The 64,674-nt window shown below is 36.0% G+C and overlaps 1 protein-coding gene and 1 non-coding gene across 2 annotated transcripts; both read left to right on the forward strand.

The window, feature by feature from the left end:
• The first annotated feature begins 24,591 nt into the window (after positions 1-24,591).
• On the forward strand, positions 24,592-24,698 carry LOC145561077 (small nucleolar RNA R71). Its single transcript, XR_014093662.1, has one exon. It is a non-coding gene; the product is annotated as a small nucleolar RNA R71 (small nucleolar RNA).
• A 31,937-nt stretch (positions 24,699-56,635) lies between these two features.
• Positions 56,636-57,951, forward strand: LOC145557485 (uncharacterized). Its single transcript, XM_081618664.1, has 2 exons — positions 56,636-57,319; positions 57,466-57,951. Exons 1-2 carry the CDS (start codon positions 56,636-56,638, stop codon positions 57,949-57,951), a joined length of 1,170 nt encoding a protein of 389 aa, XP_081474790.1.
• The last annotated feature ends 6,723 nt before the right edge of the window (positions 57,952-64,674 follow it).

Below are 64,674 nucleotides of genomic sequence, written 5' to 3' on the forward strand. Positions count from 1 at the left end.
TTTAGAATTGCATAAGTTACACACCATCCCATCCCAAGGTTAGGTAGATGTAGGTTGAAAAAATGAAGGGTCTATCGTTAGACGAGGCTCAAAGTGGCTTATGAAGAAAGGATTGTATATTTGAAAGGTGAAAGGAGATATGATGTGGCCACAAGGGGTGCCTCAAATCATTGGTATACCTTGTGTTTAGCTCGACATGGATTTTTTTTCTTTTTTATTTTTTTTTATTTTTATTTTTATTTTTATTTTTTTTTAATTTTTTTTTATGCAATGCAATGTGATGATCATGTGCAAGGAAATAGATGCTCATTTTATTAGAAGAAAATAAAGAATCTACAAAGTTAATCTAAGGAAAGGAAAAGGTGCCTATGTTAGACTTATTGGGGAAAGAAAAGATGAAAAAGAAATAGAAAAAGAGTCCATGAAATCTTGTCGTTGCAGCTCGCCTCTTGTCTTGTGTCATTCGCTTCATCATCACCCAGTCTTCTCGCTAGCTAGAGGCAATGGGACCTTGTTTGCTTCTATGAGGTCTTGAATGAGATTTTGAAACCTGTAGCATTCATCAGTGGTATGACCGTTTCCTCGATGGTACTTGCAATAGGAATTTGGATTCCATCTCGAAGATCGATTTTCTGGTGTTGGATCCTCGGTAGGGCCAATAGGTTTGATTAATCCTCGATCATAGAGACGATCGAAAGCAGCATCGTAGGTCATTCCAATGGGTGTGAACTCTCGCCTGGGTTTCCTTTTAGATCCTTGATTATCTATGGCTAAGACACCATTATGGTCAAAGGTACTAACATTATTACTAGAGTGGGCGTTTTCTGAAGAAGAAGGATTGTCGTTTCTTTTTCCTTTCCAGCCACCGTGGTTACTATTGTTAGTAGCTTTTTGCTTTGTGAGGTTGTCTTCGATTTCAATTCCGATGTCATAAACGGCCTTGAAAGTATTCAAGTTGTGTTGATATTTTAAGTGCTTTGAATACTTTTCTTGGAGATTCTTGACAAACATCCTTACAGACTCCTTTTCGGTGGGGACCTCAATCATCTTGGCGGAAGTTTCCCTCCATTTATTAAAGAAAGAAGTAAAGCCTTCATTCTCTTTTTGTCTTAGCATCTCAAGTTGTCTATGGTCAGTTTCAACTTGAATATTGCACTTGTACCTATCAACGAAAGCGTTTACTATCGATTCCCAGGTAGAGGTTTTCTCCTTGTCAAGGGAGAAGAACCATTGTTGGCAAACAGTTTCAAGAGATAGTGGGAACAGAGAGGGGAAAACCTTCTTATCGATACCCTTAATACTCATTATGGTTTCAAAAGCTCTTAGATGAAAGTAAGGGTTATCTGTTGCCTTGAATTTAGGGATGTCAGTGGCGTTGAACTTATGCGGAATAAGTTCCTTGTCCAGCGAGACCCCTTGCGAACTCATGCCCTGAAATTTATAGTCACTAGATAGCTTGCTTAGACTCTCTTACATGAGATCCATCTGTTGTTGCTTCACGGGATCATCGACCTTAAGTGCGAGAAGTTTCAGTGTCTCAGTCACAGTAGCCAATTGGTTCTTAAGATCGTTGACTTCTTCTTGAGTTGCCATTATCTTCTTAGCCTTCCTCTTTTGACGAATCAGTTTATCAAAAAGCGAGACTTGAATAAAGAGGTTGTCCTTGATTAATCGCCCTTCTCTCCTCGACCAAGTACTGTGGAAAAGGAAATTGGGGATATTTATTGATAATTATTTGACTCAAACTTTATTCAACATGCAATTGATGGAGGAAGTGAAGAAAAATTGGAATAGAATGTGAAAGAAGATTTAGATGGAAGGATATGAAGAATTAGGAATAGAATGTACCCCCCAACTCAAATGACGGAAAAGACCGACTCATGCATGAACCTAAGACATGGCCATGGTGATGTATACTCAAAGTGTGTGCTAAGACTAGTGAGTGTAGGTGACATGTTAAGACTCGTGTCATGACCATGTGGCTAGACTATGTAACTAGACTCAAGCAAAGACTAAGTTAAGACTTCACGTATATGCATTAAACTGGACAGACTGTGGTATTTTAGTCATAACTTTTGATCTGCGACTCTGATTGGGATGAAACCAACGCCAAATTAAATAAAAAACTCGGGGCTACAGATCCATAGGCTATAAGACTCGTAGTTCTTTCTAGAACTCCAGATATGACCAAAACAAGTTGACGTTTGTGCAGTATACGGGAATAAAAATCCGGGTTGACTTAAAGGAACTATGACTCGATTTTATGTTTATTTATTAGCTCAAATTAATTAATTAATTAATTAAACAAAGTCCTTTAGTCATTAATAAGTTTATTTAGTCTTAACACAAGTCAAACAAACGGTTAGGAAAAATCACATAGAGTATGCACAACAAATAATGCACAATTAGTCAAGTAGGCACAATATGATGCAATGAGTTTGCAACCTAACCATGACTCTAGTTCTCTAAAGTTCGGGATATGGTTTAGTCAATAGAGGGTCCATGGTTAATTGTCCGTATTCACCGCGCGGAAGCCTAACCGTGAAGGGTTGGCGCGAGTGGATGGGACACCGCGAGTTTTAGAAAAAAACTCGCTTCCATAGTTTGGTGAATTCAACATTCTCGGATGTACCCATTGTTGCACGGAGCGTTCAATCGGGTAGATGGAGCATGAATTCCCAGAGGGTTATGTCCATATGTAGAACACATATGGTTTTCAGAAAAGTGAGAAAAAATTCAATCAGGAAGTAGGATCGAGCAAACAATACGAAAAACTGGTCGAAATTAGAACGCATATTTCTGGCTCGGTATTGGGGGAAATTGGCGTCAGCAATCAGAGACTGGCACCAGCTTTTAACTGTAGCGCCTGGCGCCAATACTGGCGTCTGGCGCTACGACTAAAATGCTGGCGCCAAGCTCTAGCCCCTGACGCTACTTCCCACATGCCTCAGCAGCTTTCTGTGCTCGATAAAATTTTCCAGTTTCGCGCGGTGTTATTACAGTCCTAGTTGTGAAAGATATTCCTCAAATTTCCTACGTGTAAAATCCTATGTTTTTAACTCATTACGGATGGTCTTTCCAATGAGATCTTTTTTATTCATATGACAATAATGTTAATCAAAATTACGCACATGAAATACTTAGAAATTTTCGAGTCTCATCCACTCATTCTAAATCATTGCCGAAAAAAATTCAGGAATTAAAATAGAAATCCTCCCCAGTGGAGTCGCCAAAAAACTGTAGGGAATAATTTCAAGCCTTAAAATCCCACTAGCTTGAACCCCACTGTGATCATACACTAAAGTACGGTGGCGTCCAAAAGGGAAGAAAATAGAGCAAAAGAGTCGCCAACAAGTTTTTAAGGAACTTGTAAACCGTTCACGAGGTGAAGGTTACACCCCTTAACGATCCAAGAGATCGTCAACTCCATAAGGTCTAGAACCAAATAAGGGTTCGGGGATGAAGGTACAAATCCAACCTAAAAGAGATTGAACCTGCCCTAATAATAGGCCTCTACTTTATTCTGATCGTATTCATGTGCGCTTTCTGACTAACATGCAATCAATAGGATTAACCCTAAACCTGTTTATCTATGTTGGTTGAATTTAATGCACAAATAAACTATTATTGACGATCACTTGAATTATAATCACATTAACCCTAAACAAGATTATTAATTATCTTATTAAGCGTGATTACAAGTACCAAATTCCCTTTAAGCATGCATAAAAGGCGTGATCAAGCAATAAATATAAATAATCAAGCAACACAATAAATAATCAATATCATGAATAATAATTATAATAATAAAAATAATATCATCATAAATAAAATAATTATCATCAAAATAATAATAATAATAATAATAATAATAATAATAATCATAAATTATAACGATTATAATCATAATCATGTTCATGTTAATATTAAAGCATAATAATTGCAAGATCCTAGGCATGATACTAACAAGATTAATAACAAACCCTAGCATGTCACTAAGCAATAAAAATCAAACCTTTAGCCCTAACATGATTCTAACAATCATAAATATTAGGAAGAACATAGGAAGCATCGTAGGAATCATATTTAATATTAAAAATACCCTAGACATGTTACTAGGAATATTATAATAACAATGTAAACATGAATTCTACATCATAATATCAATAAATCAATTAAAGTACTTACTTTGATGCTTCGTACATCTTTCTAATAACAAAATACACACGTTAGTAACTTCAAGGAAAATAATAATCAAACAATTAAATTAAATAATTGAAAGAGAGATTTGGGACCAAACCCTCAGAAATTAAAACCTTTCACGTCTAGGGCGAAGGCAACTTCGAATATGGCTAGGTGTTTCTAGATCTTGCGAATGCGGAATTATTTATTTGAGAAAAGGCTAGTTTAGAAAAGAGAGAAAGACTAATCAAGAAAATCTTGATGAGAGTTGGTGAATTGAAATAAGAATTGATGAAATCTCGTTATCGAAAACGGAGTTTTAATACGTTATTTATAGAGAAAATCAGCCAAAAAGATAAAATTAACAAAACAGAGTCTGGCGCACGCAAAACGAGGTTGGCGCCAGGCATTGGCCATTGGCGCCAGGCGCCAATGGCTGGCGCTAGGCGCCAGGCCTGGTTCCAGGCGCCAATGCCCGGAGTCAGGCGTCAAGCCCGTTTTTAACGCGTTTTTGTTTTTATCATATCTTTTGATCCGAAAGTCCAAATCAGGCATATAATATGTCGTTGGAAAGCTCTTAAAGTCTTCTTTCCAACCCAATTAGAATCAGATTAAAATATTTTGTAGATAAAAAGATATGGCCAAAATCGTGGAAGGGTGTCAGATTTGGATAAAGTTTCATGTCTCATTCATATTTTTTTCGTTATAACTCGGATTTAATATTATAATATATCATTGGAAAGATAATTTAAATATATATCCAACCATATAAAATTTGGGTAAATATTATGAGGCACGAAAATAAAATCTGAATATATTCCACTTCGTACAAAACAAGGATTCTTAAAAGGAGTAGTTTTATTCAATTTCAAACTCTTTAAAACATAATTATTAATCCTAACTCCATTAGAATTTTAAAGAACCTTCTAGATATTCTAGAAGACTATAATCAATCCTAATAGCTTTAGGAATGATAATTAATAATAGGCCCTCCTCTAGATCATTGGGCCGCATATTAGGCTCAAACCGGGCCCAGTTTGGTAAATTGGCCATAACTTCCTCAATATTCATCGGAATTTGGCTTATAATATATCGTTGGAAAGGTATTTGCAAGCCCCATCCAACTACACTACTATTGGACCCATATCATGGACCAACCAAACTGGATTGACTATTTTCTTAAAATAAGTTTTCAAAAACAGAGAGAAAAGAAAATAAATTAAAACTATTCGCAATGCTAGACTTTCCACACTTTCACTTCATTCGATTATGATTCGACGCGAAAGGTACTCATCACTGGGTTTGGTTTTGGGGAGACACAAATGGGTGTCTACAAAGACATGTAAACCACATTTAAAAAAAAAAAATTAATATAAGGTAGGTTTGAGCACCAAAGTTGCACTACGTACCGATCATAGTGAGATTTTGAATTCACTCACATATCAAAACCTTCGTATTTCGGACATTTACCATGTTTAAAATAACCAATTCCATTGGGGTTTTAATTTGGGTTGTTGACATAAATGTCATTTTGTAAGTGGGATTTTAGTGATCTTTGACGGATTCACTCATAAAAGTAAAATGAACCACCTTGGTTGAGGAAAATCACCCCGATTAGTGATTATCAAAAATGTCTTTTGAACAAGACAATTCAACAAATGTGTCCCGATTGACGACTTTTAAGTGGGTCAAGGTATTTTTTTTTTGGAGTGAAACTGTAAGGGTTCACTATATAATCTCACTTTGGGTTTAAAATCACTCAAGGGTAATTTTTGTAAGGTTTTAAGGGTTATGTGTTTAGGCTTAATGGAATTGGCCAAGTAAAACACGACACCTGTCAAGGCCTTACTTCCAAATAAAAGGGAACAATAAACTATTTAATCATATCTGATTGTCAATTAATCCATCGGGTAATTATGATGGGTTACAAGCTTATTTTTATGGATGATGGATAATTGTTACAACCTTATACAACTAAATAATTAATCTTAACCTCATGTTTGGAAATGAGGCCATAACCTTATATTAACTATCATTAATTATTAGAAATAAACAAGCAAATTTATGATTCATTCTTGTGTCACAAAAGAGTTTGAAATAAAAAGGTTCACGAAATTATAAAAGAAAATAATGTTTGTTAAAACTTTATTTCTGAAGTCATCTTAAAATGAAATAAAAGATTCTTAAAATAACATGCACTTAGAATTAAGGATGGTTAAAACTCTTATTTCTAAAGTCATTTTTAAAATAAGATTAAAGACATTTTAATTAAAACTCCATAAGTTAAGAAGTATATATATATATATATATATATATATATATATATATATATATATATATATATATATATATATATATATTATAGTGTAATATAGGTTTCATACCACCATTATTTCTTTAAAAATAAATTAATACAATTTTTAAAAAAAGCAATTAAGAGAAAAACGTGCATATTTCATCTCTTTGATAGCTTGAACTAAAAAATCATTAAAAATCATAGAAAAATCGAAAAAATTATTGTGAGATATGGTTGGAAAGCTCTTGAAAAGTTCTAGCACTTGAGCTAAAGAAATGGAATTGATTCTGGATGTAAGGGTTGTTTCACAGGCCATCTTTGGGTCGTGGTAAGTAATTCTTTACTCTTGAACAACTTTTGCTTAAACTCTTAACTCCTTAGGTTGATCTTTAAGCTCACTTTAAGAAATAAATCATTATTTGAAATATATATTAGGCAGTCACATGAATGTATTAACCTTTCATATTTAAAATGCATTATAAAGAGATGTAATGCAAAATGCAATTAACCCCCCTCTTTGTAACCTATCACCTCACCAATAGGCTTGGCTTTCTAATGTGGAGTAATGAAAGATTTAGGGCTAATTTAGCACCTAATATAGTCATTACCCCTATTGGTAACATCACATGAAAACAAACACATTAGTTAGCATATAATAATAATAATAATAATAATAATAATAATAATAATAATAATAATAATAATAATAATAATAATAATAATAATAATAATAATAATAATAATAATAATAATAATAATAATAATAATAATAATAATAATAATAATAATAATAATAATAATAATAAAGGAAATTAAGAAAGGAATAAAGATAATACCTCGAACTAGATGTAGCAATTTTATTTTTGGATAACCCTTCTTACTTATCAAGGATGAAAGATGATCACTCCTTAATTAAAGTGCAATAAAAGAGACTAAGTGATTTTTATTTTTTTTTGGAGTTTTGAGATATTAAAGGAAATTAATGCAAAAATAAAGCTAAAGAACCTTTTTTTTTTTTATTTTGATTAGAGAAAATAAACTTGAAAAATAAAGCTAAATCTTGAGAAACAAACCCCTTTTTTTTGGTTTTTAATATAGACTAGGAATACTTAAGCAATTAAACTAATATTTTTTAACAAGGATAATAAAGAAAAATAATGCTTGAACTTGAAATATTTTTGTGTTTTTTTTATAGGAATTAAAGATAATAACAATACTTAAATAAAAATAACAACTTAATTATAAGATGCTTTTTAATAAGCTAATAACTTAAAAAAAAAAATAAAGCTAAATTAGAGAGATTTTAACTAAAGCAAAGATTAGAGGAGAAAAATTTTTAGAGAGAATTTTTAGAGAGAGAATTTGTAGGAATTTTGGTGTGTTTAAAACTTGAGAATTAGGGGGGTGTTTATATGAAAATAAAGGGATTAATTTGTAAATAAAAAAAAGTAAATAAATTAAAATCTTGGATTATTTTGGTAAATTTCAAGATTTTGGTAGTAATGAGAATCTTGATATTAAATTCTTTCGTTTTATATGTGACAAACTTACTTAATCTGTTTTGCAACAGTTAAACTGATTAAAATCAAGAAAACCGTAATAAAATCAGCTCTAAAACTCATATAATAAAAAGGTTCCAAAATGCCATAGTATTACAAAAAATACACACACACACACACACACACACACACACACACACACACACACACACACACACACACACACACACACACATATATATGAGCAAGTCATGTCACAAAAAAAAAAAAAAATACCCACATGGTATATAGTGCCTAAATTTATTTAGTGACTATTATACTTACCAAGGTACTAAAACAAAACTTATAAAACAAATATCAGCTCCGAAAGTTACACAAAGACATTAGATTATAATACTAATAGGGTTGGACAAATATTTCAGAATTTATATAAAAAGTAAAAAAAAAAAAAATACCTGCCTTTATTAGACAGTACATATAAATTTACCCAAGAACATCTAAACATACGACAAAACCTTATAAATACGAGCATTACAAATAATAACCCTTACTAAAAGTATAAAGTAAGGTAAATCATATAAAATCATAAGATTGACATGATCAAAGTGAAAATATACCATGTAAAATCATACAATATTAAGTCATACGACATTAATTTAAGGTGGTCAAAAGTAAAATATATTCCCTTGATCGAATGACCTTAAGAAAAAGGTGAACTCTTATCTTGCCTCACTCAACCAAAACACAAATTTATATTAAACATAGTCGTAAAAAATAAATAAATAATTAAATAAATACAAAACTAGATCAAAACAACAGGAAAACAAATAAATCAGAAGACCAAATTCACGTCGGCGAAGCAAATCAACGTAACGGAAATTACTATTTGGAATAGTGTCAAATAGTGTTTGAATAATGTCAAATAGTATTTTGAATAGTAAAATGCAATATATGACACGTATGAAATCTAGCTGTCCCAATTAGCGTCAGATAAATATTGATGCAATTGCTCCAAATTGAAATTTATTGGATACAATATTAACTGCAGGGGAAAAAAAGGTGATGTTATTTCACTATTGACAATTTCTTATCAAAACTGGCGAAAGAATACACACACTAGACTAAGTAAAAAAAAAAAAAAGATAACGAACAAAACAAAAACAAAAAGAAAAAAAAAAAACCGAAAAGAAAACAAAACAAAAAGTGAATGTCAGAAGCTCAGAACTCATTGATCAAAATGTGAATGTCAAAAGCTCAGAACTCATTTAGTTTTGGTGAAAGGAATGTCAAAACCCATTAAATTGTGGAGAACGAACAGAAGTAAGATAACAAAAGTGAAGAAAATCATGCAACATCATTCACAGAAACTCAATACACGATCCGAATTTTTAGCTGTCTTTACTATTCATACATACTTCATTTCTACGTGTTGTATTCACAAGTATTTCCCGTTTACTCTCGTCCATACAATACTCAATTATCCTTAGATAAATATCGATGGGTTTGGTCCGAACTTATATTGATCGGATCAACTATTAACTGCGGGACAAAAAGACAAAGACATTATAACAAACGTACATAAAAGGAGGTCCCTTTAGCACTATACCATATAGTACCCATTTAGGTGTGGGGATTTTTGTCATTTCCCTATACTGGTTGGGCATGAGCCTTTAGAGTAGTGGACTTTATATCTTAGGTAAACTGGTCATAGAGTAGTGCACAAATTGCAAAAATCAGTAGATAAAATAAAAAGAATAAAACTTACTCTAGCAGTCTAAGTGAACATACGAATATACTTATTATATTCTAAAGGAGTAAACAACGCTTGTTTATAAAGAAAATGACATATTCCCCTGGCGAGACAAAAAATATTGTACTTTATACTATACGATTATTATACATATACGTATAAAAATACGATCTAAGATACTCACTTTTTACTATAAAAAGAAATTAACCTTATCCAAAATCTCCACTCACCACTTAATTCTTATCTTCTTCCATCTTCCTCCTTACCCAAAAAAAAAATAAAAATAAAAATAAAAAAAGAAACCCACCATTAAACTCGGCCACCATGTTTCAAGAAAACCAGGAAGATCAGCCTGTCTTCACTTTTGAGAAAGACATGAAGATGATAAGGGTGTACTTCATGTACATTGTGGGGCTAGTGGTCCTCCTAATGGCCGTATTAATTTACTTGTTAATCCACAAGTAAAGCCCGAAAATTACTTCGGTAGAGCAGGGTAAAAATACATGTAGTGTTAGCTGTACTTCAATATTTTGTAATTTAGTAGTTTAGAAGTACAAATTGTAACATGTATTATGGAAATTATAAATAAAAATCATTATTATTACTTGTTTTCTTCGTTTTAAATAATAAAAAAACGTCATTAAGTTTATAAAAATATTTAGCAAAATAATATAATTATTCGCAAAAGATGATAACTATAAAAGATAATTAATAGTGACAATTACAAAAGTAGGATCAAAATTTGGTGTCTACAAGTACTAATTCCTACAAGTAAAACAAGGCATACAACTTTAATTATGGTAATCAAAATTGGATTTTTTTTTTTTTTTTTTTTTTTTTTTTTTTTTTTTTTTTTCCTGTGGATCACAAATACTTATAGACTAGTTAGACATATGATAATTAAACCTACTATGATTGAATAACTTTTTATGACATATTATTAATGTCAGAGTAAGTTTTGTATTGGTGGCAGATTAAAAGATTTGTACTTTGTTATAATAAGTTAGGCAACTAATCTAGATATTGATAAAGCTATTTATACACTTGTTGGTTAAAGTTTCATATTTTGTTATGAAATTTTGATTAGTAAACATAATTGTGGTCTCATTATCAGTAACCTTCCTCAAGGTTCAATACGCAATTTCTATTATAGTAAATTACTTGAACTTAGTCTTAATTGAAACTTATATATATATATATATATATATATATATATATATATATATATATATATATATATATATATATATATATATATATATATATATATATATATATATATATATATATATATATATATATATATATATATATATATATATGTATGTATGTATAATTTATAATATTTCTTTATATATCAGTGAATCATGTCAAGCCTTGTAAAACTCAAATTTATTGCTCTTGATATTACTGGAAACAAATATATGTCTTGGGTGTTAGATGCAGAAATACATTTAGATGCAAAAGGACTTGGTAACACTATCAAAGAAAACAACACTACAACAAGCCAAGATAAGGCTAAATCTATGATATTCCTTTGCCATCACCTTCATGAAGGCCTTAAGACAGAGTACTTGACTGTTAAAGACCCACAAGTCATTTGGAGTAATCTAAAGGAAAGGTATGACTACCAGAAAACTGTGATATTACCAAAAGCTTGTTATGATTGGTTAAATTTAAGATTACAAGACTTTAAGTCTGTGAGTGAATAGAGCTCAGCCATGTTTAGAATTACGTCACAATTGAAATTATGTGGAGAGAAAACACGGATGCAGAATTGTTAGAAAAAACATACTCTACTTTTCATGCAAACAATGTTGTCCTGCAGAAACAATACCGTGAAAAGGGTTTTACAAAATATTCTGAATTGATATCTTGTCTCCTTATGGCTGAGCAAAATAATGAATTATTAATGAAAAATCATGAATCACGCCCCACTGGCTCTACTCCATTCCCTGAAGTGAATGCAACATCCCACAATGGGAAAGAGCAAAAGGCTAGAGATCATGCCAGCAGTCATGGTCGAGGCCGTAGTCAGGGTCGTGGTCGCGGCCGCGGACGTGGATATGGTCGTGGTCGAGGTGGTCATTTTAGGAATTCATTCTCTCACTAGAAGTGGGACAATAAAGATGGAAATAAGAATGAGAAGGCCAGGATAAAAGTGAAAATATATCCTACCGTTGTGGAGGAAAAGGCCATTGGTCATGTGTGTGTCGCATACCAAAACATCTAGTAGACCTTTATCAACAATCAATCAAACAGAAAAGAAAGAAAGTGGAAACAAATTTGGTGTATGAGGATGACGAAGGTGATTTTTATTACAGTGATACGACTCACTTAGAAGCGGCTGATTTCTTTCCTAATCCTGAAGAAAACAATTGAATAAATTATGATCCCCCGGTGAATAAACTTTATTAATTAGCTTACATTTATTTTATTATAGAATTTTATCATAGTACTATGACTTTATGCTTTATGGGACATTTGTTTTAGGACAATTTTATGTTTTTGGACATTTTTTTTATGTTTTCGGATATTTTATTATTATCATTTATTAATTAAAGTTATTTGATATTGTGAATCTTATTTTAGTTCCTTTAATTCTATTAGAATATGAATTCCTTTTGAGCTCAATCATCAACCAATGGTGAAGATTTATGTCTAGTTTATAGTGCTACCAGTCACCCCATACTTAAGAATAAGAAATATTTTTCGCAATTCATGATGAAAGAAATTAATGTGAGTACTATATCAAGAAGTGCAAAAATTATAGAAGGCTCCGGAAGAGAAAATGTTTTATTGCCAAAGGGAACAACATTGGAAATTATTGATGCATTATACTCCCCTATGTCTCAAAGAAATTACTAAGTTTTAAAGATATTCGACAAAATGGATACCATATTAAGACAATTAGTGAAGAAAATAATAAATTCCTTCAAATCACGAGTGTAACTCAAGGCAATAAACTTACTATGGAGAAATTACCTACATTCTCCACTGGTTTGTACTGTACGAAAATCAATACAGTTGAATCACATGCTATAGTAAACCAGAAGTTACTGATGACTTCAAAGTTTGGCATTACCGGTTAGGCCATCCCGGTTCAATAATGATGCGAAAAATAATCGAAAATTCATGTGGACACTCATTGAAGAGCCAGCAGATTCTTTATAATAATTTTTCATATGCTGCTTGCTCAATAAACAAGTTAATACTCCGGCCATCACTAGCTAAAATAAATTCCGAATCAATTACTTTTCTAGAACGTATATAAGGGGATATATGTGGACCAATTCATCCCCCGTGTGGGCCATTTAGATATTTCATGGTTTTAATAGATGCATCAACTAGATGGTCACACGTATCATTGTTATCGACTCGCAACCTGGCGTTTGTGAGACTGCTTGCTCAGTTGATCAGGTTACAAGCACATTTTCCAGATTTTCCTATTAAGGCTATTCGTCTAGATAACACTGGTGAATTCACATCCCAGGCTTTTGATGAATATTGCATGTCACTTGGGATTAGTGTTGAATATCCTGTAGCACATGTTCACACACAAATGGTCTTGTGGAATCGTTAATTAAACGTTTACAATTGATTGCTAGACCATTACTTATGAAATCTAAGCTCCCAATTTCTGCATGGGGGCATGCTATACTACATGCAACAACACTAATTCGCATTAGGCCGACAAGTCATCATAAGTTCTCCCCATCACGATTGGTTTTTGGTCAAGAACCAAATGTATCCCATTTGAGAATATTTGGATGTGTGATGTGTCTATTTTATATAGTATTTTACCCCCGTCCCTTGGTCATATTTAGTAGTGTTTTTGGCTCTTTAGAGCCACTTTTATTACTAATTGGTGTTTCCTAGTGTTTTCGTAGATTTGGTTGACTTTTGTAGGAATTTGCACTTTTGGAGCATTTTCCCGAGGTATTATGGAGCAACTACAAGCATTGGAGAAGCATGACCATAGCCCAGGGCCGGTTAGAGCCATCGAACCGGTGATTAAGGGCTCGGTATATGTGATACCGGGGCATTTGGACCGAGTATTCAAGACCCGAAGAGGAAACTCAGATTGGCCCGTAGAATTGGAGCCCAATCGTAGTCCAAATAGTGGCCCAAGAGTGTCGCCCGGCCAAAGAGGCTGGCGCCCGGAGGCGTGCCCGGCCGGGCGAGGGAAGCAAAGGCTGGCGCCCGAACTCGCGCCCTACCGGGCGCGAGATTCAACCTTGAGAGGAAAAACACGCGCCCGATCGGGCGGTGCCTCGCCCGATCGGGCGCGTGTTATTATTAGAAGTTAATTATTCGACGTTTAAATTTGTTTTAGTTTAGGATTCTTACGGAGTATAAATACTTTTCCGTAAAACAAGTTTAGTACCTTCTTTTACTCTCTCTTAATTCTTTCTTAGATTTTCTCTCTCTACTTAGCTTTTAGATTGGTTTCTCTCTCTCATATACTTTGTTCTTAACTTTATTCTTAATTCCAGATTTCTTTGGTAACGATTTCACTTCTCTTAATCTTAGTTATTTATTTTATTCCTTTGATCATGTCTTGTTTTATTGCTTTGATTAGTTTAGTTTTAATTATGTGTGAGTAGTTTTATTTCTAGGGTTTGTGGGGATCCATAAATAATATGAAGGGGTAATTTATTGTTGTTGATTGTCAATGCTAGATTAATTTCCTATTGATTGATTTAATGCTCTGTGACTAGATTTGCGCAGATCTTTTATGCATGAGTTTAACAATATTGATTCGAGATTCGACAGATGAGAATTGATGTTTAGGTCTAGTTTCAATAGGCAGGTTAATTTATAAATGGTTAAGTCGAGATTCGAGAGATGAGATTTAATACCGGTAAATTAATTGTGTGATTGTAATACGTAGCGAAAGCCCTTTATGATCTGATTAATGTATGCATTGATGATTGATTATTATGTTTTACCCTGGAATATTATTTATTGGTGAACCTATGCCCTAGGCCTTTTATTCATTGTTTTCTCCTTATTCTTAATCTTCGTAGTTTAGTTTCCTTCGATCATTATATTTTGGTTACTTCATAATCTAGATTATATTAATTAAATTAGGAATATAAAGACTCGTTTCTCTTTGGATTCGACCCTACTTCCCTATCTACATTAGTTAGAGGATGTAGGAATTACTTTTTTATTAGGTGATACGACTTTAGCCTGTCAACGTGCAGTATATGTTCCAATTGCTCCACCACAATGCACTAAAATGGGCCCTCAAAGAAGACTAGGGATATATGTTAGATATGAATCTCCATCGATAATTAAGTACTTAGAGCCAGCTACAGGAGATTTATTTACGGCTCGTTATGCAGATTGCCATTTTGATGAATCAGTTTATTCAGCATTAGGGAGAGAAAAAAAAAACAGCTAGAAAAGTAAATTAGTTGGAATGAATTATCATTATCTCACCTAGATCCTCGTACTAAACAATGTGAATTGGAATTCCAAAAGATAATTCATTTACAAAACTTAGCAAATCAATTGCCAGACTTATTTACTGACCCAAAGCAAGTGACAAAGTCACATATACCAGCTGAAAATGCTCCGATTAAAATTGATGTCCTAGAAGGACAAGCCCAAGTTGCAAATGATTCTAAAGCACGCCTGAAGCTTGGTAGACCATCAGTTCCAAAGATAAAAATCATCGGAAGAGAAAAGGAGCAACAATTGACAATGGCCAGACCGAGGAAGCTATCAATTTTGAAGGATCTTCAGAAGAGACCTTAGACATGATGGAAAAGGATATTCAGGTACCTGACAATGAAGAAATTTCAACAAATTTTATCATGTCTGGAATTACATGGAACCGAAACCAAATCGACGTCGATGATGTTTTTGCATGCAATGTAGAATTAGATGTTATGAATGATGATGAGGATCATGAGCCAAAATCCATTGATGAATGTGGACAAAGAAGCGATTGGCCAAAATGGAAAGAAACAATTGAAATTGAATTGAAATCTCTCAAAAAAAGAGGAGTATTCAGACCTGTAGTCCGTACACCTGAAGGTGTAATACCAGTGGGATATAAATGGGTCTTTGTACGAAAAAGAAATGAAAATGGTGATATTATAAGTATAAGGCCTGATTAGTTGCACAAGGATTCTCACAAAGACCTGGTATTGATTATGAAGAGACATACTCTCCTGTGATGGATGCAACTACTTTTAGATTTCTAATTAGTCTGACAATAAGAGAAGGACTTGATTTACGCTTGATGGATATAGTCATTGCTTACTTATATGACCCACTGGATAAATGATATTTACATGAAACTCCCGAAAGGATTTAAACTACCAGACCAGCAAATTTAGGTTCTCGAGAACAATACTAAAAAAAAATTGAATAGATCTCTATATGGATTGAAACAATCATGGAGCACGTGGTATAATCGAATAAGTGAGTACTTGTTGAAAGAAAGGTATAAGAATGACCCCTATATGCCCATGTATTTTCATGAAGAGATTTGTATCAGGATATGTCATAATTTCAGTATATGTTGATGATTTGAACATTATTGGAACTCCTGAAGAGATTTCAATAACAGTAGAGTGCTTAAAGAAAGAATTTGAAATGAAAGATCTTGGAAAAACTAAGTTTTTTTTAGGGTTACAAATTGAACTTTTTAAGAGTGTAATCCTTGTGCACCAGTCAACATACATAGAAAAGATTCTTAAAAGATTTTCTATGGATACATCATATCTATTGAGTAGCCCTATGGTTGTTAGAGCACTTGATGTAGAAAAAGATCCCTTTCTCGGGAGAATGACGAAGAAATTCTTGGTCCTGAAGTACCATATTTAAGTGCAATAGGGGCATTAATGTATCTTTCTAGTCATGTAGGAGTTTATAGGTACGAATGCGGAAAAACATGAATCATATTCATATAGCACCTAATCCCAAGATCATGCATAAAACATAAAGAATTAGAATTAATACCTTTGAAGCGTGATTCCACGTGCGATCGAACAAGAACAAGGGAAATAGGTGCACAATTAACTGTTAATTGTGTTGTGTCATACAACTCTAGGCATGGACTTTATTTATAGATCTCATCTCTAAATAATAGTCCATGACAAAGCCCAAATCCTAACTCTAATCTAACTATAGTAGCCCAATCCAAATCATGATTGGTTACTTGTTCATAAATGGGCCTCTAACTTGCTTAACCCAATACCTTTGTTGTGTGACCTCATAAGATCCATTCTAGTGGGTTTTGGACTATTCGACTAGTCCAAAGATCAATGATCATAGTCTAGCAACAGATAATGACGACCCAATAGAACGAACTTATTATCTCCATAATAGTGATCCTTGATATATATAGTAATTGCACTTATCAAAGACATAACTCCTTCAATCTCCCACTTGTCTGAGACAAGTACACAATATTCAAATTCCTTAAGTCAATGTGTGTCGATTTGATAATATGATTGCATCTCATGTCGTGATCATATTAATCTACAAATCTTTTCTTGAGAAACTGAGTTAGACTTACAAAACAAATGATTACTTTGTAATCCATTTGAGTACGACCATACATTTTCTGAATTCTCCCTCCTCAAGGGGCCAAGACACATTCCTAATTAAATAGGTAGACTCAATCTAATCTTGTGGCAACCAAGGCTCCCACTCAAATCATGAGGTAACCAGGAAACACCCTTTATAATCTCCAGCTACGGGAAGACGTTTGAATGTACACAGTTACATCAATCATTAAATGAAATCAATGTTCCACTCATTTCTGATAGGGTAAAGTCGTATCCCCAAATCAAAAGTAATTCCTAAATCCTCTAACTAATGTAGATAGGGAAGTAGGGTCGAATCCGCAGAGAAACGAATCTTTCTATTCCTAATTAACTAATATAATCTAGATTATGAGGTAACCAATATGTGAATTTGAATAATAAACTAAAATACGGAGATCAAGAATAAGGAGAAAATAATATATAAAAGGATCTAGGGCATAGGTTCACCAATAAATAATATTCCAGGGTAGAATATAATAATCATTCATCAACGCATACATTAATAAGATTATAAAGGGCTTTCGTTACGTATTATAATTACACAATTAATTTACCGGTATTAAATCTCATCTTTCGAATCTCGACCTAACCATTTATAAATTAACCTGCCTATTGAAACTAGACCTAAACATCAATTCTCATCTGTCGAATCTCGAATCAATATTGTCAAACTCATGCATAAAAGATCAGGCCTAATCTAGTCACAAAGCATTAAATCAATCAATAGGAAATCAATTTAGCATTGATAATCAACAACAATAAACTACCCCTTCATATTATTTATGGATCCCCATCAACCCTAGAAATAGAACTACTCACACATAATAAAAACTAAACTAATCAAATCAATAAAGCAAGACATGATCAAAGGAATGGAATAAACAACTAAGATTAAGAGAAGAGAAATAGTTACCAAATAAATCTGGAATTAAGAGTAGATTAAGAACAAAGGTATAAGAGAGAGAATCTAAGAAAACAATTAATAGAGTAAAGAAAGAGTAAAGAGAGAGAGAGAGATAGATCCTAAAATCGTATTACGGAAGAGTATTTATACTACGTACAAATCCTCAACTAAAACAAACTTAAACGACGAAATTAACCCCTAATATTTACACGCGCCCGATCGGGCGAGGCACCGCCTGATCGGGCGCGCCTTTTGCTCTTCAGTATGAATCTTGCGCCCGGCCGGGCGCGTCACCGGACGCCGACCTTCGCTTCTCCCGCCCGGCCGGGCGAGCCTCCGGGCGCCAGCCTCTTTGGTCGGGCGGCTCTCTTAGGCCACTAATTGGACTACGATTGGGCTCCAATTCTTCGGGCCAATCTGGGTTTCCTCTTCCGGCCTTGAATACTCGGTCCAAATGCCCCGGTATCACCTATACCGAGCCCTTAATCACCGGTTCGATGGCTCTAACCGGCCCTGGGCTATAAAAACTGGTCGTGCTTCTCCAATGCTCGTGATTGCTCCAAAATATCTCGGGAAAATACTCCAAAAGTGTAAATCCCTGCAAAAGTCAACCAAATCTACGAAAACACTAGAAAACACCAATTAGTAATAAAAGTGGCTCCAAAGAGCCAAAAACACTACTAATTATGACCAAGGGACAGGGGTAAAATACTATATAAAATAGACACATCAAACTCCCCCAAGCCAAACCTTTGCTTGTGCCTAAGCAAAGATCTCATCAATGAATCAATAAATATGCTTCACCCTAAAAAGTAAAAATCAAGCAAAAATGATCCAGGGTAAATCAAATAAACATGCTTCAAAATCAACCAATTAAATCCATCTAACTACCAATCTCCCCTAACAATTGTCAAATAGAGAAAACCACAAGAGCATATAGAATTCAAGACTAGTGCTCACACACTCAACTCTCATTTATGTGGCGAGTAAAAGATGTACTCGATCGCTCTCCAACCAACCCTTTATGTGAACAATGCCCTCCCAACTCACAGTCTCGTGTGTATAAAACAATGAACGCTTAACCTACTAGTCGACTCGAAATATGTCAAATCATAACTTGCATTGATAAGCAACACTTTCACATTCATACAACTCTATGCACAAAGGTCGGAAGGTCTTTAAAGCTTGTAATGTAAGGCTAGGGTAAAGGGTAGGATAAATTTGGGAATAAGTGAGAGAAAAGCTATGCTTAAGGGAGCAAATCCTAATAAATCCCATGATCACAATAAATAATGATCAACATCTCCTACATAACCAACTCTAACATCAACCAAATATACTCCAATCATAATAAACAATCCCAACTCTTACAATTTCACTCAGAAGATATAATAATGAAGAAGTGGAGTGAATAAACAAACTTTATTTCCAAGCTTGAATTTTTCATTGAAGCTCAATTTTTTTTCTTTTGATTAACCTCCAACAAGAACGTTTGAACATTGAACACTTTTTCTTTTTTTTTTTTTTCTATTGAAGTTCACTTTTTTTTTTCTTGAACTTCTCTTTTTTTTCATATCATCATGCTTTATTTTTTACAAGAAAATATAACTTTCAAGCTCATCAAAAATAAACATGATAAAAAAAAACAAAACAACTTCTCAAAAACCCACCCAAATTGTGAAAATAATAAGCACACTACAAACTCCCTCACCTCACTCACTAATAGCTCCCCCAAGCCAAGCTTGGGACTAGTAACCAATGAGGCAAAATAGGCTTGTAATGTGGCTAATAAACAACAAAAAGTCAAGGCAACAACATGGGTAGCAAGAAGGGAACAAATGTATCTACAATCATCTGGAGGCTACCTAAAAGAAACGAACGCCTTCGTCCTCCTCAATGTGCATAATAATGAATCATATAAACATTACTTATAGTTGCAAACCAATATTCAAATTTATTGACATACCAGGAACTAACACACATTCCTAATCAAATCAACTAGTCAAGCACTATATTCACAAGTAGTTGGACAAAATTGACGCATGCTAAGATTTCAAGGCAATCAAACATCAAATCATGATCAACTAATCCACAATGCTTATCATCATATACCAAGGATCAAAACAATTTTCTCAAGTAAGGGGCACAGGGAAGCATGATTTACAATTCATTGGGACGTATTTTTGGATTTTTTTTTCAATTTTTTTGTATTTTTCATATATAAGAAAGCAATAAAACTAACCTAGAAAGCAATAAATCTAACCTAAGAAAACACACCAAAAATAAAAGAAAAGAGAAAGAGAAAGATACCAAATCCAAAATCTCCCCCAAGCCAGAATCAGACAATGTCCTCATTGGCTCGGGAACTAGCCCAGCATAGCTAGTCCTGATCATCCTCATCCGTCGAGCCGAAACCTGCACCTCCATTACCACCTGCACCAGAAGAGCTACCACCAAAATAATCAGCATGAAAACTCCTCCCCCCCCGTCGGTCCCCCGAAAGGAATGTCCTGGCCGTACCTATGGAAGGCAGAATAGTCAGTGTAAATACCATGGGCAGTGGGATCCCTATCGTATCCCTGGGGTGGAGGCTGAAACCAGTCAGGGTAAATAGCATCGTTGGGAATGTTGCCCCGACGAGCATAATCATCGTACATAGGGTAGAGAGCTCTACCCTGGTTCCTCTCTAGGTACCCTAACCTCTGGTCTATGGAGCCTACCATCCTCCTAAGGTCAGTATGGGAATGCTCGATACGTCCTAAGGCCTGACCTATACTCTGAAGATCCCAAACTGGGTCAGAGTCAACATGAGGGACGGAGTGAGACATGCGAGGTGGAGAGAATGCCATCTCGGGCTGAGGCTGAGGCTGGGGTGGTGGAACTGGTGGTGGTGGTGCTTGCCCCCTAGCGTTGGCAACTAAAAGATCATATATATATAGGATGGTTTCCCTGGGGGAAAGGCGGTCAAGTCAGGACCGGGTAGGGGAAAGATGGGCAAAGGTTGCTCGCTCCCAGTCCTAATACACCAAAAGGGTGTCTGCTCGCTATCCGGTCGTACCCAACCCAACTCCTCAAAATACCTAGCAGTCATATAGGTATCTGGTCCATAGTTGGTCAGTTGGTGGGGCCCATCCACTACAAAACCGGCCTTTTTCACTGCTATTCGAGTGATAAGGCCTCCTATACGGATGGGGGTGCGAGATGTGGTACTGGCCGTGGCATGCCTGCTCAGATGGTGAATAATATACCTACCTATGTTCAATTTCCCGAACTCATACACATAGTGTCCTATGACAGCTAGTTCTTTATTTTGGGCATTATGGGGCTCGTTCCTACCTAAAAAACACAAACCCGCAAATCTTTGCCAGATTTTTGGGACAGGGTGATGAATAGGTTTGGTACTAGCATGTTGGGGGTCGGGAGTAGGCAAACTAGTCAAAGCATGATATATATCACCCATTTTATAGTCCGCATGCCATTGGAATGGTAATTCAGAATTTAATTCAAATAATTTACAAAATTTTACATAAGTTAAACTAATATTCCTATTGTTCAACCTAAAAATTAAATTTGGCCCATTTCTACTACTTACAACTTGTAAAGAAGACAAGAATTCACATGTTAGTTCTCGGTATGTAGGATAGTGTATATCAACAAATTTTCTCATGCCAATGTCATTTAAAAACCGTTTTACAAAATCATACAAACCAAATGATTCTAAAGTAGGGCGGTGTAACCACAGAGAAGGAATTACCTCGCGCCCGATTAAGTGTTCTAGCCGATCCTGTTGCTCTCGGCTAGCAATGCGGATCGTCGGCCAGTACGGGAGTTGCAAATCCGGGTCGTATTCCTCCCTTGAACTAGAGCTCCTACCGAAAATAGACCGAGCCCTCTTTGAAGCCATGGTAGAAATGGGTATGAAAATTTATTTGAATAAAACCTGAAAATTTTTATATGGAAACGTAGAGGATGAAGAGGGGATTAATAATATGTAAAAAGTTTTGAATTTGGTTGAGAATTGGAGAAGAAATCTTAGAGAGAAGGTAGAGAGAATTTGAGTTTTAGAGAGAGAAAGTTGTGGAGGACGTAGAGTGAAATGAGAAAAAGGGACGAAGAAAGAAGAAAAAGAGGCGTCGGATCCATCACGCCCGGTCGGGCGGGGGCTCGCCCAGTCGGGCGATCTAATTTGTAAAATCTATTCAGCTCTCGCGCCCGGTCGGGCGCCATTCGCGTCAATTCTCACGCCCGGTCGGGCGATCTAACGCTCGAATTTTCACCTCTTCTCGCGCCCGGTCGGGCAAGATTCGCCCGATCAGGCGGACAAATATGTCTGTATACGACGAGTTTCGCGCCCGGTCGGGCGAAAACACTCAATTTTGAGCCTAGCTCTCGCGCCCGGTCGGGCGGCATTCGCCCGGTCGGGCCCGAGGCTAATTGACGAATTTCGTATTTTCTTCTTTTCTTCAAATTTTGGCTAAATCTTTTCCTTCAAACCTGTATAGAAACTCATAGAAACTCATTAAACCCCCTCATCTCTCCCCTCATAAGAAAAAGAAAGAAAAACAAGTCTAAAAAAAGATTAAAAATACGGGTTGCCTCCTGTAAAGCGCTGGTTTATCTAGGTCCCGCACGACCTTCTTACCAAGTACAACAACTAGGACCCTTGGCCTAACGCTCGATCGGGTGGTTTCTCACCCGGTCTAGCGGTGTTTCGGCTGCGACGCGGCTTCCTGACATGTCCTGTGGGACGCCAATTCACTTTGTCCGGTGGATCCTCCTTGACTTGGGTTGGGGGTTCTTCAATGCTACGCACCAAAGATCCTTCCTTGATCGAGGGTTGCTTTAAATTGTCATTGCATTCAACACTTGCAACTCGATCTGGCGGAACACTTACCGTAGGCTCAAATTGCACAACTTGCTTGATTGATTCCACCTTTCCGTCCTCAAAACCAAGACCAACAGTGTAAAGTGCTCTTTCAATTGCATCAACTTCCTTCTGTCATTTGTCTATCTCATCTGAAAGCGATGCAACACAAGATAATGGCATGACACTAACGCTAGCACCCAAATCACACAATGCATTATCAATCATTAGATTACCAATATGACAAGGGATAGAAAAACTACCCGGATCTTTTAATTTAGGCGGAGACTTATTTTGAAGTACGACACTACACTCTGCAGTGAAAGCTACTGTCTCTACCTCACTAATAGACCTTTTCCTTGTCAATATTTCTTTCATAAATTTTGCATACGAAGGAATTTGTGTGATTAATTCAGTGAAGGGAACTGTTACCTTCAAATCTTTCACCATCTCCAAGAACTTACCAAACTGCTTATCCAAGTTTATCTTCAAGTGACGATTGGGGAATGGAAGTTTGATAATTGGCTTTGGAGCATTGTTTCTCTTATCTGGAGTAGCCACCTTCTCTGGAGTCGTGCCCTGCAATGTAGAATTAGATATGTTAGTACTATCCTTTAGCCCTGCAGGGCTATTAGCTACATTGTCAGGTTAAATGGAATCAAGATTAGCATTATTTAATAAAACAGGTTCATCAACTCTGGGCATAGAGGGCCCATCATAGTTTTAACCACTCCTTAGAGTAATGGCATATGCTTGATCTGTAGGCCTGGTCGGCTATGCCGACAGAGCTCCCTGTTGGCGGGCTTGAAGAGTAGCGGAAAGTTGCGCAATTTGATTATCTACAATTTTATTGTGCGCTAGGATTGAATCAATTTGCGCATCTCTACTCTCCATATGCTTCTGCATATTAACCAACATTGCTCTAATTTCCACCAAAGAAGGGTCAGAAGATGAGGAGGATTGTTGTGGTTGGTTTTTCTGGCCAGCATTGGGATGGTAATATTTCTGCTGCTGTTGTTGTGGCGCCTGTGGTTCTTGTGGTGGTGGATTTTGAACATTAGTACTCCGGTAGGAAAGGTACGGATGGTTCCAATACCCAGGATTGTAGGTGTTGGAGTATGGGTTATTCTGCCTATAAGCTTGAAAGGCATTAACTTGCTCCACGGAACTCCTGCAATCTTGTTCCCAATGACCTAAAATACCACAATTTTCACAGAAAGCCTCATTAGAGTTATTATTAATCGCAGAAACATTAGCTACATTAGCAGTGCTAAGATTATCTAATTTTTGGCATATAGAGGTCAGTTGAGCTTGCAAAAAGGATACAGAGTCAACACTATGCTTCCCCTTGTTAGCAAATCCTCTAGGATTCCCATATTGGGAATTATGTATCGCCATATCTTCAATAACCTGACCTGCATCATCAACATTAAGATTCATAAATCTCCCACCAGCCGCAGAATCTAAAATTATTCTAGAAGAATTTCCAATGCCATTGTAAAAGGCTTGGATTAACTTCCATTGTGCTAAATTATGGTGGGGGCATTCTCTTTGTAGGTCCTTGAACCTCTCCCAAGCCTCATATAAAGATTCATCGGCTTCTTGGGCAAAGTTCTGAATCGCACTCCGTAGTACGACTGTTCTCTCTGCAAGATAATACTTGTTATAAAAATTCAAAACCAAAGTTTCCCAGTCAGTTATACCAAGTGCAGTTCTATTTAAGCCATTAAACCACAATTTAGCTTTTTCAGTTAAAGAGAAGGGAAAGAGAATCTCCCTGATTTGGTCTTGTGTGACCCCGGCTTGCCTGATGGTATTACAATATTGACAATAGTCGGCAATGTGGAGATTTGGGTCTTCACCCTTGGCTCCACTAAATTGCTTCCTCTCTATCATCGTTATAAATTGGGGTTTAATTTCAAATTGTACCCCATCAAGAGCCGGAGTGGGAGTGAGATGTGGAAAACCTGTAAGTTTGGGTTGTGAGTAATCACTGAGCTTCTTTGGAGCCGTCATCTCTGATTCTGGATCTGATGATACCTCTGAATCGCTAGAACCAGTTGGAGGGTCTCGGTGATTATTAATATCACCAGAATCCGCCAGGATTTGCTTGTAGAGATTTTTCTGTCTATGGAAGGAACGTACGATCTCAGGATCGAATGGGATGTACCCTGATCTGGAACACCTGGGCATAAACAAAAAAAACTAAAAGCAAATATGAGATTTGCCTCAAAGAACTGACGTTCTCTAAGACAAAAAGAAATAACCTAAACTACAAAAATAATCAGAAATAAAAATAAAACCGTTTCCCCGGCAACGGCGCCAAATTTTGACAGGGTAAAGTCGTATCCCCAAATCAAAAGTAATTTCTAAACCCTCTAACTAATGTAGATAGGGAAGTAGGGTCGAATCCACAGAGAAACGGATCTTTCTATTCCTAATTAACTAATATAATCTAGATTATGAGGTAACCAATATGTGAATTTGAATAATAAACTAAACTACGGAGATCAAGAATAAGGAGAAAATAATATATAAAAGGATCTAGGGCATAGGTTCACCAATAAATAATATTCCAGGGTAGAATATAATAATCATTCATCAACGCATACATTAATCAGATTATAAAGGGCTTTCGTTACGTATTATAATCACACAATTAATTTACCGGCATTAAATCTCATCTTTCGAATCTCGACCTAACCATTTATAAATTAACCTGCCTATTAAAACTAGACCTAAACATCAATTCTCATCTGTCGAATCTCGAATCAATATTGTCAAACTCATGCATAAAAGATCAGGCCTAATCTAGTCACAGAGCATTAAATCAATCAATAGGAAATCAATCTAGCATTGGTAATCAACAACAATAAACTACCCCTTCATATTATTTATGGATCCCCATCAACCCTAGAAATAGAACTACTCACACATAATAAAAACTAAACTAATCAAAGCAATAAAGCAAGACATGATTAAAGGAATGGAATAAACAACTAAGATTAAGAGAAGAGAAATAATTACCAAATAAACCTGGAATTAAGAGTAGATTAAGAACAAAGGTATAAGAGAGAGAATCTAAGAAAACAATTAAGAGAGTAAAGAGAGAGAGAGAGAGAGATAGATCCTAAAATCGTATTACAGAAGAGTATTTATACTACGTACAAATCCTCAACTAAAACAAACTTAAACGACGAAATTAACCCCTAATATTTACACGCGCCCGATCGGGCGCGCCTTTTGCTCTTCAGTATGAAACTCGCGCCCGGCCGGGCGCGTCACCGGGCGCCGACCTTCGCTTCTCCCGCCCGGCCGGGCGCGCCTCCGGGCGCCAGCCTCTTTAGCCGGGCGGCTCTCTTGGGCCACTAATTGGACTACGATTGGGCTCCAATTTTTTGGGCCAATCTGGGTTTCCTCTTCCGGTCTTGAATACTCGGTCCAAATGCCCCGGTATCACCTATACCGAGCCCTTAATCACCGGTTCGATGGCTCTAACCGGCCCTGGGCTATAAAAACTGGTCGTGCTTCTCCAATGCTCGTGATTGCTCCAAAATATCTCGGGAAAATACTCCAAAAGTGTAAATCCCTGCAAAAGTCAACCAAATCTAGGAAAACACTAGAAAACACCAATTAGTAATAAAAGTGGCTCCAAAGAGCCAAAAACACTACTAATTATGACCAAGGGACAGGGGTAAAATACTATATAAAATAGACACATCAATGTCAAAGGAATCCACTAATATATCCGGAAGCTCTATACTTGAGCTTCAAAGTAGGTCTATAGTTCGATCATGCATCATTCATGCATACCCATGTGATTGACCGAGCTTCACTACGCTCCTATAGCCCAAGAAACAGCGTTATCCAATCAATCTTACATGCTAGTCCATTTAAAGAGATCATTTATGTCCACTTTAATGACTCTAGACTAGGAACTGGAATAATATATGGATTTTGTTCACCTATGGGGTTTCATTCACCAGGTTATTTAAATAAACTAACCTGATGAGCCCATCAATCCATAATTATTTTGGACATTTTATTTAATATTGAAACCATAATTAAATAAGATTGAAACTTTTGTTTCAATTGATAAACATAATTCTGCAAGTTAATGTATTACTTATGTGACATGTTTTCTCAAAACATACACAACTTAAATTACATAACTTGCTTCAATCCAAGAATCTTAGTATGACTCTCATACCTTGGTCATGGAAGGGGTTTAGTAAGTAGTGTTCATGAGACATTCTCATAAACATGAATTTTGCAATTTCTAAATTTTATAATAATAATATTCACCTCCATACACTAAGAATTTTCCTTTGCCCTTTCGCAAGGAATTTAGGAATTTTCTAATTTGAATTCCAACGTTACATTGGATTTCAATTGAAATTCATCATCACTGGTTCTTTAAAACATGTGAATTAAATAAACGAGTATAGTCCATGATATGCATGATGCATCCTTCGCAAATTGCATAAGGAGCATCACTCAAAACATTAATTTCATTAACCTTTCTCAAAGAATTGAATCTTTAATCAATGTGTCATGTTACATGGGATTGAAACTCTTTCAATATAATGTTGAACCTTATAAGAATCTTATCAATATAAGTTTCTTAACCAAGCTCAAAACATACTTTAAAACCTATCTCTATAGATCTTGAATCCCAACTGTACTCATCTTCCTCTTCCAAGTTTTCATACAAAATGCATTAACCATCACTTGACTGTTCAAGAAATGAATTATCACTCTTTATACTAGACCAAGAAGACTGTATAGCTCCCACTAAACATCTTGTACACGCACGACCTTTTCTTCATTTTACGAGAACATCAAACGATTTGATTAACTCACAAAATTAAGAACATTAATCAACTCCATGATGCTAACTTCAATCCATTTATGCATCCTTAGGATTATTGGATTTTCAAAATCAATTCTGATTGTATCATGAACCATTTCAAGAAAGCGCTTTGAAATCCATCTACCAAATCTCATAAGGTAGAAATCACTAAAATATCTTTAATAGATCTTTGTAATATGACTAATGTAAAGGTTTCATCGCAGTCATATTCATACTATGAATTAGTTAAATCCTTTAACAAGTCTTTATTTTGTTTAGAAAACACTTTTCTCTCATGTCCGTTTTGCTTATTATGGGTCTCACCCAATTAGGCAAATTATTCAAGTGTCATACACTTGCTTACAGACTTAGAATCTATTTCAGATTTTGTGGTTTTTAAACCACTTGGAGTTATAACTTGTCAAATCATCTTTGTTACTTGCATAATCATCATGTTCCAAAATGAATGTTTTAGAACTCTTAATCAATATGAAATCATATTTCTTTGACTAAGTTTTACATATGCTAGTCATCATTGTGGGTTTTTATGCAACAATTGAAACTCATACAACAACTTTGTTTAGCTTTCAATGAGAAACGACAATTTGAGGATGTGCACTTGGAATGTACTACCTTCGACACATGGTTATTATTCCCATTACACTTAATGAGACCACGCATTGTCATTTGTAACATGAGGTGAATCATGCTCATATTGTTGCTTTTATTCAAATACTTCTCAAATTTCTTCAAGATTTTTGAATTAGCTTTTCTTGAACTCTTTCAAGGCTCTCGAACTTTTCAAGATTCTTATACTCCCACTTGCCTTTTGAGGAGGCACATTTAGCATAGGGTGAACCAACCATGGTTTGAGCCATGTTTGTTTGTTGCTTTTCTCGAACTCTTTCGAGATTTATACTACTCCCACTTGACCTTTTAGAACAATTTCCATAAGGGCACCTACTTGAGCAACAAACATTTTGTGCTAAGTATGGTTTTTGTAGTAGTACCCTGTGCTCCATATAGGAAATGATCGTGCATTAAACGATTTAATACAACTTTTATTCCTTGTTTTGTAGAAAGACTTTATAAGAATGTTTCTTATCCATATCATATATGAAACCTTTACTACATTTTGATTTGACGTATGTAGTTTTGTTTAGTTTTGTAGCTTATCTTAAAAGTATATCCCTTGAACAATGGTTGGAAGATAGGTAATTTTCATCCATTATCAAAATATATCTCATATAGATTAATAGCTCCTTCTATAGACACTTCATAAGGTTATCTTTCGGAGTTTGTTGTAAAACGATTTCACAACTCTTGGATGTTTATCAAGGTATTGGCTTAAATTCTCATTATTACGATCATATCACAATACTTTGAATATATTGCCAAATAAATGTCTTGACTCAAATTTTCACAATTACAATCATATTGTAATGTAATCATTATTTTGTCAAGTTGATTTTGAACTTCATACTGAACCTTTTGAACTTTTCAAAATTTTCATAGTTATGCTTCAACTAAGCACAAGTGATCATATCACAAATGAATTTTCATTATCCGTCTCTAGCCTTTCAAACTTTGGTTTTCTTACATCGATATGTATTCGACCTTGAGTTCACATCATCATTTCTCTAAATGGTGACTTTGTCAAAAAATTTCAAATTAGAATGATATTTACATATATCAATGGATTCATAACCCAACGATATTGAAAGTCCATCCCTTTGGATCTTCCGCATGCAATGTTCATTTTTCATTCGAATTATTGACATATTAGAGACAATTTATATATAGAAATGGTTTAATAATTTCTATCATATAGAACTTTAAACCTATTTAGCAATTCAAAACATATTATGACTCAATGAAGCATGGAATAACATTTATTTTACGTTTTTGAATCTTCGATGCTTAGTCATTACTAACATTGAATGGTGTTTTGATAATGGCAAGAATGAATAACATTTATTTATTTCTAGCCAATAACAAGGTGAGGTGAAATATAGGTTCTACTTGTAAAATTGCAACTTTTGCTTCTAAACTTGTAGATTCTACTTGTAAAGCATCAACATTTGCTTCTAAACTTGTAGATTTAATTCTCCCTCATCCATAACTTCTTCCTTTAGTTCAACCACATTGTTTAATGAGTGAGCTGAACAAGACATCGTATGTCCAAGAAGTAGCAATATGCTAAATCAATTTCTATAATATACTTCTTAAATTTGGAACATTTCCATTCTTTTACCTTCCAACTATATGAGGTAGTTTCTAATCAATTGGAATTGGTCCATTTAATTTGAAACATTTGTTGTTCATAACAACTTTTAGCATGTAAGCAGTCTAGGTTTGAGAAGTAGCAAATTGTTTGCATTTCTTGGCCTATAACTTCTTAATGCAATCCTCATATGTTCCTAAACCTTTCCCATTTGATCCACTTAGAACACTTCTCTTAGGTTTAAAATGATGATTTGCTTAACTACTTTAAGCAGTTTTCATGATTTTGCTGATTCTTATTCAATCATTATTCATATTGGAGTTTAATTAACCATTCAACTCTATATGAAATGGATGAAGAATAATGTCATTTGATCAACTTTTGATCATAGAGATTTCAAATCACTTTCTTATATTCAATCATATTGAAGATAAGAGATTTTATTGGACTTCTATACTTGTCTTTTAGAGGGTTTGTACCTCCCATCTCATTATATCCATTGAAACACTTTTCAAAATGAAGATGTGTTGGCACTTTACTCAAACATTTTGAATAAAACCAACCTTAGACATTTGACATGGGTTTCTAAAACTTGCCTTTTAGAACCATCTTAGCAAAAATTGGAATATAGGTTTACGGTTTATCTTTTAACCTTTTGAGAATGTTTCTCAACTTTATTTTCAATCGAGGAGATTATATATAATAATAAAATTAGAACGACATGTTACTTGTAAGTAAACGCAAAATTCAATTATGTTAAATAAAATTTAAAGTACCATAAGCGAATTAAATTGGTAACTTTAAAACATTTCATTCAATAATATAAAATGATCCCTATTGAATTAAATGATTCCAAGACCCTTTATTTGTGTAATAGTTGACCGGACTGAGGCCCTACCATCAAGCATTACATTTTCAAGGTGAGTAAACTCTTTACCGATTACAACTCTTTGTAATTCTTGGTTGAATCACTAGTAGAATAAATGTGATGGGAAGCTATTATTAGCAAGCGGTTTTAATAATCCGCTTCCCATTACTTAATTTAAAAAAAAAAAAAAAAACCAATGAAATGGCAAGCGGTTTTGGCGCGAACCGCTTGCAATTTAACTAATGGCAAGCGGTTTAGGGTTGAACCGCTTACCATTAGTTAAATTGGCAAGCGGTTCAACCCCAAACCGCTTGCCATTTTAAAAAAAGCCCTAAAACCGTGCCCACCCCTCCCTTTATTTCTCTCTCTCCTCTTTCTTTACTCAGCTCTCTCTCTCCTCTTCCATTTTCGGTGCTCTGATCTATCTCTCTCCTCTTTCTTTCTCTCGTTTTCCCCCTCTCTCCTCTTCTCTTTCCTTCAATCCTTTCTTCTTTCACTTTCTTTTTTTCTTTGTTCTTTCTCATCTCCAAAAAATCGAACCAAAACCAAAAAAACTCGACCAAATTCAACCAAAACATCAAGTTTTCGAGCAGATTGAGGTCAATTTCGAGCAAATTTCGAGTACAATTTCAAGCAAATTCGTGCATGCGTTTGGGTGTTCAAGTTTTTTAGGTCAAATTCGACCATGAAAACTCTAGATCTAGAGTTTTTATGGTCAAATTTGACCTTTAAAACCTTAATTTCAAGCCCAAATTGGCGTTTTCATGGGGGTGGGTGGAGGTCGTGGTGGGCTAGATGGTTTTTTTTTTTAAAGGTGGGTCGAATTTTTTTTTTTTTAAATTTCGATTTTAGTTTTATTTTTGGTGGGGGTACGGTCGTGGTGGGTGGTGCGTCGTGGTTTGGGTGGGGTCTGGTTGTGTGGGTGGCGGTTGTGGTTTGGGTTAGGGTTTTGGTGGGTTTCGGTGAGGGTTTGGGTGGGTGGGGGTTAGTTGGTGGTTCTGGTGGGTGAGGGGTGGTGGGGGGTCGTGGTGGGTTTTGGTGGGTTTCGGTGAGGGTCAGTTGGGGTTCTGATGGTGGTGGCTGCTCGTGGGGGTCGTGGTGGGTGGTGGTGCTGGACGGTGGTGTTGGTGGTCGTGGCTGGAAGTCTGATCTGGAACATGAGTGTTTTTTTTTTTTATTATTATTTGTATTAATTTTTTTTTAGGAATATTATTTGTATTAATTTTATTAGTTGAATCAATTTTTTTTTTAATGTAAATGTAATATTACAACAAATAATTAATAAAAGTATTAATGTTTTTACATATGTTTGGTTTATATTTCAATTTTTGTGGAAAAAACCCAAATTTTTTTTTAATTTTTTTTATTTTTTATACCCATAATGGGCAGCGGTTTGGCGCCAAAACCGCTGCCCTTTCTCTAGTAATGGCAAGCGGTTCTGAACCGCTTGCCATTTAAATGGCTAATGGCAAGCCCCCTAATCCCATGCGGTTCAAAACCGCTTGCCATTAGGGGGTTTGGACCGCTTGCCATTACGTTTATTCTACTAGTGAATAATTACCCATCACATGTTTAATTATTACCCTAGCTTCAAGGTTCTAAACTCTTTAGGTAACCTTGTTGAGTATAACCAATTAAATATGTAGAATGTGATCTACCCCACAATACCTAAAATAACAAGTGACGCTCTGCTGAGGCCGACCCATCATCCACGATGAAAGGATTGTTGGGTATTTAATTGGAAAAGCTACCTCAATATTTCTGGGATATAGAATTATTATGTTGTGATTATTTAGTGAACTCTGGCGCATCATCACAAAACATCAATAAAATCTAACATGCATAAAACACTGAATGCATAAACAAGACATAGCATGACCCCTAATCCTAAGAAAACTAATAAAGTAAATGCTCCCACTTGAACCATCATGGATCTCATCCACCTTGCTCCTTTGGGCCTTCACTTCATGGGCTTCTTGGATTAACTGCAACCTGTAATTTTACTCTATTCTATCTAATACTTAAATAAAATGAAATAAAATTACAAAAATACTTTATCGGTACGTAGACCGTACTAAGATTACAAAAATACATCACGATGCGCAGATCGTATTTAGTAATCTACTGGGTCATACTAGTCGTTATATAGCAGTAAATAATATCATATATTATAAAGTGCCACATAATAATCACTCATCATGCTTTCCTAAATTACAACATCGAATGATCATAATTAAGGAAACATGGCACAAAATATCTCATATTTTTTAATTAAAACTGCAATTAGATAATATCATATATTATTTCTAACTAACCATAAAATATCATATATTTTATTTAAAGTAAGAGATAGAATCAAATCATATTTTAATAATGGAAGATAAATCATATTTATTTTCCATGATTATCCTAACTAATTTAGGAGATTCTATCCTAATTGCTAGCCAATCACATAATTTTAAATTAATTATTATCCAAAATAATTATGGGATAATCACATTATTTAAATCAATTATTATCCTTTTTTAAATCTTGCTCAACAATCCTTAAAATGTTCAAAGATTAAAACAAATTTTAAGATTTGAAATTATCTTTAGCAAATTCTATCCAAAATTAACAACTTTAATTTAGGATAATTATCAAAAACCAACTTTTGAAATTTGATTTTATCCCCAAAATAAAATCATATTTTATTTTGAAAATATTTTAAAATAAATATATTTAATAAAAATAAATTTTTATTTTTTTAATATTTTGCTGCCACATTAGCAAGGCAGAACCCAGCCAACATAGAAACATGAATACTGCAACCTCAAGCCACGGCACCACCGAATTCCGCAACCGCAGCCAGGTACAAAAACCCAGCCACGGCGTCACCTGCACCCTAGCTAGAACTGTTCCAGCCGGAGTCCGCCGCTATTGCCTAGAGGCTGTTATCTCGCGTCGCAGCTAGGCCGGATCCCAGCCACCAGCGTCTATTGGCTACAGCACGGGGCAGTGGAACAGTTCCACTATGATGCTGCCGCTTGTCCGCCGCTGTGACCTCCCTGCCCTTCTCTACGACCACCTGGGCAGCCGCCGTGTTCTACCTGGCGGTGGTTCGTCCACCCAGCCACGGCTGCCCCTCCCAAAAATTAATCTTTTTCCTTTTTTTTTTTTTTTTTTTTTGTATTTTAGAGTTTTAATTTAATCATACAACATTTGTACAATTAAATTAGATTGGGTCTATTGAATTAAAACACAACATTTATGCCTAATTCAACTTTGAAATTAAATTCACAACCCAATTTCAATATTAGGGTTCTTCACAAAATTAATTCAAATTTAATTTAACTCTTAAATCAAATTATTGATTATACAAAAATCATATTTTATGTATCAAATAAATCTAATTAAATTTATGAAGCATAAATATTCGAAAATCATCAAAATTTAGGGCTTTATTTCAATCACAATTTTTGAAAATTCTAGGACTTAAAACGGATTTTGCTAGAAAAATTGAGCAATTTAAATCATATATAAACAATTCCAAAAATTAAATCTCATTTAATATAAATATTGAACCATAATTAAATTATTCTCCCTCCTAATTGAATTACAATTGTAGATTATCAAAGAATTAAAATTATATTCAATATGCCTAAATGTGATGAGTGACATTTATGTCACTCCTAAGGAGTAGTTTTAGAGTCCCTTCCGTGTTTATTTTATCTTATTTTCCCTTTCTTTCTCTTGTTTTCTCTTTAATAAAGTTTCTTGTTTATTTGGTAATTTTGGAGCGTTTTAGTTTATTTTCTTTATTTTATTAGCTTTAGTTTATTTTCGTATTTTATTTTACTTTATTTGCTTGTATAGTTTTTGTCTTTATTAGTTTTAGTTTTATTTCTCTTATTTCTGTTTTACTTTTATTTATTTTAATTAGTTTGGAGTCACATTTTATTTGTTTGTGTTTTATTTAATTTTGTTAGTTTTAGTTTTAATTCTCTCATTTCCTATTTTAGTTTATTTAGTTTTATTTTATTTATTTCATTCCTTTTTGTCTTGATTTTCCCCTCGTGTTTTTGGTTGTAGGTGCCCCGGGTTTCAAGGCCATGTCCGTGTTCGAAGTTCAAGGTTCGAGGTGCAAACTTGAGCCAACCCCTCTTGCTGCCCCTTATCCATCACCACCTCCCTTATCCTCCACCACAACCATCCACCAATTTACAGCCACCAATTAGCTCCTCACAGCCATTCGCAACACCAGAGCAGCCCGCAATTCACACCACCGCACAACTGCCGCAACCAATACACCACCAGCAGTGCAACAATCAATCCCGCAACACCACCAACAGCAACACAACCAACACCAACCAGAACAACCTGGCCACCGCAACCCAGCCTGCTTCACCCCGCATCACCACCACAACACAAACCATCCCCTGCTCAACCAACTGCGCAGCCACATCAACCAAACCCGACTCAACCAAATGCGCAGCCACATCAACCAAACCCACACCAATACACCACCAATTTCACACCTGACCCGCAACTACTCAAACCACCAATCGACCCAAAAATCAGAAAAATTAGCAATTTAATCAAGTTCGAGCATACCGTTGGTGGTTCGGCCGAACTTCGAGTCAGAGACTTTGTGGGTTTCGTTAATCGAAGAGGAGTGGTCGAACATACCCATGGTTCGACCGAACCAACCCCGTAGTTCGGCCGCACCAACCCATGGTTCGACCGAACCGCTCCACGAGCTTCACACATGGGTTTTAATGAAGATGAACGGCCTCGATTTGATGATGATAGTTGATGAACGGTGGTGATGGTGGTGCGTTTCAATGGAGATAGAGCAGCCATGAATTGGGAAGAGGGGGAAATCGTGGGTCTGATTTGTTTTTGGGTGGGAATTGTATTTGTTTTTATTATTTTTCTTTTCTTTTTATTTTTATTTCTTTCTTTTCTTTTAACTTTTTCTTATTTTCTTTCCTTTATTTTTATTTTAGTTTTCTTATTTTATTTTCCTTTTTATTTTTATTTTCTTTTCCTAGTTTTATTAGCTTAGTATAAATACCCAATTTTGGGGTAATTAGGGGGAAATGGGAATAACTATCTATTCCTCTCTCTATTAGTTTTGAGTTTTAGGTTAGGTTAGGGTTAGGGTTAGTCTTCATTGGTAGAGAGAGAAAGTGAGGTTTTCTTCATTAATGAACTTGGATTTTGAAGAAGGAGCTTGTTCAATCCTTTGTAGACCTTCATCTTCAATTAATGAGCAATTTCTTACTCTTTCTCTTTACCTTTGTTCTTGATTTTGTTTATTTGCTTTTATTTTTCTTCTTTGCTTATTAATCATGTTGATGCTTATTGATTTGATGATTGATATTGTTTTCAACATGATTTGTGAGTAGTTATCTAGCCAAGGGTGTGGGGATGGTGTAGTTGCTAATTGTTCATGCTTTTAATGTTGGGGTTATGTTAATGGTGATTAAAGTCTTTGCATGCTTGATATTCTTTGGTCTTTCTTGCAAGTGCACATTGTTAGTTGATCAAAGGTGGGTCTTTACTAACAAGTAACGGAAGTTGACTTAGTTGAGATTCATTACTATCGATTGTTATTTAATAGTACCTCCTAGTATATGGTTCTAATGTGGAAACATAGATGCTATGTTAGGAGAAGCCAATTGACCCCGGAAGGCGGCTAGATTGGACCCTTTACTTCGGTATTCATGCATGTTTAGTTTACCATTGATATGCTACTTTGTTATTGTATGGTCAAGCGTCAACTTCGCCTACCCATTTCCCTTGGTGCCTTAATGTTTTATTTCTTGTTTTAGCATTTTTAGACTTTAGTTTATTTATCCCCTATTCCGGACTAGCTTAATTGTCGATGACATTTGGTGGTGTTTACCGTTCTCTGTGGTTCGACCCCTATGCTTGCCTTGTACTCGTATTAGGTTTGTTTAGGTTGTATAAATTGTATTTGATCTAGGGATAGACAATTGACGACGCGTTTATTCCCTTGTCAAAATGCAATAGGCTAACTGATACCACTGTAGGAGTTTATAGGTACGAATGCGGAAAAACATGAATCATATTCATATAGCACCTAATCCCAAGATCATGCATAACACATAGAGAATTAGAATTAATACCTTTGAAACGTGATTCCACGTGCGATCGAACAAGAACAGGGGAGATAAAGAACCTCAAGCGTGATTCCTCTACTTGGTCCACGGGCACAAATTAAGACCTCCAATAATGCTAGTTAGTCGCAATCGAACACTTCAATTGACCTTCTATGGAGTAGAATGAGCAATGAACAAATCATGAACCACCACGAAGGGAGGGGATGGGCGTGTGGTACAGAGAGAGAGAGAGAGAGAGAGAGAGAGAGAGAGAGAGAGAGAGAGGTTTTGGATTATTGGTTGCTTGGTGCACAATTAACAGTTAATTGTGTTGTGTCATACAACCCTAGGTATGGACTTTATTTATAGATCTCATCTCTAAATAAGAGTCCATGACAAAGCCCAAATCCTAACTCTAATCTAACTATAGTAGCCCAATCCAATTCATGATTGGTTACTTGTTCATGACGCCCATAAATGGGCCTCTAACTTGCTTAACCCAATACCTTTGTTGTGTGACCTCATAGGATCCATTCTAGTGGGCTTTGGACTATTTGATTAGCCCAAAGATCAATGATCATAGTCTAGCAACAGATAATGACGACCTAAAAGAACGAACTTATTATCTCCATAATAGTGATCCTTGATATATCTAGTAATTGCACTTATCGAAGACAGAACTCCTTCAAGTCATACACGACCTGACATATCATTTTCAGTAAATTTATTAGCAAGATTTAGCTCATGCCCCACCCGAAGGCATTAGAATGGGGTTAAGTATGTACTTCGTTACCTTCAAGGTACAAAAGATATGGTTTGTTTTTCTCTAATCTATCCAAAGAAGGTTTGATTGGTTTTGCAGATGCAGGGTACATGTCTGATCCTCATAATGCTAGATCACAAACTGGATATGTGTTTATGTGTGGAGGTACTTCTATTTCTTGGCGTTTAATGAAACAAACAATTGTAGCTACTTCTTCTAACTATGCATAAATTTTGGCAATCCATGAGGCTAGTCGTGAATGTGTATGGTTAAGGTCTGTAATTCAACATATACAGACAGATTGTGGCATAAACTCCGAGAAAGACTCTCCAACAACCTTATATGAGGATAATGCGCATGCATCGCCCAGCTTAAGGAAGGGTATATCAAAGGTAATAGAACGAAACACATTTTACCAAAATTCTTTTACACTTATGATCTCTAGAAAAAATGGCGATATAAAAGTCCTTAAGAACCACTCAAGTGAAATCTTGGCAGATTTGTTTACTAAGGCGCTCCCAACATCCACATTCAAAAAGTTAGCTTACGGCATTGGATTACGTCGTCTTAAATATCTCAAGTGATGTAGTCATGAGGGGGAGTTTATGCGCTGCACTCTTTTTTCCTTAACCATGGTTTCTTCCCACTGGGTTTTCCTGGTAAGGTTTTAACGAGGTAGCATCTTATGCACATTATAGTGTATTATTTTTTACAGGTTTTCTAGTAAATGTTAGTTATTGTTTTATTTAATGTATAGTCATCCAAGGGGGAGTGTTATGAAATATATATATGTGAATGACTATTATCCCATGTACCATCTAGAATACTCTAGTTGGGTATTTGATCTTATTCGTTGATGGAACTCTAGATAATATACACGTATATATATATATATATATATATATATATATATATATATATATATATATATATATATATATATATATATATATATATATATATATATATATATATATATATATATATATATATATATATATATATATATATATATATATATATATATCCTGTACTAGATGGAATAAGAAACAAAACGTAACAATTTTCCCTCATCTCTCTATATTTTCTCTTCCATATTTAACAGGTAAATTATTTTCCTTCTTTTTTTTTATCTACTTGCTCTATTTTTTTTAAAAATGCATCACTTGCATTTACACGGAGCTTTAGGAAAGTTATTTGCTTTAATATTATATTGTGCAAGTGGGGCAAGTGGGTGATTAATTTATTTTGACAAGCTAAAAGGGACACGCAATGCGTGCACAACTACCACTATTATATGATGCCTAAAATAATATTTCGTAAGAAAAAATTGAAGTTGTATATCATACCAATAAACGGAGAATTAAAAAATATACAATTTTTTTTTTACTGGAGGAAAAAAAAAGTATGTTTTATGGAGGAAGCATATATTATTGAAAATATGTACTCATAATCAAATCAAGCAAAGACACTACCCACAACACAAACACCAAATGTAGCAAAAACACGGATTGATTGAAAACACCAAATGTAGCAAAAACACCATTTGATTAAGTAAACCCCATATTAAAAAATGATTGAAAACACTACCCAAATCAAATGTAGCAATTTCTTCAATAATATCATAAGTAAGAATGAGTATTACGGTTTTAAAATATGTAATTTCTTAGCTTTTAAGCCAATCAAATAATCAATACATAACTATTTAGTAACTTTAGCTTTATCACTATATATTACCAAAGTAGAAAAATGCAATGACAGTAGGGAATTTTGAGTTGAATTTAACATTTACTTTTCGATAAATGGTTTACATTATAGGGAGGCTAGTTAGTCCAAGTTCTATAAGCATAGACGAAACATAGAAAGAAAAGGGCACACATTGGTTCTTGTACAAAAAAAGATTGACATACCTTATATATTCATGTTCTTGTACAAAAGATTGACATACCTTATATATTCATGGTGACTATAACACGGGGACCTGAGAAAGTAATTAGCAACAAAAAAAAAATCTATAATATACACCCATAAAACAAAAATAAAAACAGTTATATCATCCAGTGGCACTAGATATGGATAGGATCAAGCACTTTGCAATTTGTTATAGAATATAATTGTACTCTGTAGTTTAAATTTCTCATCACCAATTTTAGTAACTGTTATAGGGAGTATATATACAGAATAAATTTAAAAAAAAAAAAAAGCATTTTGTACAAAATTAAAATGAAGATCATAGGTTGAGGGTAAAGAATCTTTATCCTTCCATAACTTTCCTAAACACAATATCAAAACTTCTAAAGGAGTGAAAAAAAAATGATAATAGAAGTTGAGGGTAAAGAATGGTTTAATGACTTTCCCAGAAACGATCAGAAATCAAAAGGAAAAACAATGTAAAACTATAATCACGGTATTCTTCAAAAAAAAAATTAAAAAAAAAAATAATGATAGTGTAAGTTAATCAAACAAAACAATAAGCATAGTAAATAAGCCTAGTAGTTTAATAAAATATTTCATACCTAAGTGGAGATACAATTAAATTTTAGCAAAAAAAAAAAAATCACTTAAGTAGATGGAGATTAAGATATACAATAATACATAAATATATAAATAAAAGTAAAAAAAAAATAAATAAAAACAAAATTAAATAAAAACAAAAAAATTTGAGAAAATTTACACCCTTATTGATAGCTAGAACAATGGACAATTTTTTAAAATTTTGGTAGCTATGGAGTATTGATTTTTTTTTTGGTTTTTTATTATTATTTTTTTTTGGGTAGTTTTTTTTTTTTTTTTTTTTTTTTGAGAAATATTATTCTTGAAAATAAGTATTTCAAAGGGTATTTTTGGAAGGGGAAAATTCCCAACCAAAAAAGGGAGTTCCCTTTAACCCTTTAAAGATTAACATTCATAAAAGTACAATGTGGGCATGAAATAGATAGTATGTGAGAGAGATTGATTAATATAATTAGTAGGGTGGCCTACGCACGCGATGATTTATAATTATAGTTTTAAAACTTTTAGACAAAGAAATATGAAATTGCGTAATTAACCAAACATTAAAACCGATGATATGATAAAATTGAGTAATCAATATAGAATTGTTAGGAGGAAAGCTATAAGCATTGAGTTGGAGGTTGGACAGGAATTAACACAGATTATAAGTGGTTTTTATTTTTAAGAGACAGGTAACAGTTGTAAGAGGAGGGATTTTTTTTTTTTTTTTTTTTTTTTTTTTTTTTTTTTTTTTTGACATCAGCATAAAACAAGCAATTTACAAATGAAAAGTAAAGCTAATTAAACTAGTTCGACTATGATTAGCTAGAAAATGTGCATGTTGTACCTAGTCCCTGTCTACTTTTAGGATATTGCAACACTTAAAACTTTGGCCCAGTTTCTTAATATCCTGTATGGTCCAAAATTGAAAAATTGAGTGGGATGAACAATGATACATATATATATATATATATATATATATATATATTAATTTGAAGGCTTTTTTCGTATGGGGAAGGATGATAGCTAGAACAATGGACAATTTTTTAAAATTTTGGTAGTTATGGAGTATTGATTTTAATTTTTTTATTTTTTATTCTAGGTAGTTTTTTTTTTTTTTTTTTTTTTTTTTTTTTTTTTTTTTTGAGAAATATTATTCTTGAAAATAAGTATTTCAAAGGGCATTTTAGGAAAGGGAAAATTCCCAACCAAAAAAAGGAGTTCCCTTTAACCCTTTAAAGATTAACATAGATAAAAGTACAATGTGGGCATGAAATAGATAGTATATTGATGAGCGTCATTTATGGCGCTCAAAAGAATAAGATTTAGGTTCTTTTTCTATATTTTCCTTCATTATTTTCCTTTATTTTTCTTAGTTTTATTTGGTTTTCCATTTTAATAACTCATTTTGAGTTTTGTTTAGTTTTATGTGTTTTTCATTATTTTAGTCCTTAATTCATAGTTTTAGTTTTATTTCTTTTATTTCTTTTTATTTTATTTATTTTATTTGTCTTCTATTTCTCCCTCATGTTTGGTTGTTCGTGTAGGTGATTGCTCGGGACAAGACACGAGTCAAATTGTCATATTTAAAGTTCCGATGTTCAAGCTTGATGTTTCGAGGTTTTAGCTTCAAAATCAATTAAGCGTTGCAACGAAAACAAGCCAACAAGTCTTAGCCCTTTCGCTGCCAGCTTATCCTACACCCCACCATTATCCTTTCCTACACCACACCAAGCCCCCCTGCTCCCAGCCAACACAACAGCCACGCACTTCTTCTCCCCTGTTCCCAGCCATCTTCACTCAAATCACCAATTACCACCTACACCACAATCTGCAGCCCATAATAGCAGCTCCTCTGCTTCCCCAAAACAACCACCACATTCCAGCCGCAACTTCCACCAACTCCTGCCAATAGCCACCACAACCACCAACATCCCGCAGCACTAACCAGCCACCTCAACCACATTCCAACAGCATCTCCCCTGTTCCCTGCCTCCCAACACCAAATCCGCCACTCCCAACCTACCACCTTTGCACCACCAATAATCGCAGCCAACAGCCGCACCTTCCACCTCCAATCACCACCGAAACAACCAGCCAAACCGCCACCACTTGCTGCCTCCTTCGCCAATTAAATCAAACCAAACCACCCTTCTCCACCGCACTAATTCAGCCCCGATTCAATTAAGCATCAACCTTCATCAACTCCCAAACTGAGCAACCCCAATCGAACTCAATCAAGTCCCAATTCAATTGGATTTCCCCGAGGACGCGGGTGTGAGAGGAGCGAACGCGGGTTCGATGCCTCAAATCAGGCAGTAAGTAGTCGCGGTTGTCCCGAGGTCTTCCCGCGGACGCGGTGGCTCTGGAGAGGGCGCGGCTTAGACCACCGCGGGCGCGGCTTTCTGGGTTCAATTTAAACCTGTATCACGAGCTTCTCACGTGAGCATTAATAAGATCGAGCAGTCAAGATTATTTGCTAAAAATTGCTAATGGTGCTGATTTGATGATGAAGATTTGCGAGAGATGATGATGGTGTGATGAATTTCAGAGCAGCCACGAAAGGAGAAGGAGGGGAGTTGAGGGTCTGACTTGTTTTTGGGGATTTCTTTCTTTTATTTATTTTAATTCCTTTTCCTTTTATTTTATTTCTCTTTTTCTTATTTCTTTTCTTAACTTATTTTTCCTTTCTTAATTTCTATTTTCCTTTTCTTAGTTTATCTATTTTATTTTTCCTTCTTTTATTATTTTTCTTAGCTTAGTTTAAATACCCATTTTTGGGGATAATTAGGAACCAACTTTTATTCTATTTTCTGAATTAGTTTAGAGCTTAGTTTTCTCTTTCTTAGGTTGAGAGCTTCTCTCTCTAGATTAGGCTAGATTAGGAGTAGTTTTAGAGAGAGAAAGTGAGGAATTTCAATGGTGATTGAGAGATTGAAGATGCAAGTGTGACAATTGTGTTGGAGATCTTCTTAATTATCAATGAGCATTTCTAAACTCTATCTCATTCAATTGCTTTGTTTAATTTGATGTTTGTTTGGTTTGATTTTGATATTTGATGTTTGATTAGAGTAATTGTTCTTGATATTTTGTTGATTCTTGTTCTCTATAGTTGATAGTTGATTTGATGATGTTGTTTGAGTAGTTGTTGGCTAGGAATTGGGTGAAACTTGTATGATTGATTAATTGTGATTAATTTTGGAATTGTGTTGATTAATTGTTGAGATTAAAGTGATTAATGAAGGTTTGCATGTGTGTAATTCAATTAGGCCTTGAGAATTATGCTAGATTGCATTGTAATTGTTAATGACATGAACAATTGATTTAGGAATTGCAATTATCAATTGGTTTTGATTGTGGTTCTCTTGATTTGTTATTCATAGTGAACCCTAGCTTAACAATTAGGAGATAGCTCTTTGATTCCAATTGATTGCTCTTTTCATTAGTCCTAACAACCTTTGATTGGCATACTCTTCCAAGTTGTTGCAATTGACATGATTACTTGTTGATCCCCATTCCTAGTGTTTTATTTCCTTGGTTACTTGTTTTGTTAGTTGTTAGTATTCTCTTTTACCTTCGTTTTCGACCTAGCTTAGGCGCAATAATTAGAATTACTTGAACATAACCGTTCCTAGTGGTTCGACCCTTGACTTACCTCTATACTTGTATTTAGGTAGTTGAGTGATTATAAATTTGTTTGACCGTAGGGAGGATTAGTTTAACGACCTAGTTTTTCCCCTCGTCATATATGAGAGAGATTGATTTATATAATTACCAGGGTGGCCTATGCGCGCGATGCGCGAGAAGGAGTTAGCTCTTGTGGAGAAGTTGTATTGGCGTGTATTTACACCTTTGGTTTGGGTGGTAGACCTGCTAGTTTTAATACGTACTATTTGGTTTGTCTGCCTATGCGGTGACTTTGTAGAAGTATAAAAAATCCACCAAAATCTTTTATCACAATTATTATTTGAAACCCTCAAAAGTTTGACACTATTATTTTAAAATTATTATTAAATAATATTTAATTGATTTGCATCCCTTCACATTTTAAACTATTGTTAGTTTAGAACTCTTAATTGATTTGAATGATTCAATAATACCTAGCGTGTTTTTCTTCAAATGAATTTGTTTTGAGCTTTGGTCATATGGAGTAATATGTGAAATGTTCGTTTTAGCTAAAAACTTAATAATCTAAGTTTTTTTTTTATTGTTTTACGACCATCAAATATCTATATCTGTATCTATATTTATATCTAATACTAAATCAATAACCACTTAGCTTTTTTTTTTTGTCCTCGTAAGTTCTCTCTATAATTAATACTCCGTACGAGTCTAGGTTTTTTTTTCCCCATTGATTTCCCTTGACTTTAGAATTTTTAAATTCTTTACATTTCTTGATAACATCTACTTAAATATCACTATTTAATATGAATCCCATTAAAACTCCATAACGTTATTTATGTGCCATCAAACAACATACAAATCCAAAGCTAATAAACCTTAACAATAGTGTTACAATTAAAAGACGACAAAATTGTAAATAAGAAGAGTAACCACGAAGGAGTAAAAATAAGGAAATTTTGTCTTTTACCACACTCACAAAACACAAAAATTGCTTTTATCACCTCCAAAAAAAAAAAGCTTTACTTTACCACCTCATATAAAAAATATAAAGATAGGTTTTACAACCACTTAACGGTTTCCATCCAAAAATTCCGTTAAGTGTGGCCCACAGTAACACGTGTCAGCATTTTATTTGTTAAAAAAAAAGAGAAATAAAAAAAACAAAAAAATCTAAAACTACCCCAGCCAAAAAAAACAAAAAATCCTAAAACTACCCCAGCCACCACCCCTGCGCCACAACCACCTTCCCCCCAACTCACCACAACCCTCCCCGAAACCATTACTCGCGTCGCACCACCAGCCCCAACCCACCTGAACCCTCCCCCTCCCTTTCCCGCAACCGTATCGCCCCCCCCCCCAAAACCACCAAACTCAAAACCCTCGTTCCCCCTAAATGGCCACGAAGGCCGAAATCGGCCGGTTAAGGCCACTAAGCCCCAAAATCGGCCGATTTCGGCCATTTGTGGCTAGATTCTTGGTCGTTTTGGGAAACGAGGGTTTTGGGTTTCGTTGTTTTCGGGGGCGACAGGGTTGCGCGAAAGGGAGGGGGAGGGTTCAGGTGGGCGGGGGCTGGTGGTGCGACGCCGGTGGTGGGTTCGGGGAGGGCAGTGTTGGGTTGGGGAGAGGGCGGTGGTGGCTGGGTAGTTTTAGGTTTTTCTTTTAAATTTTTTTCTTTTTTTTAATTTCTTTTTATTTTTTTCTTTTTTTGGCCAATAATAACACGACACGTGGCTTTATGGGCCCACTTAATGAATTCCTAAACGAAATCAGTTAAGTGGTGGTAATACCAAATTTTTGGAAATTTTATTTGGTGTTAAAATCTTTTTTTTTTGGGGGGGGGGGGGAGGTGGTAAAAGCAATTTTCGCGTTTTTGTGAGGTGGTAAAAGACAAAATTTCCTAAAAATAAACAATCTCTTGGTAATAAACAGTCTCTTCGTAAATACATTTTTTTTCTTTTTATATAAATAAAAATAACATATGAAGTATAATTTTTATATTTAAAAAAATATAAAAAAAAAACTTTGAATTAATTGGTAATATGTTTAATGAAAAAACAATAAATATATTAATGAGAGCAAACATATTAATGAGGGTAAAAAAGTAAATTCACATCTTTGTACACATGTTTGTAATATTTTTTAGGGTATAGTTGGTAGCACACTATTCCTAAGAGTTACCTTCTAATTTTTATAAGGTAGGAATATAAGTGGGGACCATGAAAGAGATAGAAATGCTTAAATATTTTGGGTGGGGTATTATAAAAGAGAGGGTAATATTAAAATGTAGTTTAAAGTTACCAAAGATATAGACGATGTATTTTTTTTTAAAAAAAAATACGGAGTAACCCAAAATGAAAAGTGATGCATTTAAAAAAAATGGAGGGAGTATTTATTAGTCTTTTAAAATTACTTATTTATCTTCATTTTTTTTTTGTCTTTAGTAGTCTCTTCTTTAATTTTAAATTCACCAATTTCCTTTAATGGGTGTTTTTTTTCGAGGTTGTCTAAATCAATAATTGGTCATGTCTTAAATGACAATAATAAGGGTATTTTGGACATTTCACACAATTAATGAATTGGGTTCAAAATGAAATTAGAAAAGTTTGAAAACAAAGCAAATTTACTTTTAAAAAGTAGGAAAAATTAAAACTAATAATCACACCTTTGACTCATCTTTTCAAAATAATCCTACCTTTACGTATTCCAGAAATAATTCCACCTTTATACTCACTCCATCTTCTTAAAATGAGCCATTTACCTGTTACTGAAATTGGTAACCTGTTTAGAAGGTATTTTGCCACGTGTTGTCTTCTAATTGGATATTTTTATCTTTTATATTTAAAAAATAAAAGAAGAAAAAAAATCCCATTTCCCAAATGGTCATCCCCTACCGGAGCCCCTCTCCCTCGCTAGATCAGCTGATGTCGACTAGTCCGACCCAACCATCCGCCAGAACAGCTCCAACATCCCCCTTAAATTCCCTCCCACCCAATTCACCACCACCACATAATAACATCCTAACAAAAAAACAAAAATCCCCTTTCCCGTAAGTTATGGAAACTCTCTCCGTCTTCTTGTTCCTCCTCCGCCTCTCTTTCTTCTACATACTACAATATCCTTATTCTCAATATTATTTTTGTTTAAAATAAATAGAATAGTGAAAATGAGATGTTTTGTTTTGATTTATTCAATTCCCCCTTCCCCTACTACCCTATTTAATTTCAAGCTTAGGTTTCGATGGGGTTTCGATCTAGTGGGATTTCGGTCCGGCATTTCGAGGTCGAGGGTAGGTTTTTAGTGCGAGAGTGGGGTTTTAGGGGTGATTGGTTGGGAAATCGAGGCGGGAAGGTAGGGATTTAGAGGTTGCTGGGTGGATTATGCGGTGGGGGTTGGGATTACGGTTTTTCTGGGTAGTGTTCAGTGTAAGAGTGGATGTGGGGTTGTTGTAACCATAAAGCATAACTAACATAAACACAAGACTAAGTAAGAGAATATTACCTTTGTAGCGTGCTTCGCTCACTTAATTGAGCTCTTACTTCGAAAGCTCTTAGCTTTGCTCACACGAGGACCTCCATCGAAGTCCACCCGCAACGCGAGCACCGAAATTGGTCTATTGCTTTGGAGTAGCAAAGCCCGACCTAAACCCGAGTAATTAATTGTGTTCAAAGGTTTTCACAATGGTGATGCCTTTTTCAACACTTACTCAAGTGAACAATCCTAAGGCATGCCTTGGGTATTTATAAGGAAAGCTTCCTTGTGAATTTCACTCATCTTTTAATGTGGGACTTTTTCACAAAAAGATCCCACATGGAAAGATTGTTGAATTCAATCCTTAGTTAAATAAACCAAGGAATAACTAAGTAACAAGTGTCACATGGTTAGGTGAGGACCACTTCCTCACTTGCTCCCCAAGTCAACTCACATGCATTGTGAGCTAACTATGTGTCACCCAACCTTGAGCCCCAAATTGGGTTTGGTTGGGCCATTACTTTTTGGCCCGAGTCCATGACCCATACCAACGTGACTACTGCCACGTGTGCTGCCATGTGCGCTGCCACGTGGCACGCTCCTTTCTGGCACGCTTCCTTAGCCTTTCGCGTGGCTAGAGTTTTAATTGTTACTTGAAGCATTTTTCCGTTTTTCCAATTCCTAAATTTTGGCTTGACTTTCGACGCTCCAAGCTCAAATTTCTAACGTCTAAATATTAATTACTCGGGTGACTCATTATATTAACTCCTTCCGAATTAATTCGTCGCATCGGTTCGTTAGTTGCTTGGGTGTGACCCAAAGAGTTCAGTCAAGATTAAGCTGTAATATTAATTATACATTAATATCACTGATCAGAAGCAGCCTCCACCCAAGCATTTCGATCACTTGACCTCACTGAATAATTAGCTTTCGAATAATTCTGAACCCTCTATCGGAATAATACACTTGTTCGAAAGACACCATTCTTTTCAACGGGTCGTGCCTGGGTGGGGCTTGTGCTGGGCCATGCCGTGCTGGATTCCCGACGGGCCATGCCGTGCCGTGCCAAGTTTTGGCACACCTCGGCCCACGGCACGACATGACCCACGTGCATGGCGTGTCGTGCCGGGCTGCGGGCCAACCCGATTATATATATATATAATTTTTTTTAACAACTTAAGTATACATAAATAATTTATGTTTAAGTTTATGTAAATAATTTTTTATAATTTAGAAAAAAAAATAATGCTTTGCTAATAATAATAATAATAATAATAATAATAATAATAATAATAATAATAATAATAATAATAATAATAATAATAATAATAATAATAATAATAATAATAATAATAATAATAATAATAATAATAATAATAATAATAATAATAATAATAATAATAATAATAATAATAATTTCACCAAATGCCACTGACAAATTTAAAAATTCACCAAATGCCATCGCACTTTTCAGAATTCACCAAATGCCACTCACAAATAGTAAAATGTCACATCGTGCCATTAATGAGGCCTGGACGTTAACAGTCCGTTAACGCGAAATGACCTCTATGCCCTTATTGTCTTTTATAGCGCCCTAAAGTGCATTGACTCTCTGACTTCTAAAATTTAGATAAAAAAAAAATCCCACGTTGTTCTTCTCAAACCTTCCCCTGTTCTTCGAGCTTTCAACAACACTTAGACCTTCAAACCATAAACAAGGAAGAAGCTTTCTTCGAACACCTGCAATCAAGACACAACTACATTGACGGTGTATCGTTTGTTGAACTTGGGCGAACCTGAAAATCGGTGAATTCTACTTGGGGTACTAGAAGGAAAACGGTTGAGTTCAAATTTTTTTCGGGGTGCTGAAAATAGCAATCAAGGTATTATTTTCAGTTTCGATCTTCATTTCGCGCTTTGATTCTGAATTTTTTATCGAAAATTGAGTTAGGGTTAGGGTTTTATGAAATGATCAGTTTTATGCGCTTATTTGACTTGACCTGTGTGATGTATTGTTAAAATTCATGTTAAAGATGGTAATTTGTGGGTATTGATTTTGCATTGATATAAATTTTGGGTTTGTGAAGTGCTTGAAATTCAATTTTGGCAATGTTGTGTTGGTATGTTGTTTTGTGATATGACTAATGTGTTGGTATGTGGTTATGAATTTGAATGATGTGTGTTGATGTTATTTGTAATTTGTTGATGATAGGATGAGTAGAGTGTGGCTTGATGTCCATTACAGAGATCAGGGCTTTGATGTGTTGGTTGATGATACTGACAGAACAAGTCTAATGGACTTGTATGAGTTCATGTTTGAGGATTCTGTGAAACAAAATGTGATCCTTCCCAAATGCTTCACTTTGTTTGTATTGCCACCTAGAACTAATAGGGTGTTGGAGTTATCTGGGGATAGGGACATGCTTAAAATGTGGGAGTGGTTTCAAGGGAAGGAGACAATAGAAATATTCTTGGAGGAAGAGCAAAGTCCTAGGCAGGTTTTTAAGGATGCTGAGGCTAATTGGCAAATAAGGGTTAAGGCCATGGCTGAGAAAGCTAGATTGGAGGAGGAAAAGGCCCAGGCTGAGAGAGAGTTGGAGGAATAGCAACCTTTTAAAGTTGCAGTTGAGGTGCATGTTGCTAATGTTGATGGTGGTGATATGGAGTATGTTAGAGTGTTTGACACTCCATGAGCTGATGAGGTTTTCCCATGGGCATCTCAGCCTGAGCCTGAACAGAGTACTCAGCCTTCCACTCCACCTAAACACCCTCAACAAACTTCTCCTCTGAACCAGCCTAAATCCTCGAGTGCAAGCGAAAAAAGGACTCCTCAAAAAAGGAAAAAAAAACAACACCCAAAAAAAGGTCATCTGGAAGAACCCAACCCTCCCCTCAACCACAAACAACCCCAACACCTGAACCACCACTTTCACCTGAACAAAGAACAACCCCACCACCTTAATTACCTAAAGCATCAGTTGAACCTGAAGCAGAACCAGCTGAACCTCCACCACCTCCACCAACTGGAAATGCTATGCCTTAGAAATCCAAAAAGGTGGGTAGGTCAAAACCACCAGGGTTCAAAACAAAAAAGAAGAGTGGGAAAGGGGTTGCTGGGGGAAGCAATGAGCATAGGGTCAGTTTAAGGAGATCTGAAAGAAGTAGGAGGTCACAAGCTAGGGTTGACATTAGTGAGGGTGATAGATTTGATGATGATGACAGTGAGGATTCAGATTACATAGAATCTGGGAGTGAAGACTTTGATGATGATGATGATCTTGGGAACTTCATAGAAGAAGAGGAACAATTTGAATGCCTGTATGATGACATCCCAGATAAACAATTTGAAGATTACCTTGATGGGAGCCAAGCAATGGATAAAACATACAAGAATGGCAAGGTTTGTAGACACTGTGAATTTGGTAGCATTAAACTAGAGCCATGGCTTATTTTTGCAGACAAAGAGTCATTCACTAAAGTTTTTAAGGATTTTTGTGTACAAGAAGGGTTAGGAGTCTTTGTTGAAAAGAGTGACCCTCAAAGGTTTATAGCAAGATGTGCTATTGATGGCTGCAACTGGAGAATTCATGCTTCAACAATGGCTGACAAAGTTAGTTGGGCAATAAAGACATTGACAGGGGAGCATGCAACCTGTGGCAGGCTTGAGATAAACCCTGTTGTTAGCTGTGATTGGCTTTGCAGACATCTGCAGTTAGATATTCAAGCCAATCCAGACATTCCAGTAGAGTCTTTGCAAAGAATCTGTATGGAAAGGTACAGAACTCATGTGAAGAAAAGGTTGTTTTAAAAGGTGAAATCAGTTTCCAAGGAGATGATTCATGGTGGATTTGGAGAGGCATACAGTCTCCTTCCAAGATATGCTGAGATGGTGAAAGAGGCCAATCCAGGAAGTTATGCACTAGTGACATGGACACAATTATCTGCAAATGTCCAACCTAGGTTCAAGGCATGCTTCTTCTCCTTTGCTGCCCAAGTTAGAGGCTTTTTGACAGGGTGTAGGCCTATCATTGGCATTGATGGGTCCCATCTAAGTGGTTATTACAAGGGGATTCTGCTAACAGCAATTGGAATTGATGGAAACAATGAGATCTTTGTGTTTGCTTATGGCATAGTAAGCACAGACAGTGTTGAGACTTGGGGTTATTTTATGAGGAATTTGAAGTGCCTTTTTCAGAAAAAGGGATGCAACAGAGATGATTGGACTTTTATCTCTGACAGGATTAAGGTAACTCTGAATTCGCTATGCTTTTTTTTTAAGAGCACAGTTCTCCTTTCTCACTTGTTATATGCCTATGCAGGGAGTTGATGCAGCAATTATGGAGACATTCCCCAGAGCTAGTAGAAGAATTTGTTGTCAACACTTGTACAACAACTGCAAAACAAATGGTTTTAGTGGAACAACTTTTCACAAGCTCTTTTGGGTTGTTGTTGATGCTTACAATCCATATGTCTTCAACAAAGCAATGGAGAAGATTCATGCCTACAACCCAAAGGTTGTTGAGTACTTGAACAGCACCACTGAAGTTTGGTCAAGGCATCAGTTTGAGCCAGCAATTTGTTATGACCATAACACAACAAATTTATGGAGTCATTCAACTCTTGCACCAAGCCATACAGAGATCTACCTGTGTTAAAGCTACTTGAAGGTTTAAAAAAGCATTTGCTCTCTTGTTAAATCAGTTTCTAAATGCAATTTCTACCTTTCTTTACTGTAATTTCTATCTTGATTTCTATTTTGCAGCTATTAGGCTATGGTGCATGAAAAGGATGGCTCCAAGGTTTGATAAAGCAACATCAATGGGAGATGGGGAGCTCACTAAGTATGCAACTAAGATCTTGCAAACAAGATCAGATGAGTCTAGGTTCTGCTATGCTACACCATGTGGGGGTAATGAGTTTTAGGTGAGGGATCAACATGTGTACTTTCCCACTAAACTCGGGGATGGAACTTGTGGTTGTGGAAAGTGGCAACTTTCAGGGATCCCATGTAAGCATGTGCTTAGGGTGATTTACCACCAAATGCTGCAGGCTATAGATTTTGTGTCACCTTATTTCAAAGGGGGGCATACAAAAGCACTAATGCTGAGCATATGCACCCAATGCCTGACCAAACCCAGTGACCTTCATTCAACCTCCCTAACATACTACCACCCCCATTGAAATGATCTGCAGGCAGACCTAAGAAGCAGAGAAGAAGAGGTGCAAGTGAAGCAAGAAAAGGGAAGAGTCATAGCACAGTTAAGTGCAGCCTATGCAAGGAGTTGGGGCACAACATGTTGACATGTGCTGCAAAGAAAAATATGGCAGCAGCTGAAGCAACAAGTGCAGCAACCAACAACAATACAGAAGCTGAAGCAAGCACTTCAAGGCCCAAGAAGAGAGCAAAGAAAGCTGCTTAAGCTCCAACCTCTGCCTTTTTTACTGCACAACATACTTGTTAATATAGTTTAGTAGTTGTTGAACAATATAATTCCAATGTGTGCTGTGTTGTGTTGGTATTTTTTTGGGAAATATTTTGTGTAAACTTTAGACAAATACATTGTCAACAGTGGCCTTAATTTTTTGGATGAATAGTGGCCTTATTTTATGGATGAACATGATTGAAACAGGAAGAAATATATGGAACACATGTTCAAGTTAACACTTTATTAAATTTCATCTCAATTACATTTTGTTCACTTCATCATTACAATCACAAATATCACACACATCAATACACCTAATTTCAAAACAAAATTTAGAAGTTTTTGCTGCTGTTTCACTTTCTTCTTCAATTGCTTCAATTCATCATGCAAATTGCTATGTCCTAGTCCATCCCTATCATAGTAGCTTCCCGTACTTTGACCTTCTTGCGCCTTCAAAACTTTGCACCATTTGAAGCTATTACACGAGTCACACTTGTAGTAAAGCCTTTGTGGATTTGAAGTTGACTCCGAACTTCTAATCGCGTATTTTCTGCCACAACCACAAAATTTGTTTGGAACGCGCACATATGCACACTCGTGTGTTGAGGAAGATGTGTTTGATATCAAAGTCATGATTATGCAAGTAGGAGGGATGCAATGTGTGTTCTAAGTCTTACATTTATACAGGAATGTGTGTGCAACGGCTACTTTGCCCCAACAATAATTCAAAATTGTTAAAAAAAACTAGCCATTACTTTAGAGGTATACTGTGTAATAACTTCAATAAGTAATGGCATTTGGTGAAATTAGTAAATATTCAGCGGCATTTGGTGAATTAGGAATCCATTATTAACGGACTGTTGACGTCCAGGCCTCATTAATAGCACGATGTGACATTTTACTGTTTGTGAGTGGCATTTGGTGAATTCTGAAAAGTGCGATGGTATTTGGTGAATTTTTAAATTTGTCAGTGGCATTTGATGAAATAGCCGTAATAAAAAATACGTGCCTGGCCGTGCCACGTGTCGGGTTGCCAGGCGTGCCGACGACCATGCCGCCCGCCGTGCCCGTGCCAATTTTCCAGAATTTTGTTCACGGCACGACCCACGGCCCACAAGTGGGCCGCCATGCCGTGCTGGAATCGTGCCGCCCACGTGCCGGCACGACCCATGGCCATCTTTAAGCTACGGGCTAACACTTTATATATGAATTTACAGTGCTAATATATCTTTTGCGCTCATTGACCTAATAGGAAACAACAAGGTACAACATATAGCAGTCTAAGGTACATCACAATACATATTAGTGGCATTAATATATAATACTCAGTATTCAGATACACATGATTTAACAATGCTAAGAAGTTAACAAATAATTGGAAAATAAATTCGAACAAAATGCTTTTAAAAATTTAGTTTTGTAGTAATATTAGCTCTATATAGATCTACTTGTAACCTCTTTGTCCATCCTTGATAATATCCTTAAATCCTTTCTTGCTTTCTTCCCCTTTTCACCGTAGTCAGTTTGGTTTCCTAACTTCCTAATATATCCATTTCGACACAATTATAGGTTATTTTCATTAGTCTCAATTTCCTTTAAACACAATTATGGGTAAGTCGTTATAAATTACCTTCACAAACTAAAGAAAAAAAAACGCCCACATAATGCAACAACATTTTGTGTCTGGTGACTAATGTTGTCATGTAATTATACCATAACCCCATTAAATATAAAGAATTTTAAGATTATTATTCCATTCTCCTTTTAATTTCTATTAATTGCGGGTCTTTCAAATTCATCCATTTAATGGAGTCACCAAAGCTCTACTTCATATGGGGTAATAAGGTAAACAAAAATTTCGAGGGGTATAATGGTTCGTGCACTATTCATAAGAATAATCTCATACTTTTTATAAGGTAGGGATTTAATTTCTTTCTCTCAACTAGTGTATCCAACATAAATCATATTTTATTATTTAAAATTATATCTTCTCCAGTTCTCTCATTTACTATTACATTTTACAATTTTTTTATTCTTTCATCTACTCTACTACCTCCTTATTTTATTCAATTTCTCGTAAAATTGTGCACATGAAAAGATAGCACAAGTAATTAAAACAAAAGGAGTACAATAGTAAACGAACTTTTGCGAAGAACTACCATTTAAATGACGAGTTTTGAGAACAACTATCATTTAAAACATTTTTTTAAAAAATAAATTACCACAAAAACATAAAAAGTTTGAGTAGCACTACCTAATCAAATTTTCGAGATAGAATATCCGGCTGTGGAACCCACCAATTAGTATTTCCCTCCAAAAAATATTTCTCTCTCCTCAATTTATAACTGCTAATCTTCGTTTCTTCCTTTTTACTTATGATAAAAAATTAAAAACCTAATCTCTTCATGGTTGAAGTCAATTAATTGCTGTAAATACATAACAAATAATGAGTAATGAACCATAGGTTGGATAATACAGAATAATTTCCTCCAATCCCCTATTTCAAAAACCCCCCAATTTCAATTTTTTTCCATTAACCCTAATTTGAAAATTCAATTGAGAATTTGTGTCAATTAAAAGGCAAATTAGATATACATTATCTTTAATTGAGTTTGCCAAATAATTTTGCTTTTTCTCTCGCCTTGAATCGATTGAAATGAAGTGATTAGGGCTCCACAGCTGAAGATTCTAGTTGAAAAGTTTGATAAGGTATTGCTACTCCCGTTCAAAAAAAAAAAAAAGTATTGATACTCAAATTCTTTTATGTTTTTATGGTAGTTTTTTTTTTAAAAAAAAAATTAAATAATAGTATTCTCAAAACTCGTCATTTATATGGTAGTTCTTCGCATAATTTCGAATAGTAATAAAGTTTGACAAACATATACTCCCTCTGTTAATAGTTATGTGCAACTTTGAAGGGCATTACGGATACCAAGGCAAAAGATGGAGGGCAAAGATTAGAGGGAGTTAAGTGACTTAATTAATAGGAGTGGAGAGCGAAAGTTGGTCCCCCCCCCACTTGCAAATATGGAGGGGAAATCAAATTGTTTTGGAGGGGTTTCCCCCCCCCCCCCCCCAATTTTTCACAAAAAATTTGAATTTGGGAATTTTAAACTTCCCTCTAACTTTTTTTTTTAAAAAAAGGAAGTTAAACTTCCTAAATTTATGATCATCATTTCAGTATGTATGAGGCTTATAAATAGCAGCCTCCAATATTCATGAAGCATTCAATGCTTCACATTAAATACACAACCATGTTTGTTCAAAAGATGGTTCAAAACAGCCAAAAGTTAGCACTAATTACACACGTTTAGCCCACATTAAACCCAAAAAATTACTCCTAATCTAAAATTAGTGCTACACATAATTAGTCTTCATATCATCATTGCATCATCTTGAGGGCAGGATCATCTAATAAAAAACCTTCACCAGCCCACCCCCTCACCATCTACAGCAATCTGCAAGTTCAAACAGCAAACAGAAGACATGGGAGACATAGACGAAGACCCTTTTTTCGACATTGATCACTTAATTACAGAAGAAGAAATGGCAGATTTGTACTATGAGTATGAAGAACAGATGCAAGATGCTGACTTTTAGGGGTACAACTCAGACAATGAGAACATGCAAGAAGAGGAAGAAGAAGAATAGTCAAGCATAAACAACAACAATCAAACTCAGCAAGATGAAATTCAAGCATCATTGTTTGAAGAAGGGACTCTCCAACCAAATAGAAAACAACTCAACATGCATCAAAAAAGGGAGATAGTTGATGCAATGCTTGTGAAAATGCAAGATAGTAACTTACCAAGAGGCTACAAGGTGGAATTAGTAATCAAATTCAAGGTTCACAAATCAACAATCACAAGAATTTTCACTGATATAAAAAAGCAGATGGCAGAAGGGAATTTGATTGATGTCAGGTCCAAAAAGATAGGCAGGACAGGTCCAAAGCCAAGGGAATTTTTTGATGAATTCCTACAGTCAGTCCCACTACACTTAAGGCAGACAGAAAGATCATATGCTGCAGCATTCAATATTTCACATGTAACTCTTCATTATTTGAAGAAAAGGGGGAGAATCAGAATACACACAGCAAGCAGTAAGCTAGCACTGACTTCAGATCACAAGGTTGTAAGAATGAAGTGGATTTTGTCTCACATAAACCCAATCCAAGGAAATGAGAACCCCACATTTGATGACATGAAATATGCAATCCACATTGATGAGAAATGGTTTTATCTCAACCCAGATAAAAGGAGATTCTATCTACAACCAAGTGAGGAAGATCCCTATATGGCTCAACAATCAAGAAGGTTCAAATTAAAAGCTATGTTCATGGCCATTATAGGGAAACCTCTTTATGGGAGAAATGGGGAACTCCTACATGATGGGAACCATTCACACAGAAAGAAAGGGCAAAGAAGTCAAGTAAAAACAGACCAGCTGGCACAATGGTCACAAAACCACTTCAAAATGTGAATAGAGAGGCAATAAGAGACATGTTAATTAACAAAGTCATCCCAACAGTAATGGAAAAATGGCCAGAAAGTTTGCCCAAAAATATGGTCATTTAGTGGGATAATGCAAGGCCACATCAAATACCAAGAGATGAAGAGTTCATTACAGCAACACAAGCACATGGATTCAATATTGAGTTTGTTTTCCAACCAGCACAATCAACAGATTTGAATGTGTTGGACTTAGGTCTGTTCAGATCAATTCAGTCTTTGCAATATCAGTCTTTTCCAAAGAATGTAGATGAGCTTGTTGAAAAGGTTATTGAGTCTTATAACAATTTCAAATCAGAAGTAAACAAGTACATTTGGGTGACTTTATTAAGATGCATGATCAAAATACTTAAGGCAGGGGGAGGAAAAAAGTACAAAATCCCACATATGAACAAGAAAAAGTTGAAGAATCTTGGCATTCTGCCAAATCAGATTGAAGTGGACAGGAGTATAGTTTTGGAAGCTGTGGAATACTTGAACACTATGTTCAGGCCAGCACCCCAGGGAAATCAAGAAGCAGAAACAGAAGACATGGAGGTAGATGCAGAATAGTTACAAAGAGACACAGAAGATAACCAAACACTACCACACATAACCACTTAGGAGTCAACAATGCTAGGTTTAATTTCTCCTTTGTTTAGTTTTTTTTTTTTTTTTTGTACCAATCAATAGGTGGTTAGGTGTATTTTGTATGTAGGTAATTGAAACAAACATCAAAGGCAGTGATGGTTTAGTTCTAGTGCACATGTAACATGCTTTTTGTAGCCATATTTTGAAGTTAATGAAATGAATCAATCAGGAGATATTTTTTTTTTTAAACACAACTCTTCAAACATGGTTACCTCAACATCAATCACTATATAGTGATTGGTGGAGCAAGACCTATGTTGAAAAAGTGTTTCATAGGAGTCCCTTCATCATTTGGATTCCATTACAACACTATAGTCAATTAAAAGGGGGGACTCAACAATATCCACAACAACCAGCATATAAAGGGAACTCCATTACATAATGTTCTCTCCTATATGATCATTGAGAACATGTTACACACAACAACCAAAATAACCAACTCAACAAACCATCATTAAGGCTCATCATTCAACAATCAAATTCCCATAAGCCAAAAGCCATGATTACAACATTAACCAATTATTATCCAAGCAAGAACATGCATCATAAATTAATCAAATCCATGATAAACAGAACCAAACCAGAACATCCACCAAAAATTAATCCAACACAGAAGGCTACTGTAGACACCCATTTGTGTCTCCCCAAAACCAAACCCGGTGATAAGTGCCTTTCACGTCAAATCATAATCGAATGAGGTGAAAGTGTGGAAAGTCTAGTGTTGCGGATAATTTTAATTTCTTTTCTCTTCTCTCTGTTTTTGAAAATCTATTTTAAGAAATCAGTCAATCTAGTTTAGTTGGTCCATGATACGGGTCCAATAGTAGTGTAGTTGGATAGGACTTGAAAAGAGCTTTCCAACGATATATTATAAGCCCAATTCCGATGAATATTGAGGAAGTTATGGCCAAATTACTAAACTGGGCCCGGTTTGGCCTTATATGCGGCCCAATGATCTAGGGGAGGGCCTAATATGGATTTATCATTCCTAATGCAATTAGGAATGGTTTTAGTCTTCTAGATTCTTCTAGAAGGTTCTTTTGATTCCTAATTCAATTAGCATTGATAAATTGACTTTTGTTGACTTTTTAGAGTTTTAATCATAATAAAAGAATGTTTATGAGGGAAATACGATTTTATCCTCCTGTACGGTTAAATTCTATATGATTTTAGAAAACGCGTCAAAAACGGGATTAGCGCCTAACGCCGGACATTAGCGCTTAGCGTCTGGCGCTAATTTCCAGCGCCGGCGCTAATCAAGTTCTATTTGCGTCAGAACTCTGATTTGTTTTTTTATCTTTTTGGCTGATTTTCTCTATAAATAGTCTCCTAAAAACCCCGTTTTGAATAACCAGATTTACAATCTACACCTCCAATCTACAATCATCAACTTTCTCTCTAAGCTAAAGCTTCTCTTTCTTTTCTAAACTAACTCTCATCAAGAATTTCTTGATTCTCTCCCTCTTTCTAAGCCTAGCTTTTTACAAACAAAATTCCTCATACATTAGCACTAGACACACCTAGCTGTAGGGAATAATTTCAAGCGTTAACCCCTAGCTTGAACCCCACTGTGATCATACACTAAAGTACGGTGGCGTCCAAAAGGGAAGAAGATAGAGCAAAAGAGTCGCCAACAAGTTTTAGCTAGGAACTTGTAAATCGTTCACGAGGTGAAGGTTACACCCCTTAAAGATCCAAGAGATCGTCAACTCCATAAGGTCTTGAACCAAATAAGGGTTCGGGGATGAAGGTACAAATCCAACCTAAAAGAGATTGAACCTGCCCTAATAATAGGCCTCTACTTTATTCTGATCGTATTCATGTGCGCTTTTTGACTAACATGCAAGCAATAGGATTAACCCTAAACCTGTTTATCTATGTTGGTTGAATTTAATGCACAAATAAATCTATTATTGGCGATCACTTGAATTATAATCACATTAACCCTAAACAAGATTATTAATTATCTTATTAAGCGTGATTACAAGTACCAATTCCCTTTAAACATGCATAAAAGGCGTGATCAAGCAATAACAATAAATAATAAGCAACATAATAATCAAAATAATAAAAATAAAATTATAATCATCATAATCAAGAATAATCATCATGACAATAATTATATTAATCATAATAATAATCATGTTAAAGCATAGCAAGATCCTAGGCATGATACTAACAAGATTAATAACAAACCCTAGCATGTCACTAAGCAATAAAAATCAAATCTTTAACCCTAACATGATACTAACAATCATAAATATTAGGAAGAACATAGGAAACATCATACTTTTAATCATACTTGATATTAAAGTTACCCTAGACATGATACTAGGAATATCATAATAACAATCTAAACATGATCTCTATATCATAACATCAATAAAGACCATTAAAGTACTTACTTTGATGCCTCGTACCTCTTTCTAATAAGAAAATACACACGTTAGTAACTTCAAGGAAAATAATAATCAACAATTAAATTAAATAATTGAAAGAGAGATTTGGCACCAAACCCTCAGAAATTAAAACCTTTCACGTCTAGGGCGAAGACAACTTCGAATATGACTAGGTGTTTCTAGATCTAATGAATGCGGAATTTTGTAATTGAGAGAATCTAGTTTAGAAGAGACGAGAGAGAGTAATCAAGAGAATCTTGATGAGAGTTTGTGAATGATTATTGAAAAGAATGAGAATGAATTGATGATTGTGAATGAAAAACTGGTTGTAGGTGAATGAAAACGGAGTTTTTACGACTTTATTTATAAAGAAAATCGGCCAAAAAGATAAAATATCAAAACAGAGTCTGGCGCACATGAAACAAGGTTGGCGCCAACGCTGGCTATTGGCGCCAGGCGCTGACCCTAGCGCCAGGCGCTACAGCTGGCGTTTGGTGCTGACCTGGAAATTCACGCTTTTTTTTAAAATCAGATAAAAATTGCCATACATGAGGATAAAATCGTATTTCCCTCAAAAATGCTCTTTGACTTTAATTAAAACTCTGAAAAGTCAACAAAAGTCAATTTATCAATGCTAATTGAATTAGGAATGAAAAGAACCTTCTAGAAGAATCTAGAAAACTAAAACCATTCCTAATTGCATTAGGAATGATAAATCATATTAGACCCTCCCCTAGATCATTGGGCCGCATATAAGGCTCAAAACGGGCCTAGTTCAGTAAATTGGCCATAACTTCCTTAATATTCATCGAAATTGGGCTTATAATATATCGTTGGAAAGCTCTTGTCAAGCCCCATCCAACTACACTACTATTGGACCCATATCATGGACCAACCAAACTGGATTGGCTGTTTTCTTAAAATAAGTTTTCAAAAACAGAGAGAAGAGAACAAAAATCAAAACTTTCCGCAACATTAAACTTTCCACACTTTCACTTCATTCGATTACGATTCGACGTGAAAGGTACTCATCACTGGATTTTGTTTTGGGGAGACACAAATGGGTGTCTACAGAATCCCCCACTTTGATTGAGTTTGGAGAAACGCGAGTTTCGAAAACAAAAGTCAAAGTATCGATAGGGACGGAGAATGATTCAGAACGTTCTGCGATCCTAAACCACTCTTGTAACGCCGATACCTGCAAAACTAGCGTTAGTTAAACAGATAAAAGAGTTAAGAAACGTGTATCTTGCACCGTCGAGCACACGTCTCTGAAAGTAACCAATTTGCCGCCGCTTTGCTGTTGTTTTGATGACCTCCTGCCAAGAGAATGCCATCCCGCTTGAAAACTGCTACGCTTGTAACTGCTTCCAATATAGAAGACTGCTTCGCTTGAAACGATCTTCTCCCGCTATGATAATATTCCATGTCCAAGGGAATACTATCTGTTTTGGGTGTTTTTGTCCCTCGGGAGAGTTACAACACGAAGACTGATCCGGCTTGAGCTGTACCTGCAAAACAAACGGAGACACCTGTTGGGTGGTGCTCCGCCTCCAACGATCAAGTTAGTAACTTGAAAAGGAATAAAGAATACGGAAATTTAGGTGGGTATCTGCTCGGATTCCAAGCTCAGGTGTTTCTCTGATGTAAGAGAATGCAGGTGTATTGAATGATCAAAACGTCCCTCTGAAATGAGGGACATCTCCCTATTTATAGGGTCATTGGGAATTGCCCCTGATTAGTTCACTAAACCCTAATCATTTGGTGGGCTGCGCCGTTTTCCGGCGTTCTCGGGATTTGGGCCTGAAGGCCGCCTTTTCCCCTTTATTTCTGGAATGACACGTGTCGAGCAGGGATTGGTCCATTTTGGACCAATTTGGGGCTGACACGTGTCACCCTCTGATTGGGCCACGTGGCAGGGTGAAATTACCCTAAACATTTGCCCCTCACAAATGTGACGTGGCATGCCACGTGGCATCTGTGACACATGTCACGCTTCGATAGGTGGTAATTTTACCGTTATAGAGTAACCGTTCACCTTCTAGGTAAATTACGGAAATGTCCCTGTATTTACCCTCTACATATAGCCGTTTTACCCTCATTATTTTGTACATTTTACAAAAATTTTCTAGAGAGAAAAAACTTTGAGAGCAGAAGTCATCCGTTTGAGTCAGGCGCAAGCAAGAAACTTTGTTCTTCCGCAACCCAGCCGGACCCGCCTTCCTTCAGATACCAAATCCAAAGGTACCGTCTTTGTCTCTCAGCTCTTTTCTTTTTTCACCGCTTGTACATATTTCTTGCAATAAATGGATGCATCACCAACACACACGGCACAGCCTAGGTTAGAGTCCAGCCGGTCACCAGGGACGGCTGAGTCTAGGACTGGGAGTGTCGGCTCGGGGTGTTGGGACCACCCTTTGCCATGGATTCCGACCAGTTATGTGTCTGTGCAGGACACCATGGCTCGGACAATGCAGACGGCCAATGATCCAAATTACAGAAGCGAAGGCTCAGGCGGCCGAACGCCTGAGGGAGAAACGTCTGGTCAGGGAGACCAGACGGCTCTGGAGAGATCCCCTCCGCGCGCCCCTTCAACCCCTGCTGACTCTTTCTTGGACGAGTGTGACCAAGGCGGCGATGATGCCGCCTCTGCCCCCATGGACCAAAGCGAGAGGGAGTCGGAGAGTGACAGCTCCGCCTCTACCTCCGAGAGCAGCGATGACTTGCCCCCTCTTCCGGATAGCGAGGAGGAAGAAAGGAAAAAATGGAGTGAGAAGGACGATCCCTTCAGCATCCACGTCTCCTCCAAAGACCGGATCCAAATGGGGGAAAACTTAGAGAGCTTTAAGAAAATGCACCCGCTTGGAGACGGGTATAAGATCCGGGTGCCGCCTGAGCTGGGCACCATCGCTTGGGGGGATGATCAAGAGAACGCCAACAGCTATTTTGGCTGTTATGAGGCGGCGTTCAAAGCCGGCCTTCGCTTCCCCCTTCACCAGGCGGTGAAGGCAATTTTGAGAGGCTACGGCCTGGGGCTCTGGCAACTTACCCCCAACTCCTGGACCAACATTCTGGGGTATGTTGCCGCTTGCGAATTCCAAGGGCTCAACCCCGGCTGGGAGGCTTTTGCAAGTATGCATTACCTCAGCAGGAGCCCAGGCGGCTGGAGAGCGTGGTATACTCTAACCACGCAGCCGCAATATATGATGACCTTGGACAAGGTCTCCAAGTTCGATGGCTGGAAGCACAGGTTCTACCTGATGTCAGCCCCAACCAGACGGGAGAATTATGAATTCCGTCTATACAATAAGAAGCCTGACTTGTTGGGCAGGAAGTGCGCTCTTCCCCGGATCCCAGAGGAAGACTTTGACAAAATAATTGAGGCAGACTTTTTCGGCCTCACAGACGCAACTCTGTCAATCGGGGAAACAATAAAAGTCCCTAAGAACTGGATACCCAAGAGCGCCTGGTTCAGGGATGAATGCTTCTTAGCCGCCTGCGGGCTAGGGCACATGTTTAATAAACGTATGCACCTGAGTTCATACCGTCTGTAGTATTTTTCTATCGGTATTGATTTATGATTTTGACCAATCTCTTTCTTTTTGCAGAAGAAGCATTGAACATGCTGCAGACGGAGAAAACTCCCAAGCGGTCTTCTGCGGCCATCCGCAAAGAACTTGCGGAGAAAGCTGCGGCCGAGGTCAGGGCCAAGGTATTGAGCGCCTGTCCCTTTCTTAAGTTTATTTTATATACTGTCTTGCCCGGATACTAACCTTTACTTGTTTATTTTCACAGGGGGGAGAAGTTGGGAAATCGTTTGAGAAGAATCTCAAACGGGCTAGAGAGGAGGCCCCAGCCGTTCTCAATAAAATAAAAAGGTCCGCCTCTACGTCAACTCCTGGCACCTCAGCCGGGGCTAGGACGATGCGGATAGCGGGGCGACTCGAGAAGATAGGCGGCAGCGTGTGCCTTGATCTTGCCAACCCCTCAGCAGCCGCGGGGTTCACCACGCCCGCAAGCGTCTCCCGCTTGGTCGGCTCTGAAGGTAAGAACCCTTTTGAATCCCCGCTTGAGCTGGGGTGGCCTTTACGGGTGAAATCCCACTCCCAACAGACGTCATCCTCAGACGGTCGGCAACAAATTGGTGCTGCCTTAGTTTCGCACTCATCACCTATTGATTGTGGTGCAGATCAAACTCAATCTCCCCGCTAGCCAGACGTCCAGAAGCATGCCAAGGTCATGCTGG

This window comes from Chenopodium album, chromosome 9 (genome assembly GCF_948465745.1).
Source record: "Chenopodium album chromosome 9, dcCheAlbu1.1, whole genome shotgun sequence".
Taxonomy (NCBI): Eukaryota; Viridiplantae; Streptophyta; class Magnoliopsida; order Caryophyllales; family Amaranthaceae; genus Chenopodium; species Chenopodium album.

Excerpts from the sequence above, each read along its gene's own strand:
- LOC145557485 (XM_081618664.1), top strand. The coding sequence starts at position 56,636 with ATGCATCAAAAAAGGGAGATAGTTGATGCAATGCTTGTGAAAATGCAA. Across the intron at positions 57,320-57,465 it reads AGAAAGGGCAAAGAAGTCAA|TGGGATAATGCAAGGCCACA; the intron begins GTAAAAACAGAC and ends ATGGTCATTTAG.